The sequence below is a fragment of the Phoenix dactylifera genome, chromosome 4, assembly GCF_009389715.1.
Source record: "Phoenix dactylifera cultivar Barhee BC4 chromosome 4, palm_55x_up_171113_PBpolish2nd_filt_p, whole genome shotgun sequence".
NCBI classification, from domain to species: Eukaryota; Viridiplantae; Streptophyta; class Magnoliopsida; order Arecales; family Arecaceae; genus Phoenix; species Phoenix dactylifera.
The window spans coordinates 11,993,989-12,066,077 of NC_052395.1; the positions used below are offsets into that span (position 1 = coordinate 11,993,989).

The window sequence follows — 72,089 nt, forward strand, 5'->3', positions numbered from 1 at the left end:
AAACCCTTATCCTATAAAAAAAGATAGGAAAAGATCTTCGGTAAGCCATTAGAAGCAATACAAAGCAATTCAAAACACTCATAAACCTCTCCAAAAACTCTACTAATTTAGCCATCAGAAGACTCTCGCCGGAATCCCTGGCCAAGGCTTTGTGCATGTACACCAGTGCGCAGGAAGTGGCTCCCTTTCTTCCCTTTCTCCATTCTGGCCGACGTCTTCTCGGCTTCTTCCAGCATGGTCGCCCTGAGGCCAAATTTCAACCACAACAAATTTCATTGTCCCCTACATGATTCTTGCAAGGAGGACGAGACAACATATGATATACATGCAGATGTGTGTTTAATCCAAAGAATGCAGAACTATTCTGAACCAGATAGTTCTGCCCATTTCGAGCTGTACCAGTGGCTCACTGATACGGTTTCGGTTTTGAAACCGGTTCGTTGTCGGAGCCTGAGAAGAAGAAGAGCAAGAAAGAGCGAGCAGAGGACGGAGGGAGAAAGAGCAACATTTCGAAACAGGGAGCGTAGCCGCGGCCTCGGCCTCCACCGCACCCCCCCACACACACAGCCTCCGCCGGTGTCCACTGCCGCTCTTTCTCCCTCCCTCCCTCCCCCCGCTCGCTCTCTCTTTCCCTTCTCCTTCTCTAGCTCCGGCAGGTTTCCTCTCTCGGTATGGGCCTGACACGGCCGGTACCGACTCGTGCCGTAGGGAAACCGATCGGTGCCCGGTACCGGCACGGTAGATCTTAGTATAATCTCATATCATTTATGCAATGGTAGATCTTGAATATTTATACAGGATTAAGGAGTCTAAATAACACCTTCCATAGCTTTTCTGGATGAGGTTCTAGATTAATACAATAAAACCAAAATGGACTAAATAACACCATTTGGCATTATCTTTTTGAATGAGACCCTTAAATGTTACAAATAAAATTATATGAATTTGAAGACATTGCAGTATATACCTATTTGGATTGACTAGGAGTTAATCCTGGTGTTTATATTAGACTTGTGATACTTATAATTAGGCTTGAATAGATTTAGACCCTTAGCCTCGTGAAGATATGATGGCATAAATTGAAGAAGCATATGGGGACCTATGCGAGCATATGCGCTATGTACATGATAGATCTTTGATATTTATACATGGCAAAAAAAATCTAAATAACATCTTTTAGCTAACTTTTTTGGATGAGATACTGGGCTATAATATATTTCTATATGATATATTCCCAGAAAGAGATGCTAGGATGGTGACCGTAATGCTTAATAAAAAAAGGGATTATTTTTTGATGTACAAATGCAAAATGGTAGCAAATGCACATTCTGCGTTGCAAGATTAACCTGCTATGATAAAATAAAATGCTTCACAATCAGCTGCTGGGTAAGGTGGCGACGGTCATAACTTTAGCCCAGTTCAGGCAAAAGCCATGAGAAAATTATTCTAGAAATAGGCAGATAAAAGGGTTCACACGTTGCTCGTTCGTTCACAGCCTTCCCCAAGGAGATTTGGCTCGAGGCGTGCAGGAATCCCCTTACCTTCAATTCTTCCCCCACAGCATTTTGTATTCCCCAGCAGACAAAGCTGAAGAGTTCCATTTTCTATAGCAAACTTTTCCATCAGAATGCGACTGACTTTCTTCTTCCCATATCCTCTTAAAAATCTCCCACCACCATCTCTTACCAGAAGTTTAAAGATATTATAGTTCTTAACAAGCTGAAACAAACAATTTTTCAGTAGACTGGCTTGGGGATTACCATTGTCCTCACGTCATAGGCCTAGACCAAGCAATCCGAAGACAGTGAACTGAACACATATTCAACAGAGTAAGATACTGTAATTAGCACAACAGATTACATGCAGAATTGGAGATAAGAGTATGATCAAGTACAGTGTTAACTCATGGTAAAAATGACGCCCCCCCCCCCCCCCCCCCAAAAAAAAAAAAAAAAAAATCTTGGTTATTTACAAGCATTATGACCAAGAACTTGCCCACAGAAGCTGCCAACATATTACAGCTCGACTGTCTCATTATTTGCATGCCTATTTATAAGAAGTGGAATGCTTATCTGTCCTTTTCCATATGATTGCAATTAATCCCCATAGAAGCAGTGAACCATGGTGCGATGCCTCAATCACCACCCTTGTGCTGTTGGTTCAGCTAGTCACAGCTTCAGTTGCAATGCTCTGTTCCCTCATAAATCAGCTAGGAATTATGAGCTGACAAGGTTGCTATATGGGGCTTGCTTTGAGAGCCTGCATTTGTCATATTAAATTCAAAAGATCTGTTTACACTAGGAATCAAATTACGTATAGCATCTAAACTTATAATGATTGACTCAACTAAACTGTTGCTAATACACCTTTTTCGAATCAAGGAAACCTCAGTATTTAAAGATGTATAAATGAAATACGATGGCATGGAACTAAGATAAGGCAACATGAGAGTCATTTTGGGGGATATTTAGAGTAGCAACCGAAAAATGTAAATATACAGTCTTGATTAATGTTCAGTCTTAAAACTAGAAAAGCTATACCTAAAGAAAATGAGTTCAGAGAGCCACATATAAAACATCTGTTCAGATGCAAGTAGTTTGCTCAACATACGTGAAAATATTAATCCTCTTAATTTATTTGTTTCCTGAACAAGAAATTATTTAAGGCACTAATATCTTGCCATCAAATAATATATGAAATGATGAACCTGATTCTTCTTATTAGACCTCAGGGCTGCAAATGTTGAATTTCATAAACAGCTAAAATGTCAAGGGAAATCAACTTGATGGTCCTCAAGGGAAAATATCAGCCACCGTATTTTCACATTGCTCGAGCTTCGCTAAGAACTTTCCACCTGATATAAGGTAGCCAATTGACTGTATAGAGCAAGAGGATATTTGCACAGGATATTTTGGGCATACCTTACTCTGTGATGATGTGACAGCAGTCCTCCACTGAAGATTACGGGTATCTATCAGACTTTCCCTGATAAATGTCACCTCCCTCGATTCTTCTGGTCTATGAGCTGCCAGATGAGGAGGCAGTTCTCTCATGACCCACAATATGAAGCCTGATGGCACTGATGAACCTGTCAGAAAGTTATCAATATAAGGTGAGGTTTGACAGCATTATTGTGAAAAAAAGGTTGAGATTTAGTAGATTTTTATATAACTATAATTCAGTAATTCTTTCAGGAATACTATCCAAATGTAACACAAGCATGCTCCATAAACTGCAAGGTAGTGACAAATTTTCAGCAAGTTTAATTGTATTTATGAGATGAAGTAGAAAAACCATATGTTCAGCTTTAATGTTATATAACAATGATTGATGGTAGAAAAGAAGATTTTAGATGGAGCTAATTTGCTAGAATTTTTCTTTTTTAAAGCATGATGGATCTCACCACAGCATGCTTTTGTACCTAAACTAAAATTTTTTAGGCATACTGATAGATTTAGTGAAGTTGCAAGCTCAATATATTTGACAATGAATTGATGAAGCCAAAAGAGACAACTAATATAAATTTTATGGATTAACAAGGTTCCACCAGAGATCCATCTCTACCATAAGCTCATGGTACACATCAGGTTATTGGTACCTCCAATAACTTAATGAACCAAATCATATCATTTAAACTCAGCCATTACAAGGACTTGTACTCTTCTATTATAATTATCCTTGAAAAAGTGGCAAATATGATGAGATTTCCAAATGCCGTTAAATTTTTCTAAAACCTGAGAAAGGCGGAATCCTCTGGATCCACAATCCCATGCCAAATCTCCCCTCCTTTTCTCTACCCCATGAAACCCACATGGACTCCCCTTTCTTCCTTCTACCATCATGAAAACCATCACATGCACTCCCCTCTCTTTCTTTTGACAACCACCTCCCTCTTTCTTCTACAACTTCGCAACACAAACATGACATCTGCCTTTTCTTTTACCACCATATCCACTGTGACGTTCCTTCACCCTGTTCCATCTCCATCTTCCCTTCATTTTCATCTTTGGAGTAGTTTGATCTTGGTGCAAACATTCATCTTCCTTGCTTAGTGTATTTATACCCATGCTTGATGAAGAATCAATTAAAACGGAGATGTGGATTTTGTGGTGTTGTTTTTGTTATAGGTAATTCACTATGGTATCACATCAACATGGATCAAGTAGGCTAGTTGGATCAAGGAGAGATGGGTCAGGCTCGATCATGCAAGTGAAGCATGTCATAAATTCCCAGGATTTGGTTGGGTCATCAAAGATGCATGGGTAGGTTCGGGTCAACAACTTTTTTTCAACCTAATCTTGGGTCAAATCATGCATGATTACAGCTTTATATGTAGGTTGATCCAAGCCAATATTTTTCCACAATTACCCAACTTAAAGCTAGCCTATCAATGTTTTAAAAGGCAGTTGCGGTATGTGGGTGGTCAAGGGACTGCATAGGCATATGTGTTATGTGGGTTGCATATGTGGGCACAAATGTGGTTAGAATTTTAAATATTTAAAAATAAATATAATATATTAAGTACAAGAATAGCATCAATACTTTTATAAATAACAGCAGTATTAACAAGAACAAAATCTAGCAATTTGTATTTGCTGTCAATATTCAATTCTTAGTAGTAATTATGATAGCATAATTAATATATTGAGATTACATGTATCCAGTCTGTTTGAAATATGCATCCAACCAAACTATTAGCTTGAAATCTGTCTTGTTTGCATAGGCTTGCATAAGATTGGCCAAATATGGTTGCCCAATGCTAAAAGTCTCAAATTTGCGGTAACATAATGATAAGTAGACCAGATATGCAATGGGACAATGTTAATCCTGCTACACATCTTCAAAGTGCTAAGCAAACTGTCTTTCAGTCCATATATGACCCAACCACATACATTAACTACATACAGGATATGTGGTGCGGTTAGGGGATTGCATACATATAAGCAGCCTCATGCATGGTATTAAGAACAATATAACCTATACTTATGACATACCCTCTAATGAAATACAACCCAGAGGAACACAAATCACAATGTAAACCTGTTATCAAAGTTCTCCTAAGATGCAACCTAACCCATCATGGCCCAATTTGTGTATATATTAAGACTTTCCTTATGTAGTTCAGGTTCGGGATTGGTAGTTTGGTTGATTGTCAAGTTGCCTTGAACATTCTCATGGTCGGAAGGTGCTTGTGAGTTGGGTCTGGTTGTCCACTGACCCAAAACAACCTGCCAAAGTTGCATCATGACCTAAATTCACATGGTGCATGCAATGACACCCGAAAACATGAGCAAAATAAAGTTAGATACCATTTGAATACCAACAGATACTAATTTATACATGTATCAGCTAAGGCATATGCTAAGAATTCCTTCAACAGTCATCAAGGACAACTAACCAACTAAGGGCCTGTTTGGATATTCCTACATAATTGGGCTGAAAATCTTTTAAAAATTGGCCCTGTTAGCCCATCTAGCTTGCATTTTCTAATAGCCTATCCAAACCCAGCCCAGATTCTAGCCTCTAAGCTACAGGAAGAAAAAAAGACCTATGGAGGTCATTTTTTTCTTCCCACAGGATATGTGCTAGGTGGAGCTTGGTTAATACAAGGCCATGCTTAAATAGACGGCTCAATCCATGAATCCTACAGAATTTTCTGCCCAATCCTATAAGAATAGCCAAACATGCCCTAAGCTGGCATCTTAACAATACTTTTGGCCAGTTCGAGCTGGTACAGGATGCTGTGAGCAGCATAAGTCGGTTCAATTGTATGTACTGGTACAACTGCAAAAACTGTTATTTCTGCATACAGTTTTAAAACACCTGAATTATTTTATCCTCAACTTACTGCTATTTACCCTTAATTCATCTGTTTTCAACCTTTTTTAATTGTCCATATATGTTACCATGACCAGTATGGATTTAAACCCTTAATGATCAAAAATTTAAAGTTATAAAGATCCAAAATGCCTTCAAAGTTGGGATTGGATAACTGATACTAACCTCTCAGAAAGTTAAAGCTGATAAATCTGGGTTCAGGTATTGGAACAAGAATCCATGACATTTAAAATCGCGTATATATCTCAAAATTATCTTGATGGTGCTTAAAGTCTTGATACTGTTTCCTTTTATTGAGAAAAAGGATTTACACTGCATTGTGCTTGAGGTATCTCAAATACAAATGTGCAATTAGGGACCTTGAGACATTTTCAATGCCAAATAAGAGAATCTATTATTGAACATTTTCATATCAGCATTAAGTATGTAGGATTTTATGATGGCTTTGTTTGCTAACTAACAATAATTGTTTAAATTATGCTTATAAAACAAAATAAAGTGCAAGAGAAAGCATTACCTATAAAGTAATAAAGAAATATTAGAACTGAACTGCTTGTGCTGTCCAAATTTGCTGAATGCCGATAAGACAGCACCTGCAGCTGAAAGCAATACAGAGGCTCAAAAATCAGCAATTGGCAGTTGACCCCTAATGTTGCCTAGGATCTAAATAATGTAGGAAACCATAAGAACATACAGGAATATTAGTAGCAAGGGCTAGTACAGCATATAATGTGAAACACACGAGAGTGAGGGCTGCCAAACTTGCAACCTGCACATAATACCAAAATATGCAATAAAATTAGCTCCTGCAAGTCAATGATATAAGAACTCATGCAATTGAAGCATGCATAGAACCATTTTGAAAGCCAACTCAATATGTCATTTCTAAGCCCATTAAAAAAGACGAGTAGACACATGTTGACTACTTGAAACATGTCAGGAATCAAGCCTAAGGAATTCACAACATAAAATTTACTAGACATAATCTATTACTGACATGCATAATGAAGATAGTATTGCTAGTAAACATGCAAAACACAAACTATATTACTAATTAGAAAATAACCTATAAGATTATCACTTTTCTTTATAATCATTAATAGTGTTTTTGGGTAGTAATGTTCGTTAACAGTTTATATGATGATCTTTTAAACTAATCTTTGTTAAGAGTAACCCTAATTTTCTTAGCTCTTGCCAAATTTGAATTTCCATTACATGTCAGTATCCAATACCTAAGCTTGTTTCCATGCAAGACCGACAATATAAAGAAAAAGTTAATAAGATATTCCTACTCACTATTGACTGAAGATGCTTATATAATTACCAATGCATTGATCCTGACATTCAGCATAGTGTCTTTAAAGCAAATGTGAAAGACAAACTAAAAATAACTAGAGAATAGGCACCTTCCACAGTTCAGTTGAGGCCATCTCAGATCTTATTTTGCTCATTTTGGAGAACAGCGGTAGTCCTTAATATGACCAAGAATCAAAAAAAAAGACATATTGAGGTCTTAGAAGCTGAAAACACCAAAAAATGATATCAAGCACCTGTTTTTTGTTTAGAGAATTATCATAATAAAGAGAAAAGAATCATAAGGCACAAACTAGGTCCTGTAATTTGATTCCTGAAGATTGGATGTTCAATCATTCACATATTAAATATACTGGTAAAAAACAAAGAAAAACTTGATCAAAGCATGAATCAAGACAGAAGTAAAAAATGTGAAACGATAACTTAACGGATTTAAGTTTTGATATGGAGTCAGCTGGGTCTAACATTAATAGGGGTTCGTTAGGGTATCATCCTTGGTAGGTGATGTCTTCATTGTCAGTTTCTAATCAAGACAGCAATTACTCCTCACTTGATCTAATGTCTTGTATTAGTTTGTTCTTCTGTAGACAACAGATAATGCATGTGCAGTCAAGAAAGATACTGAAACATGGCAGATCCTTGCACCTTGTGCTGGTCATAGCCAGTCCAATGATTTTGTGAACTTGCTTGACCAGCAAAAATTAATTGACTGATGGAAATCTGCAAAACAAATGTGCTTCTTCATACATTGTCAGCTATGTTATGGTCTGACTTTGCAACCATCAAGTTATTACATAAATGCCGAAGGAACGAAATTTGTTAGCATCATGAGCGACAAGTGGCTTATTAGCAAAGAAAAGATATTCATTTGATCTATCCTAATCTGACACAGAAAGCTATGGCATAACCCTCCACGCCCAATAGATCAGTTAGTCAAGAAACTGTGAACATAGATATATAGTTCATTCCTGCTGGGTGAAAACAACATAACAATCAGTTTACACTTGGTCACTAGGAAAATGAAGAAAAAGGAAACTGGAGGCTACATATGCCCAATCTTTACATAGTTAACTATCATTTCTCATTTTCATTTATTTCCCTCGACTTTGGTGCAATGCTAAAATGCTTGGTCTAACAATTAAAATGGTCAACCTTTGAGTCTTGGGGCAGCCACTTTATGAAGGTGAAAAAAAAAACAAAAATTAGGCCACTCGCTAGTTCGCCCCTCCCAAGACCCCAGACAACCAGGGCTACAAATGGGTAATGGCCCTTTATTTTATCCCCTCAACTTTCTCAGAATCAAAAGAGAACCATAGGCTTCAAAGCAAACCTTTGTTTGTTTCTAGCAAAGAGCATACAATACTTTGATATTGTTCCCATCATTGTATTTGTCTATCCTTGCTTGCCCCATTTTTAACAAAACAGGCTCCTCAATTTAGCCTGATCACATAAACTTATCCATTTGAAATTTAATTCATAACAGAACATTGGATTCTAGTCAAGGGGAAAAAGAAGAAGCCTATCAATTTTTCTCAGGCAGGTACACTACTCAAGTCCATTCGGAAGTTAGTCTCATCTTATATAAGAAAATTTTAGGAAGTGGGACAGTTATCTTGAGTCACACCTCAAAGGGTTGGATGTGAGTCAACAAAACACAAGCCTTATTCAATTTTTTTACAATAATATGTTGAGCTGGCAGTATATAACCACACATGCCTATTAGATATAATTTTCATAAATTAGGAAGTTAATTTCAGAGCTGGCCTACAGGTAAAATGCCATCCATTTGAGAGATGATTTTTTCACAAGGGGAAGAATTATGTGATTATGCATTGGCTCAAAAGAATGGCCACATAACTTATAAGCTGGAACATTTGTTGTCTACCTAAATAGGAAACATACTGCTTTACCCAAGGTATCAAAATTCTCGGAATTATTAAAAAATTCACAAATTATTTTCACTAAATGTATTAATAAAAAATATTCAGTTATTCTTGAATTATTCACAGATTTTACAATTTATTAATGAATGATTAAAGGCTAACTTAAGAAACCTTCACATTTCCATTAGTCAAGTAATATTTTTTTTTCATTTCTTCACAGTAAATCCGTGTCGATATATTCAGCTAATATTAATGTATTAAGAGTGAAATACTTTTTGCGTAAGTTTGTGAGAAGGGTCTCACGGAATTCAGAATTCCACATTAATATAATTCAAGTTTTTTTATGATGTAATTGTAACTCTGTATGGCAATAAATCTTCAGTCACCTCAGTCTTGATATTCGTTTTTAAGTTCTTTCCACTTAAAAAATTGCTTTTTTTTCTTGCTGGTGCTGAATGAACATGGTAAAATACCCAAGCTTCTCTTGAATATAAAATGTAAAAAACAAAACTTTTCGATATATATTCTAATTTGTAATATGTAATAATGTTGTTATATCTTTGTTTAGTGAAATCAAGGACAACTTTGACTTCTTTTTTTAATGAACATTAACTTTGTCCTTGTTTTCAAGTGAACTTTGTTCCCCCACCCCGAATTATGTTGGAAACTTATGCGAGCTTGTAGTTGGTTTGCATTTTCATGTCCGTGCTTTGTACTGTTTCTCAAAATTTAATGAAATATGTTAGAGAAAGTATAGCAATGTGTTGTACATATGTACCAAACATATACATATTAGCAAGATGTCCATGGATTTATCCTTTCTTTCTTAATGATCAACACATCCAAGCAAACTATAGAATATCTATATGTGCTGTACGTGAGTTCCTTATTCTTGCATTGAGCATTGTAATCATTTATTTATTGGTACTCATTCCGACATACTTCCCTGTTTCCATAACTATAAATGTAGCTTTGTAAAATATTTCTATCTTGCATGGCTGTAATTTAATATTATAATGCTAGAGTGGAGAAGCAATTTTCACACAAGATGTTATTTAATTGTTTATGAACAAATATCTAGATGAATATGACCAAAAAGATAGTATAAAGTTTATGTAATATGATTCTTTTGAAGTATTAATAAGTGAATACTGGTCAAATCCATAGGTGCAACCTCTAACCAAAAAAGAAAAATCATATAGTAACAACGTTGACTATAAAACTGCTTACCGTAGCATGCCAAAGCACAACCTGGTAGAAGGATAGTGACAGAAAAGATGCCCAAATATATCTGCAATAAAATAATTGCAATTTTATAAGGAATTAATGATATTTTTTCCTGGCTCAGAGTTGTACGAAAATATTAACAGATTTCAAGAAAAGACAACTATCTAGGGCATACTATTTCTAGTCTGCGTTAGGTTTGCAAGCTACAGATCACTCAAAATCTGAAGCTTGGGAAAGACCTTTCAAGAAGTGAATCTACAGCTTTCTGTTGCTCATGAATATATAACTATTTGAAGTTACAGAAGATAATTATATCTAAAATATACTGGACATTACTAACATGTCTGCATTACTTTCTAATATGTAATATACACGTCTACCCAAGGTCCGGCGTACCGGTGGCCGGCCGGACCGGTACGGTACCGGTCCGGACCGGTACGGTACCGGCCGGGCTCCGCGAGCCAGACTTTTTTTTTTTTTAATGTTGTCTCTGTTGGATCTTAAATTAAGTGAAAATTGATGTTTTTTTATTACTTTTTTCATGATTTTTGATATTTTCATATTTAAATTTAGGGTTGAAATTTGAAACATATATGATGCATGATTGCATGTTATGTTTTCCTCCCGTTCCAAATGATAAAATCATACACATAAAATATCTTCAAATTAAGATACAATCATTTACATACATTTAAAGTACTCTAGGATATTTAAAATCGGGACGAGTGCCGATGGCTCTCGTAGATATCTGGATCATAAGTATAATCAGGAGGAGGCAAATCAACCCAATCAGAAGGAACGCGCGCCAGGTTATAAGAACTGTCGGATCTCTCGCTCACGCTCTGGCTCTGAGAGGTGTCCTCTGATTGTGTAGGGGCCCATCCAAATATGGCGGAAGCAAAATCCAATGCACCATATCCGTATTCGTCAGGCTGAAGCTGTGGATAATAGAATCCGTATCCGTATGTTGTCGGATCTGCAGTCGTATCCTGTCTTCCTGAACGACCTCGAGGAGCCCGTCTTCTATATCCAATAATATCCTCACGATCTCTATCAGGTGGTCGACCGTGGTCCGTATCCTGTGTAGCACCCATAAATTGGAACTCACCGGTGAAATAAAGACCACCCTCCGGCTGTGTCTCATGAGTACCATACTGTCCTCCGCTCCCTCCATGGCTAGAAGATCCATCACCACCAGAACCTTCATCGCTGCTAGTCCAAGTCTCTTCCTCGACACTCTCCATTGGGATTCTTTGTTTTCCTTTCCTGGCCCTCTCTGTCTGGCTCCCCTGTGCCTGCGGCTGATCAGCTCTGGGAGTGCGTGGAATATTGCGCTCAGCCCATTGCTCTGGATCGACCCCAGCTTCGGTGGCTATGAAGGTAGCTGGTCGTGGAGGCGATCCTGGCTCGTCAAGCTCGGGCTCCTGCTGCTGGCCTACAAGCCAGCCGAGTAGTGGATCATCGTCATCAGCGGTGAAGGACCCGTAAATCGGATCTGTATACTTGAGCTCCACTTCCTCCTGGATGCACTTTAGCCTCAACCGCAAATTGTAATGCACATAAACAAGGTCGTTGAGGCGTTTTTGCGTCAAACGGTTTCTTTGTTTGCTGTGGATAAGGGCGAAGGTGGACCAATTGCGCTCACATCCACTAGAGGAGACTGTTTGGGAGAGGATCCGGATAGCTATCCGCTTTAGATTTCTCGCGGATCTGCCAAAATGCACCCACCATTCAACTGCAAAAATATTTATGAAAATTACATATATGATAGTTCCATAATAGTAACTAAGTAACACCAGGTGAATATTTTCCTGATGTGTCACGTACCTGGATTCATATTGTGTTTGCTGACGACAGCCGCTCGTTGGCCAAAACTGTAGCTGCCCTCTCTAAATAATTTGCTCTGTGAAAAATAAGCATAAGAAAACCATGTTAATAATTGAAGATGCTGATATACTTACACATGCTAGTAATTACTAAATCATAATTACCTCTTCAAGACATAGGGCCGCTTTTTCTGGATCTGCCTCCATCTTGTAAATCACATTACGCAAAGCATCCAGAAGTGTTTCATCCATACCAATTCCATCTATGCTGTACTGGAACCGGGGGTTTAGGTAGTATGCTGCACATATACGAGACTATCTTAGCATAATTATATAATTATATCCATCACTATAATTGTCACTATAATTATATCTTAGTTTACCTGCTAGATGTAATTCCGTACCCATTTGCGCTCCCCACCGTTGCTCAATGATGTTGATGTATGACCGGCCATGTGCTGGATCTGCCTCCATAATCTGATCCTTTGCCTTAACCATCATGTGATACAAAAACCCCATCTGGGGTTAGATCTCGCTATCTACGGCCCGCAGCACTTCATATAATGGTTTGATAGCCTTGACTATTGTAGTAGCCCGCTGCCAGAATGGCTGTCTCGTCACCAAGTCTTCTATCTTGCTCTCTTCAGTGCCGGCATAAGAATATCTACTATCATACCACTCGGGACTGGCAAACATCTGACGTAGGGCTCCTCTCTTCTCGAGTATGCTATCAAGTGCGATGAAGTTGGTAGCAAACCGTGTGACTCCTGGTCTCAGAATCTCTCCCCCTGCATACTTTCTCATCAATGAAAGAACCCAGTTATGGTTATAAATATACCTCGTAATGCGTTGGGCTGTCTCCACCGTTTGTTGCACCCTACGGATCTTTCCAATGTCCATCAACATAAGATCGATACAATGTGCAGCACATGGGGTCCAGAAAATTTGTGGCCGCCGCTCCATCAAGACCTGCCCGGCAGCCTTATATTGCGGCCCATTATCAGTGACGACCTGCACGACATTCTCCTCTCCTACCAGATCAATCACATCCTCCATAAGTTTCAGCATGTACGAGGTGTTGTGCACATAAGCCGAAGCATCAATCGACTTGTGGAAGAAGGTCTTAGCATCACAGTATGTCAGGAAGTTGATGATGCTCCGCCTGGTCGGACCGGTCCAACCATCGCACATAATGGTTAGTCCATATATGGGCCACTTGCTCTTGTAGGAGTCAATCCAATTCTCCAGCTCCTCCTTATTGTTGTCAAGAAGCTCACCGTATATATCCTTCGGGCCTGGAGGAGCTACACCGGGACCGGCAGCTTGTATGGCGGCAATAGCAAACCTGTAGTATGTATTGTCTGCCACATTCGCTGGGATGTGGCTGAAGTGAAACCAGGATCCAATAGCTCGCCACATAGTTTTCTTCTTATCCTTCATCCACATTATGTCTACCCTCTGCTGCTTTGAATCTCTACTGGGGAGAGCATGCGGATCTACATCATGAATTGTCGCTCCTTCTGGAACTCCTCTAGATGACTTCTTTCGGCTACCAAAACTACCCAGCATAGATGCAATCCGGCCACGTTCTTTGCTGACGCCCTCCCTTACTGAAGTTGTCCTCAAGAACTCTGGATCTTGTCTAGTGCTTCGAGAACCGCCGCCCGACTCGTATGCAGAGGGCCCAAATCGAGCCCTATGCCTGGCCACCTCCTCCTGCTGCCACTGATCATCCAGGCTTGCATGCATGGCCGCCTGAATATCTGCCTCCTCCTCATCTAGATCCTCGACCTCCTCTGGCTCCCTAGAGTGATAGGAAGGTGGCTCTGCCGCTTGGCGATCGACCTCCGCCCTCTTCTTGGAAGCCATCTCCTTCGCTTTTTTGGCCTCAGCAAGATTCTGCCTCATCAGCACACGAATCTCGTTAGGACAATTTCGGCACGTAGCAACCTCACCAGAATTTCCGGCTAAGTGTTGCTTCAACCTGGTTACCCCTCCTCCCTTGAAAACCTTGTCGCAAAACTTGCATTGAAACTGGTGTCGTTGCCCCTCACTTCCAAGTCTTCGCCCATAAGACCAGCCAATATCACGCTTTGCAGGGTTCGTTTTTCTTGATGGCTCCATTTCTATCATAAAAGGACAACTTATCAAAAAATTAAGCTAATAAAGTAAATTTTTGCATTATCTTATTATTTAAGTAATTTATAAACTATTTTTTTTAAGTAAATTATTAACAAAATTAATGAAATAATATAGAATAAAAAAACCGCACCTTAAATAGTCTCCGCTGGATTTTTTGGGCAGGACCTCCTCCTCGCTATCTCTCAAATCTTTCCGTCTCCGCACCTTAAATAGTCTCCGCTGGATTTTTTGGGCAGGACCTCCTCCTCGCTATCTCTCAAATCTTTCCGTCTCCGCACCTTAAATAGAACCTCTCAACCTCAAATTGTTTGGAAAAGAAGTGAGCCTCGTTCGGTTTTTATAACCGAACGAGAGGCTTAAGATCGTGCTATTAATCCCAGATTAACAGAAGCCACTTCTTTCGTTGATTTGATGGGAAAGAAGTGGCCGGAGGCCACTTCCTTGTTTTTTAATGGGAAGGAGTGGCCGGAGGCCACTTCCTTTCCCATTAAAAAAGAAAAAGAAGCTGTGGCCTGTCGGCCACAGCAAATTTTTTTTTTTTTTGAAAGAAGTGGCCCGTTGGCCACTTCCTTCTTAAAACCACGCACGGCGCGTGGTTTTTGAAACCACGCGCCACGCGGTGGTTTTAGGAACCACAGCGCCTCGCTGTGGTTCCCAAAAAAAAAAAAAAACTTTTTTTTTGGAAAGAAGTGGCCCGTGGGCCACTTCTCCCTTAAAACCACGCGCCGCGCGTGGTTTTTGAAACCACAGCGCGAAGCGCTGTGGTTTCTTAAAAAAAAAAAAAAACCCGTACCGGTGCGAACCGGCCGGTTCGCACCGGTACGAGGCCCGTACCGGCCGGTACAGGGTCCGTACCGGCCGGTTCGCAGATGAAAACCGGATATACCGGTTTTCATCTGTCTCCGGTACCGGTCAAGCACCGGACCGGTTTGTACCGGCCCGTACCGGCCGGTACGGGCCGGTACGGCATTCCTTGCGTCTACCAATTAACAAGTTGTCTAGATTTGTTACCTTTAGATGTACACTTTTGTGTGGAAAATTTGGTATATGGTAAAGACAGAAGAACATTCCATAGCAAAGCAAAGGAAACAAATCATTATAACCAGCCACCATTAATCTTCATTAGATTCTTATCACACGTCATCTATATATAATACATTTCAGATTGCAGGAGCACATTTATTCATGCCAGATTAAAGTGGAGAAGATTCGATTGGCTAATCACTTGTGTAAGATGCTTTTAGTGGTAATGGACTTTTAATCAAAATCTAGCTAGATTAAAAGGTATAGCTTCATATTAATATACTTGTGCATCATACATGTCATGCTTTGCGATAGTTCTGTTTTCAATAGGATAGTTTAAAGTCCTCTGTTAGTTAATCTTGGAATGGACAAAATGCTAGCCAGAAAGGAATTAGTTGCTAGTGATCATTATCCTTCAATACGAAACACAATGAGGATCAAACAAATATTATAATTCACTTCTCACTTGCTTATAAAATTTATGATTTAATCACCTAGGCCAAGCTTTCCTATCATAAGCTAGCTAGGATGAACACTTAAAGATAAATGAGACAGGAGTCTTTTAGGTGAATCTAATACATCTCACAGAGAGATTTATGTAATTCTATATTTTATTCTTATATTTGAAATTCTTATTGGTGCGAGACCAGTAAATAATAGCCAAGTAGATTCCATTTTACAATTGAGCTAGAAATCAGTGAAATGTTAATATATAATTCAATTACAGTGAAAAGAATTGTCCATTGTGCATGCTGACATATTATCAATTATAAAGCCAGAGCGAAAGAAATTTGTTTTTTTTTTTGCTAATTGAGCAGCTCTAGTTGACAGAATCATATTACATATTGTTTTCCATGATGTCCCACTATTAAAGCAAAGTTGAAGGACTTCAATTTATGGGTAAATAAGTTGCTTATTTTGAGAGAAAAATCAACATACATGAATCTGAGCCCTCAACATAACTCAGAGATCAAATTGTAGATCACAGGTAAATGTGCATAGAAAGGTATTAGATAGGATGAGGTATCACCAGGTTACTTGTATTAATGATAAATAACTCAAAATTAGTTGAAGAAGTTCTTTGAATGTTTAAAGATAAGCACCATGCATAGAGGGGGATGGTAACATGAAATCTTGAGATACAAAGGTATATGTAGAGGTGATGCTTTAGCATAGGAGAGAATAAATAACATAAGACTTGAAAATTTTAATAACTTTTAGGAGTCAAAATTTTATAGTGCAGAGGGACTAAGAACAGTACTTGGTCCCTATCCTAGCAGTCTGTATTTAACAGACTATTAGAAAAGGGGAAAAAAGGAGCTATGAGTTCTGCTTCTCAAAAATGCATCACTATTTCAGACTCTTATTTTATGAAAAGTTTGCACTTAACATCTGTCAAAAATGATTTCTTCTAATAAACTAACTTCATCCCCCTTACTCAACATGGTGAAGATATCTTTCTCTTTGTTCTAAGGAAGTACTCTTTTACCAGCCAACCCACTTTTAAGTGCTGATTTCCACAAGTTCAAAAATGGTAAGAGAGATTGCATTCAACTAGATGGAAGCATCAACAAGGTATTCACTATTATTTCATTAGAAGATGTTCAGTTGAAAGTAAATGAATAAAGTAAGCATGACCATTAGCCTTACTAAAGAAAGCTTTCTTCAGATGGATGTTTAGGACAACTAATTTACAATTTTTGCTTAGAGATAAGCTGCCAGATGTTCTACTTAGTTCAAACCATTTGTCACTACAGAGGAATACATGCCACTCATGCAACTTAATTAACAGGGAAATAAGCAAAGATGTGTCAAAATGAGAGCAAGTACAAAGTGCCCAGTAATCAAAAAATTTTACATCGTAACCAACTGGAAAAAAGCCAAGTACATACCCTGGCCACAAGTGAAGAATCAGTAGTATTTTTGGCTCCACCAATCCAAATTAGGAGAGCATATGCAATCATAAAAACAAAAGTCAGCACAATCACCTACAAAAACAGAAGTCAAAATTTATTTGGACTTGTATATATGACAGAAAGCTAAAGAAGCTTCAGTATTGTTGCCATAATATAAGTTGTTTATAAAATTACACTCAACCTAAATTTGATATAGTGAATATATGAAAATTAATCTCAAAACCGTAAGAAATATGGTTACTCTAAGTATTTTATGATTACCAAGATCACAAACTTTTGTTGGTTTCCAATATGCATAGTCCGGAAAGAGCAACATCTCCTATGACCATCTGTGTGTAATGAACTTGACTTAGTCTCTGACTTTTCCAACAAAGCTTCATTATAACTACTTTCATCATCTTCTTCATCTTCATCATTTGCCTGATGGCACAGGTCAACCCTGCAAAAGCATATCTCTAAGAAGCATATAGCGGAGAGCATTCTTCATAAGTTTACAAAGTCTTGGGCAGCAATTCTGTTGATGGTAAGAAAAAAATTAATGCCTCGTTCATGAAATAAATACAGGCATACAGCGGGGAAGCTTGATTTCTGCTGCTTCACAATCTGTGAACAAAACAAGAAGCTTAGCTGCTGCTAAGTCAGGCAACACCATTGCCTATGTTATTGCAGATAATTTCTGTCACTGATAATGTGCGAGTTGGCAATATGATATGGTTTGATAGTAGATAATGTTCAAATTGATATGAACTGCATCTAGCGCCAACAAAATTCACATTTGTTAAAAGGGTTAGGTGATCACTGCCATGTTGGTAATAATGGGTACCTTGCAACTCCTATAGTTTGGATACAATGAAAGGATGGGCATGCATCCTTTTCCATAAATTATTAAGATTATCTAGTTACATTTACCCTGTCATATCATTATTCTAATACTATTGAATCTCTCATCAATCAAAAGGGCATGAGATTCCAAGAGTTATAATCCTCATATTACTCAACTATTTATCAGGACACAAATTTAGCAATATAGTGGAAAAGAAGAAAGAGAGGATGGAGGTTAAGTTGAAATGATGAAAGATTACAATTTAAACATGGACTCAATTCTTGAATATGCGAGACAAGTCTTTCCATTTGTCTTTCAATAACAAAAGGGTATATAGATAAATTTGCAATCCAGGCAACAATGGGTCAAGGTAAAACATTGGTAGGGTGGCATCTATAATCAAGTCTCCATGTAATATGTTATTTCCATCGATCAATTACATGACTGCTAACAAGGTGTAAAATGGATTTGGGACTCAAAGCTTATGTCAAAAGAGTTCTTTTGTTTCATTTCTCACCTGTTAGAATTTGTTTCCAGCTTTTATAAAGGATTTATGAATCTCAAACCAACTAGCACAAGGTTAACTAAAAGTTTCTGAACATGCAAACCAAATGGGAAACTCGATACATGGACATGTGAATTAGGGTTCGCCAGTCATTTATTACTTGTTAAAAGGAGTTCTAGTGCATATATTCAGTAGAAGACAAGCTAAAGGAGCAAGATGAGGAGCTAATTTTCAAGAGATTAGGATTTTGTGACTTCACCAATGTCAATAAAGGTTCTAGAGATGATTGCATTAACGATACTAATTAGGGATGATCAAGAGGGTTCCAGAAATTAATGCTGATTAAGATTACAAGGAACGATCAAGGGATCAAATCAAAATTTTCAGGACTGGCCGTCTGCTTTCTTTTAGTGAAAATTTTCTTTCCTGGAGCAATTAATGGTCTTTCAAGGCTAAAAATCAAGATGGACTTAGGACGAACCTTTCATATGCCTTCACAGATCTTAATTAGTCAGATTGTGATGACGTGCAAACATTATCATCCTTTAGTCTTAAGCTTTTATCTATCAGATTTAGATTGGAAGTTGGAACCTTATACATCTAATCTTTGTTTTAAGGTTTTGTTGGAGAAGAAAGCCTGAAATCATACTGTTAGGTCTACAAGAATGTCTCCTACCACAAGGAATCTATCTAAACTTTGATATTTTTCTCCTTAGCTTCTAATGTTTAGGTTGTTAGCAGGAATCCCATCAGTGCATGGTCTTTATCTCTACTTTTCTGAGAGATCAGTTGAGTTTGAGAGAATACAAGCACTCAGAGGCTTTCATCTCTGGGCTGTAATGTTCTTGTGGACCTAGAGGAATACAAGCAGTCATGTGGTCATGCCCTTATCTCCAATTTCTAAGGATTAGGTAGGATTTAAAGGAACCTAGTCACATTAAGTTTTCATATTTGAAATTCTAAGTCTATCCAGATCAAGGAATTAGCTTCTCTTAGATCTTGATTATTAGGTTTGTAAGATTTGGGTGGGGCCTGAAAAATCCAACTATTCTTACTCTTCATTTTTGGCTTTAATAGTAGGATGGTATCCAAAGGCAAGTAACAAAACTTCCTGACACTCTTCCCTTCTTTCCCTACCTTTTTCCCTCTTTCCTACTTTTATAACTCAATCTGATTCTCCTTTCTTTGTTTTCATATGCCCTTTATCCCTAAAAGTAAATGGATATGAAAACTGAAATTGGCAGCAAGCGATCACTCTTTTCTATGGAGACAGAGAAATGGATGGCAGGAAATTTAAAGAGAGGATTTCCAAATAAGACTAATGGAAGTAGATATTCATTGTAGATGAAAGGATATTGTTAGATCCACTAGGTCTGATGGATTCTAGATTCATAAATAATGGAGACAACTTCCATCAATGATACAAATGAGTCTACAAATAATGAAAATGGAAATCAGGCTCATAAATCGTTGATTAAGTTCTCTTGAATAGTGCTACGTATTTCATGAATGGTCCATATCAAATTTCTCAAAAAAAAATAAGCGTTAATTTTCTGCATAAGTATGTAAGGGAAGTGATTTTTTTCACAAGTTGTGGAGGTGTCTCGATAAATATTGGAAGTGGATTCTATGAATAGTAGGTCTTTTCCATTATTTTCTTTCTTATCCTTCCATTCTTTATATTGCTTTCAGCTCTGATTTAGTGGTAGCAGATGTTCTAGTTACTCCTTGTCTATGTTAGCATCCTATCTTATAATAGACATCAATGGGGAGATAAGAACCGATCACTCCTGTCCATTTTAAAACACTGTTTCTTTTCAAGATGATGCTTCGATGGATGCCCGCTCTTTCTAATGTGAATAAATGTGGTGGTCCTCCTCATCCCTCTTAAAACTGTATCTTTCCTTCCCGACATTATTTTTCTTTCTTTTCTTCCCCCTCTTCCTTATTTTATGTTCTCATTTATCTTTTTCCTTTGTTACTCATCTAAAATACCATAGGCAGAAGTGTGGATGATAGTGAGCATATGCACCCCTTGTCACAAACCACCAAAACAACCCTGCGCACATTAGAAGTTCTCTCCCACCCTCATATTTACATAATTGAAATAAGAACGTAGACTACATATTAGATAGTTTTATTTTCCTCATTTATTATGGTTTGATAATTTATATGCATGGATACACATGAGCTTCCTGAGACAAGAAGTCTCTATCATTATCCTAGGCTACAACGTTGAGTCTTCAGTAGGACTATGTTATTACAAAGATAATAAAATGTAATGCACAAATACAGTACAATGGAAACTAATGTTATTGACAGAAAATTCAAGAAAATGGATCAGAAAAAGTAAAACATGTGGACTTACAACTAAGTTTTAAGGTCTTGGTACCAGCACTTATACTGGTAGCTTAGTTGGTAACTTGGTACGATATTGATACCATATCAACATGGCACATCTGCTGGTGCTGGCACAGAAAAACTGAGATATATTACCAGCCTGCAGTACAGTATGGTACCAAGGGGCACAATGTACCAACACCTTACTTGCACTTCAATCCATTCATGCAACTAAATATATATAATAACATCAACTAAATTACTACAAAAAGGATCGAGGTAAGAACTTACCAAAATGACAAAAGCAGAAGAAATGCAGCTAGAAACAAAATTTCAGGACAAGCTACAAAGTGTTGAAATTACTAATTAGACTTTTGATATCTTCTCAAATGCATAAGTCGGAAGATGGTAAAGCAAGTTTGCAGAGTATGCCCAAACAGCAATCACTAAAGCGCTAAGATGGTATACCCATCAAGATAAATCCACAACCATCGGACCAGTAGAGCCAACCCCCACAAGTAGCAACAAGAGTAAATATGAAATATGCCAAGTAACCTGTTACAGAATTAGAAGATGCTATTAGAACATATGGTGTTATAAAGGTAAGTATCACTGACACACTATAACTAGATTAAAGAATTCCAAGTAGCCTGGAAGTTATCAGCTGGTACTATTGAATGGACTTTCAAAAAATTCTGGCACAAAGCAAACAATGGCAAGATAGCAAAGGTGTACTTCATGCAAAACAATCTTCAGTTCTAAAGAAAATAAAGGTTGTATTCACTATCAATTTAAAAGCATAATGAGGTCATTACAAGTTGCAAGGATAGTTGAAAAGGATCCACAAAGAGACATGTCAGATGGGCAGTCCACAGGCTGGTCAATGCAATAGCACTGTATATAAACTAATGCTTATGCATATAGATCTATATATAATAGTCATGATGGTCAGATCATTATTTATTTGCAAGACAAGAGAAGCCTGAGCCAGCTCATTAGTTTCTAATGTTTTGGTTCAGTTGTTGTTGACATCAGATTATTAATATGTTCCCATGGTAAGTAATTAAGAAATTACTAAGTCCAAAGTAGAATCAGATTCCGTCAAATGAAAAATCATTAAGTTGCTTCTTCTTCTTTAAACCTTTACACTCTTAGCCCTTCCCCTATTCATTCTTCCCTGCCTCCTTTCCCATCAATGAAACATGTCCCATTTCCCGGTGGCATGATGGAACAGATTTAATGCCTTCTTAAACTCCCAACAAATGTTCTTGTTTCCAAATAGGGATGATAAATAATTCCAACATAGTTAATTAGGAACCATGATGTATACATAAGGTTGAGAGAGCATTATCACAAAAAGAAAAGAAAAGAAAAAACAAAGGCATCAATTTCATTTGCTAAGAATCGCTAGCCTGCATTGCTTGTAACCCAACTATTAGCCAACAAAAAAAAAATACTGCTCAACTACCTGGACTAGATCCTTAAGTTAGTAGTTAGTACCAATCCTAAAGTTTTCATTTATAAATAATTGCAACTTGAGGCACATCCAAATGCACATGCTGACTGACATGCACCTTTTGGTGGGCCTAAGATCATGCTGCAGCCTATTGAAACTCTCTCAATGAATCATAGTTTCATCAGCCATCAATATTAAAAACTTACTTTATAGTTATAATCTTAGAAGTTGATTGTTATATTATTTAAACTTTGTACTAGAACTACTTGGCATATATCATGGAAGTAAGGATTATTCACCAAAGACGTTCGGTGCTCCAGAGTTGATTAAGTGTAATAGCAAAAGGCATATGTTAAGTCAAGAAAAGCAAAATGTTCATGTGAACTGCAGAAAGGGAAAACAAACTATATATAACTATGGAGATTCACAACTTTCAGCTGTCAATATCATAGTAGTATTTATTATGAGATTGTTAATTAACTACTACAGTGATTTTTTAAAAAAAAATAAGTTTACAAGAGCAGTAGAAATTTCAATGGAGAAAAATATCAAAGATATTATTAAACCTTAAAATACATAATATTAAGAGAATTAACATATTTATATACGTCGCAGAAGCAATTCTAATAATCCTCATAAATTACAGTACAAACCTTATACTGTTTAAAATGATTTGTTTTCCAAACATTAGTGTCTACACCTCCCACACACTCTTGGTGGGCGATACAATCTGCTGACAATTGTCAAGATGCAACACATCATATTTTACTAGCTTCTAGAATGCAGCTACGAGAAATGTATAGGCTGTCTACGTACAGCTTTATGAGGAGATTGGTTTTTTGAAAGCTATGAAATGAGTATATTCAAGGTTTCAGCAACTTATGATACTGTCTTATATAGCTTCATGCAGAAAGAATATCCGAAACTCTTAAACAACAAGATGCATCATCATCTGTTAGATTGACCAAGAATACAACGGCTACAATTTAACAACAATTAGACCAAAAACAAATTCAGTTGACATGCTAAAAGTCATCAGATATTGTAAAAACTTGCTATTGCACACAAGGCTACAGACATGAAGTGAAAAAAAAAAAAGAACTGAGCTGTTGCCACGTCGGCGACACATACTAGGGATGAGTTCATATAAAAAATAAAATGTGTGACCATGTTAAGAACTTCTGAACAATCAAATTTGGAGTATATTGTTTAAAGAATGGCATCATAATTTAGCATGCAGATAATACATATAGAACTAAGATTCTGGGACATCAGAAAAATAGCATTCTATACATCGTAATAGTGTCTCACCCAAGGTACGCGGTACCGATTGTACCGACGTACCGGTGGGCATCGGTACCGGTACGGTACCGAACCAAACCGAGCCGAACCGGTACGGTACCGATGGAGCTAAAGCCAAAAAAAATTTGGAGCCGGTACGGACTGGTCAGTATGGGTCGGTACCAGGTCGGCACGGGCCGGTACGCGTCGGTATCGGTCGGCACGGGCCGTTACCGGATCGGTACGCGCCGGCACGGGCCGGTACCGGATCGGTACGCGCCGGCACCGGCCGGTACCGGATCGGTACGCGCCGGCACCGGCCGGTACGGTTCGGTACCAAAATATGTAGCTGTATCGCACCAGTAGGATCCGGTACCGGTATGTACCGGCCGGTACCGGTATGTACCGGCCGGTACCGACCCGTATCGACCGGTACGGCAGACCATGATCTCACCTAAGTTGGACGACCCAATCATGAGGTGGAAAATCTGCAACAGAATCAAGCAGTTTCCATTAAAGCTTAAGTGAATGAATTCACTAGTGCAGCAGAACGCATAAAGAAAACAATGGCATATTCAACATAAAATGGCGAATGTACAAAAGCCAATACTGCCATCATACAAAAATTCTTAAAAAGGAAGAAATATCAACAAGAGTAAATGTTCTTGATTGTAGTAAATGAGACTTATAGTATATCAGCTAATTGGTTTTTATAGGTACATATTTTTGCTTTCATAATGTCATCTCAAGGACTGCCAAACCGATGCGAACTAGGTGATTTGGTCCATACCAAGCCGGATTAATGCTGACCTAGGACGGTTCGGGCTATTTCAATAGTTCGGGTTATAAAAAGTATAATAAAAAAGAACTCGTCTCCTCGAGAGCTTCGAGAGCCTTCAAGGGCTCTCTTGCACCACTCCCTCGTTCTCCCGCCTCGCAACACTAAAGGTAAGCTCCCCCCTCTCTCTCTCACTCTCGCTCAATCCTCGTCCCTGTCATGATGCCTCAGCCCCTTTCTCTTGCAGGATATGGATGCTCTCCCAATCCAAATGCCAATCATGAAGCAAAACCTCGGCCCTCATCGTCGGATGCCTCCTCGTCGTCGTGAAGCCCTCGTGAATTCTCAGGTGAATCCGGAGGCCTTGGCTTCTCTCTCTTCCCCTCCTCTCTCACTCTCTTCCCCCCTCCCCATCCTGCTGCTTCTCTACCTTCTCCCTCTCCCTCCCTTCCTCCCCCTCTTCCTCCCTCTCTCTCTTTTCCTCTCTCCTCCCTCCCCCCTGGCTCTCTCTATGTCGGTACACCCTGGAACGGCACAATGCGGTATGTACCGTGCCGAACCGGTCAGCAGTTAGTAACCCCTCCAATACCGGTTTAGCACACCTTGGACACATCCTTCAATATGCTTTTTTGTTATCAAGTAGTTTGTTGCTGAAACATGGTATGTACATCCAGGAAAGCATCAAAAGTTTGATTGGTCAATATTTTATTGTCACATCATATTAAGTGTCCATGATTGCTTGCAATTTCAGATCTTACTATTATGAAAATACTAAAATGAAGCATCATCTGGTCATGGATTTGACAAATATCTCTCAATCATGATCCCACACAAAGTGAGTAAAGATAGCACAACATTAACCAAAAAAAACACCAAAAGGACTAACTTTAATGTTTAGGATTTCCAGAGTTCAGAACTATAACTGTTACACTAGAAAAACATTAAGCACTGATTAAAATAGCCAAATATCCTCTCTTGTGATTTATACCCTTTAAATTTTATTGAAATTATAAGGAGAAAAGATGAATTATTGAGATTAGAGATTTAGGAACTGCTCAAAGCCTCAAACATATAAGCTGATACTAAAGAAAGTAGTGCTTAAATACCATGAACTGCCTAAGTTACTGCTTTACATTTGTGCAGACCACTTAACAATCAAAAAATTTAAAATGTACCTATTTAGTTCAACCCATTAGAAGAAGGAATGATTATTTAGACAGGTAGTGAAAATGATTAAGCATGTCAACATCACCTATTTTTATATATCAAATTTGTTGATTATTTTGGACTTTGCTCCAAATCCCTTTTTTGAAAGGGACCTTTTTGCAAGACTATTTCTCATATATAAGGCAGCTAAACTCTTTTCAAGGGTTTTGAGAGAGAGAGAGGGATCCCCGATCGCCGCCCTGGTTCTCTCTCGTTCTTCCTTGTGTTCTCGGTGTCCCGGCCACAACAGGCGCTTGCTTTCCGCTCGCTGGAGACTCCCTTTCCTTGTGCCAAGATTCCTCTGTTTGGTTTCTCGGTTCCGTGTGTCCCTGCTCTTGCTATTCACAGTGGAAGGAAAAGGTAAGATATTCTCTTGATCTGCCATTGAAGCCATAGAAAGGTTGGTTCATATACTACTCTCTTGATCTACCATTGTGGCTGCAGAAAGGTTGGTCCGATCGGTGTATTTTGCCTTATATTCTATTTTGTTGCCTTTTCTTGTGATCATTTGGCAGCCCATATTTTGGGCACTTGTGTAGCCTCATTTGTACCCTATTGGGACAGTTGATATAGTGGATTGCTCCTCCTCCCCGTGGATGTAGGCACATGTTGCCGAACCATGTAAATTCTTGTCTCTCTGTGCTTGTTTATTTATGCCTGTGATATGTTCGATGAAAGCCTGAATGAGAATATATACTAATTTGTAAGCCGAAAAGATTCAATCTTGTGCCCCCGTGAAGCTAACAACTGGTATCAGAGCTATGGCTACTGACGGGCAACAAAGTTCCTCTATGGCTAACGATTCGGCATCTGTTTCTCATTCCACTACCATAAGGCATGAAGTGGTTGTATTTGATGGCACAGGGGATTTAAAAAAACGAGCCTTATTTAGCTTTATCTTGAAATTCTGTTGGAAAGAAAGAGATCGGACGCTTTCTGCCTTTCTTGGGAGAGCCTCTTTGGTAGGCATGGAACTCACTCGCTCTACTAGGCCCCCTAGGCTTTGAAGTTCAGAGTTCTTCCTTCAAGTTATTCTAACAGTTGAAAGAATGGCACAGTCTAAAAAAAGTGATGTTATACTATGAAGGAAGAGTCGTAAGGTTTACGAAGTCCTTACCCCGACTTATCCTAGTGCTACTCCTACAACAGCTATCTACTAGCAAGACTACTGTAAGAAGGAAAGTAATCCTAGCACTACTTAAAGTTAAGCATGTCTATCGGTCGATTTTTCTCACTATAGAAGGTAAGGATGAAATATTTGTGGGTCAAAGAAGGTGTAGCAAAAGTCCTCAAGGGTATGGATGCAATCCCAGGAGATAATGACGCTGTCAAAGAAGAGATTAATGAGAGAGCACTAGGGACTCTATTTTCGGGCTTGAGTGATAAAGTCCTACGCAATGTCGTGGATCTTGATACAGTTAAAGGAGTATTCGAAAAATTGGAAAGTCTATATATGGCAAAATTCCTTACTAATAGACTGTATTTGAGGGGAAAGTTGCACACCTTTTGTATAGCAGAAGGGACTTCACTCAAAGATCACTTGGATAAGTATAATAAGCTCCTGCTTGATTTAGCAAATATTGGTGTTGAAGTAGATGAAGAAGACAAGGTTTTGATCCTGATCTATTCCCTGCCTAAGTCCTTTGAGCATATTATTACTACCATGCTCTATAGAAAAGAGACAATAAGTCTTGAAGAAGTAGAAGCTACTTTGTTATCCAATGAGCTTAGATTGAAAGTACAGCTACAGCATCAGGTTCAAACTCCAGCTCAAGGACTTATAATTAGAGGTAGAGATGAATAGAAGAAAGGTGGACAAGGTAGAAGCAAGTCCAAAACCAGATCAAAGTCTAAGCCTAAAAGACCAGGTATTTGTCACTATTGCAAGAAGCCAGGCCACTGAAAATCAGAATATAGACTCCTACAGTCTAAGAAAGAGAGGGAATAAAAGGATAAAGGAACCGTCACAGATTTGGCAACAGTTGCAGTTTCATCAGGAGGTCACAACAGTAATGAAAATGATGCAGTATTTACAGCTGCTTGCAGTGTTAGTCATGCTGATACTTGGATTGTGGACTCTGGAGCATCTTTCCACATGACACCCCATAGGGAATGGTCTTCTTCTTTTAGACCATGTGAGGGGGGCACCGTTCTTCTTGGAGATGATGGCATTTGCAAAGTGAAAGATGTTGGTACAGTTCAAATTAAATCTAATGCAAACACTGTGGTGATTTTGAACGATGTCAGATATGTTCCTCAACTAAAGAGAAACCTTCTCTCAGTACATACTTTCGATAGTGCAGGTTTCGAGGGCAGATGGAGTAGAGGATAAATAACTATCAATAAAGAAGTATTAACTTTATTGAAAGGGAAACTATGTGGCATCCTTTACTATTTAGATGGTAGTACAGTAGTTGGACAGGCTTCATCTTCTATTGAGCAGTTAACACACTTGTGGCACCAGAGATTGTGTCACATCTCAGACAAAGGTTTACAGGAGCTGAGCAGACGTGGTTTGCTAAGTGGTCAGAAGATTGGTGCACTTGGATTCTGTGAGCATTGTGTGTTTGGAAAACAACACAGGGTCAGCTTCTTTACAGGCGTGCACAAGATAGCTGGTATATTAGATTATATTCATTCTAATCTATGGGAGCCTGCCCCAATTACATCCAAGGGTGGATCTAGATATTTACTCATTTTTATTGATGACTACTCCCGCAAAGTCTGGATATACACTATCAGAAATAAAAGTGATGTGTTTGATACATTCAAGAAATGGAAGGCTATGGTCGAGAGGCATAATGATAGGAAGGTAAAAACCTTCCGAACTGACAATGGATTAGAATTTTGTTCTACTAAGTTTGATGACTTTTGCAAATTAGAGGGCATTGTCAAACATAGAACCACAGTGGGTACACCTCAACAAAATGGTGTGGCAGAACGCATGAACCGCACACTAATAGAGAGAGTCAGATCTATGCTATCCAGTTCTGGATTAAGTAGAGATTTTTGGGCATAGGCCCCACACACAGCCTGCTACATTATAAACCGATCTCCAGCATCAGCATTGGGCATGAAAACTCCGAAAGAGATGTGGACAGGAAGACCTGCAGACTATTCAGTACTCAGAGTCTTCGGGTGTCCAGCTTATGCACATGTAAGAGATGGAAAGTTGGACCCCAGGGCTAAGAAGTGCATATTTCTTGGATACGCATATCGGGTGAAGGGCTACAGACTATGGTGCACAGAGCCTGGATCCCAAGGATTTCTAGTCAGTAGGGATGTGATATTTCATAAGATAGCCACTCCTTAAAGGCAGCTACAGCCTAGTTCTTCTCAGAGAGATCAGGGTCAAGATCAGATGCATGACTGTTATGAATATCGATCAAACTGTTAGATCACAATAGCAGCAGGCAAATAAAGATACTTATATTCTGAATGAGCAGCAACAGCAGACAGATGCAGAGATACAGACTCAGGAGATTACCATGCAAAGTCAGGATCAGATTGATAGTATTGCCACTCGTAGACCCAGACGTCATATCAGAACACCTCAAAGGTATGGCTTTGAGGATTCAGCTTGTGCTGGGTTAGTTTATTATGCTCTGAGCATTGCAGACACTATTGGTAATGAGCCGACCACATATCAGGAGGCTATTAGTAGTTCATAGGCTGAACAGTGGACCATGGCTATGGTTGAAGAACTACAGTAGAGAATAATCAGATTTGGAAATTAATCAGATTACCAGAGGGCAAGAAGGCAATTGGCTGCAAATGGATCTTCAAGAAGAAAGAGGGAGCCAATCCTCAGGATTTTAGATATAAGGCCAGGTTGTTGGGATCCCTCGCATGCCGCAGAAATATCAGAACGCAGCGGAAAGGCATGTGCGAGATCCCGTTCATCGCATGAATGTATTTTAAAACCGTCATTCGTAGATAGATTAGGATTAAAATCTTTTTACATGATTAGGAAGATCAGATCTTCACCTTGTGCTGGTAGATGATCGCTGCAAATCTGATGATCGTGGATTTGTTGAAGGTTCGCTTGAAGCCGCACACACGTCCGGCCTCTACGGGTATCCACATGAGGCAGAGGACCGATCAAAGCCTTTGAATCTCCCTGGGGTGCTAGCTCCCTTGCAGAAATCTCTTTTGATGGCTGAATTCCTCTCCTTTGAATCAACTCTTGATTGCCTTGAGAGGAGGAAAAAGAAGAGGAGAAAGAAGGATCAAAGGAAGCACACACTTGCTGCCTTTTATTTTGGTGGAAGAAGGATGAGAGGATGAGAGCCCACGCCACCCTTATTTTCCCTTTGGTTGCTTGCGGCTCAAAGAGAGGAGGAGAAGGCCTATCACGGCTCCAAGAGAGAGATATAATATAATTTACGGCTGCCTCCTTATCCTCCTTTTAATTGGCGTATGGAGCTCCTAAAAAATAGGAGCTCCAAACTTATCCATAAGGAGAGAGGAAGGGCGTACGCCCCTACGCCCCTACTTCTTTTCCTCACATAAAACCCAAGGAGGGGCGTACGCCCCTCCCTCTTATTCTCTCTAATCTCACGCCCCCACTTCATCAAATTAAGTGGGGGGGCCAATTGCAAGGTGGGTCCTCCAAATTAATTAGGATTCAATTGAACCATGACTCAATTGAACTCTTCAATCCTAATCCAATTAGGAGTCATCTTAATCTATTAGATTAAAATTAATTAGAACTTAAGAAATCATAATCCAATTAGGACTTATTTAATTTCAGTCATAATCTAATTAGGACTTTAGAAATCCTACTCCAAGTAGGACTTTAATTTATTTTGGAGTCCTAATCTAATTAGGATTCTGGGAATCCTACTCTAAGTAGGACTTTAATTTATTTTGGAGTTCTAATCTAATTAGGATTCTAAAAATCCTACTCCAAGTAGGACTCATATTTAATATAATCAAGTCCAATTGATTAAATCCAACTGATTCAATTTAGATTGCAATCCAATTGCAATTATTCCTTCTTCTACTCACGAACTCTTAGTGGGTTACATCAATTATCAATTAAATTGCTAATTATAAATTATTTATGATTCCAAATCACAATTCAACCATCGGATCGGTCAATACCTCTAATATGTGTGACCCTATACTCCTATAGGTTCTATTCTGTCTGGTAGTGAGATATATTGCGACCTCTATCACAATATCATTAAAAACTTCTTTCAATGGGTTGGAACAATTCCAACTCATCTCACCAGAGATCATCGATCATCAAGATAGTCCCTGTGAGTCTCACCATCCACCAGTGACACCTAACAGCATATAGTGGCAACCCAGCAGAATAGAATAATGAACCTCTAGGTGCAGTTATCGTATGATACAGTCTTTCTATCATGGATCCCTACAGAATGGAGGTCATTGATAACTCGTCAAACCCCATCGTCTGTCATATGTCTAGATTTATTCGACTTAAGTTCGAGAGTGGAAAACTCTTTCACCACTGTACATACTGCTCCGGCCGAGGTCTTACGAACTCAGTCTTATAAATCACATAGGATCACTCCTTATCTACCAAGGTCGATAGATTTTCTTGTAGGTGCATATCCTACTCGTATAGTGAACCTACTGCAGCCAATTTATACCACAAGGACCCATATGGCTAGAGACCATGTATACGTGCAGTCAAACTACAACAACCTCACTGTGAATAGCCAAAGCACCGCAGGTCAAAGGACTAGTCACACTACTGCAACATCAAGTCACTGACGAGTAGATAGACATCCAAGTAACTTTTTATCTTGGTCACGCTCAGTACCCTTGTTCTCTAATAAGCACCTGCACTATCACTTCAGTGTCCCTACACTGTGGACTTGAGACTCGTCCATCCATAAGGAAAGCGATCTGTGCACTGATCTTATCGGATCGATCACCGTCCTCGTGATGATCCATTGATCAGGAGCATTTAGAAATTAATCACCAATGATACATGGCTCAAATTCTCAACTCTTGAGAATATGCATCATCATCTTATTAATTTCTTGGACGATTCATAGACACATACTGAAAAAGATGCCAATTTATTAATCAATAATAATAAAGTCAAGTACAAAACTATGTTCCAGAATTAATAATGTGTCAGTCAGATTGGCTTCTAGGGCATAAATCTAACACCGACCACATATCAAGAGGCTATTAGTAGTTCACAGGCTGAACAGTGGACCATGGCTATGGTTGAAGAACTACAGTCTTTAGAGAAGAACAGACTTGAAAATTAATCAGATTACCAGAGGGCAAGAAGGCAATTGGCTGCAAATGGATCTTCAAGAAGAAAGAGGGAGCCAGTCCTCAGGATTATAGATATAAGGCCAGGTTGGTGGCTAAGGGCTACAGTCAACGGGAGGGAATTGACTACAAGGAGGTATTTTCTCCTGTAGTCAAACACTCTTCTATCCGTGTGTTGCTTGCTTTAGTTGTTTCTCAGGATTTAGAGCTGGAACAGCTAGATGTTAAAACCGCTTTTCATCACGATGATTTAAAGGAGCAGATTTATATGCAACAGCCACCTGATTTTGAGGTTCCAGACAAAGAAGATCATGTATGTTTGCTCAAGAGATCATGTTATATGGTCTCAAGCAGTCTCCAAGACAGTGGTACCATAAATTTGATAGGTTTATGGTCGACCATGGATTCAACAGATCTTCATATGACAGTTGCGTATATCACCAACGGTTTTCAGATGGATCCTTTTGTTATTTATTGCTGTATGTGGATGATATGATGATAGCAGCCAAAGATATATCAGTCATCCAAAATCTGAAAGCTGAGCTCAGTACTGCATTTAAGATGAAGGATCTTGGACCGGCAAAGAAGATACTTGGGATGGAGATCATTCGTGACAGGCAGTTGGGTAGACTTTTTCTTACTCAGCATGGATATATTAAGAAACTCTTGGATAGATTTGGTATGTCTATAGTTAAGCCAGTCACTACTTCCTTTGCCAGTCATTTCAAATTATCTGCCAGACTCTATCCTCAGACTGAAGATGAGGAAAGATATATGTCCAGAGTGCTATATGCAAGTGCAGTAGGCAGCATCATGTATGTGATGGTCTGCACTCGACCTGATATTTCGCAGGCAGTAAGCGTAGTGAGCAGATACATGGATAAGCCTAGAAAGGCTCATTGGTTAGCTGTGAAATGGATACTCAGATATCCGAAAGGTACTTCAAATTTGGGATTGGTATTCTTCACACAGAGTAGTTGCACTGTTACAGAATTTTTTGATTCAGATTATGCTAGTGACTTGGACAGAAGAAGGTCATTAACCGGATATGTATTTACTCTCTCTGGTTGTGCAGTCAGTTGGAAGGCTACTTTGCAGCCTACAGTTGCTTTGTCTACTACAGAAACAGAGTATATGGCGTTGATAGAGGCAACAAAGGAAGCTATTTGGCTAAGAGGGTTGGTACAAGATTTGGATCTCGAGCAGAACTGTTTGGATATTCATTGCGACAATCAAAGTGCTTTGCATCTTGCCAGAGATCATATGTATCACGAATGCACTAAGCATGTGAATGTCAGGTATCACTTCATCAGAGACTTGGTGGAGAATGGTGATGTCCGGCTTCAGAAAATTTACAATGCTCATAATCCGGCTGATATGCTCACTAAACCAATCACAGCAGTTAAGTTCAGGACTTTCCTGAACTTGATTGGTGTGAGCACTTGTTAATGCCCTTCGAGGCTTGTGGTGAGGAAGAGGTTTTTCTTTTATCAATCCATATCTGATACTAGGTACATGATTTGTCGCAAGGAGGAGGATTGTTGATTATTTTGGACTTTGCTCCAAATCTCTATTTTGAAAGGGACCTTTTTGCAAGACTATTTCTCATATATAAGGCAGCTAAACTCTTTTCAAAGGTTTTGAGAGAGAGGAATCCCCGATCGCCGCTTTGGTTCTCTCTTGTTCTTCCTTGTGTTCTCGGTGTCCCGGCCACAACAGGCATCCGCTTTCCGCTCGCTGGAGACTCCCTTTCCTTGTGCCGAGATTCCTCTGTTTGGCTTCTCGATTCTGTGTGTCCCTACTCTTGTTGTTCACAGTGGAAGAAAAAGGTAAGATATTCTCTTGATCTGCCATTGAAGTCGTAGAAAGCTTGGTTCATATACTACTCTCTTGATCTACATTGTGGTTACAGAAAGGTTGGTCCGATCGGTGTATTTTGCCTTATATTCGGTATTTTGTTGCCTTTTCTTGTGATCATTCGGCAGCCCATATTTTGGGCACTTGTGTAGCCTCGTTTGTACCCAATTGAGACGGTTGATATAGTGGATTGCTCCTCGTCCCCGTGGATGTAGGCACATGTTGCCGAACCACGTAAATCCTTGTCTCTCTGTGCTTGTTTATTTATGCCTGTGATATGTTCGATGAAATGCCTGAATGAGAATATATACTAATTTGTAAGCCGAAAAGATTCAATCTTGTGCCCCCGTGAAGCCAACAAGATTCTACTAATACAGCAAACTATGATGATTGCTCCATTTAAATATCAAAAAACACAGAATTGAAACAACAAAGCTCTATAAGACACGCCTCAGGACAATGTCTTACCTTTTGGCGAGTCCAGCCAAGTTCTTGATTCTGTAAGTGAATTCTCAATAACTATCATTAAAAGTAACTACATTAGTATAACCTAGTCACAATAAGCAAGCACATCAATGTAATCTGACACCAAAAATCATTTTTCAAATGTAGTGAGACAGACATGGTAGATAATTTTTATTGAGCCTTCACACTCAATACTTTACACATTTTGCATTGAGTCTTCGCATCAGAATTTTATAAAAGTAAGAAAAGATGCATTAGACCTACATATTACATATTTCACATCACTTAAACAACTGCCTCAGGTTTCAGCAACTTATTTTTAATGCACTAAAATTCATTTAAAACAAAAGAGGCTGATCATTGAACATACTGGGATCACATAAAACACATAACCAAGGACAAGCTCAAATGGTATAATACTGTGTAAGCATCCAATTGATAATATAAACCGGCAACACTGACTTTATCTTATTTCAGCTCTACAAACCTCCCAAGCACTGGTTCTTGTCAAAACCATATCCATCATAATCACAAGCATCTTTAATTTTGTAGATTGTAAATATGGTTGTAACAAGATGAAACTTCACTAGCCTATGAAGATCAACTTCACCCTCATGAGACTACAATCAACATACCAATAGAAAAACTGCCTCCCCCCACCTAAACCCCTAGAAGGAACTTGCATATAATACAGATGCCACATGATTTCAATAGCCATTGTGAAGTAGAGAAGGAATTGGGTTTATGAAGCCTACCTTCTAACACTGTTCCTCCTAAGAGTTAAATATGCAAACCTATAGGAATGCTACAAAAAACAAAAAAAAAATCAAATGAAAACTGCAAATTACTGTAAACAACTTTTTAGATATGAATTAGAGCAAGGAATCCAAATGCCTGCTTAAACTGCTATACTAGTTATGGAAGAAAAATAGGAAGAACTGAAAGAAATCCTATGGAAATCCATGAAACTGTGATGGCATGGGTGGGTATTGCAAGGAGTATACCCAGAGTCTTCTTACATCATATAGCCACGATCCAAACACTTTCCTATTTAAACATCTGTGGAATATCAACTGAAATAGAAGAGGCAACAGACAAACCTAGATTGTACCATAACAGGAAACCATTGATGATCTTATCCATAAGGTCGTTGAATGCTATAACAGACACGATTGTGAAAATCAATAGGGAAGTTGAACTCAAGTGATAGCTCTGATGGCAAATACTGGGGTTGTTACAAACTGCAAAAAGGTTACGTCTCCTAATATGAGTCTTTATTATTGAACATGCTTGTGAAAAAAAAGCTTCTCCGCTACCTCTTTCTCGTGTATAGATTACTTGACGCTCTTTTCTCCTTCTCTTTTCCTTTTCTTTTCTTTTTCTTTTTTTCCTTTCTTCGATCACACATAACAGGTTGATAGACTGCAACTTAGGAGTTCAAAAATAAACTAGAGCAGAAGAACTATTTTCCTTGGTGATTACTAATTTAATTGTTCTGTGCTTCAGAAACTTAACAAGATAATCACTATAATGGCATTCATTTCATGATGACTGCTGTTCCCCACAGAACAAGAAAATCAGTAAAAAAAAGGAAGAATAAGAAGAAAAGAATTCTATGCGTTCTTGTTCTGCATCACAAATAAATCAAGAAAACGATTTCAAGAAACAAGAATCAACCATAAAGGGATCAACCTGCAAGAAGGCCACGATTGCAATGCCCCCATCAACGACAGCAAGAACGGCGCCGGCGGCCACGATTGTCTGCGGCAGACATCTCCCGTCACCCAGCCCGCCCTTGGCTCCGCCCCACAGCATTTGCTTCTCTTCCAACCCAGAGAAAAGAATAGGGGCATATAGAGATTGAAAAAAAAGACTCCCTTTTAACTATTCTTGAACTCTGACGGCGAAAAGGGTTCGATTCGAAGCTAAAAATGGAAATTTTCCGAATCTCGTTGCAACGCCGAGCCGTGGTGCTCCGATTAGGGTATCTCAGGATGGCGGTGTGTTTGGATTCTAGTTGGAGAGAAGCGGAGAGAGGGAGGAAGGTGGGTGATTGGGCAGCGGCAAGAGGAGGAGGACGAGGAGGAGGGAATCCGAGTGAACAAGTGGTGGAGCGGGGGAGAGATGGCCTAAACGGTCGGCGGATCTACGGTGGATCTACGGTTTTAAACCCAAACAACAGCTGCTTGATGAAAAAAGGCCCTTGTGTGGGTCCCTGTGAGACTGCCTTATCGGTCATGCCACCGAAGGCTACGGTGTCATTACCATTCGCGAGCTTAAAAATTATTAGTGTTTGGTAATACTCTTTTTCTTTTTTTTTTCTTTTTTCTTTTTTGGGAGATAACAAGTCCGTGGCTGGATACAGGTGTAGACGCTGGATTTGCAGTTTTGGTATTCTAACATGCAGGGGTGGCCTAATGTATTTGAAAGCATAAGATCCTATTTGGGGAGCTTTTGGAGCGCTGAAAAGTATTTTTTGGCCCTCCAAAAATATTTTTGGACGAAAAATAATGTTTGGTAAAAATTTCGAAAAGTTGTTTCAGTTTTTTCAGAAAGCTGAAAATAGCTTTTTGGAAAAAGCTCCATTTTGGATCTTTCCAACAATACTGTTTTCAGCTTTGTCGGGAAGCTGTTTTTTTACCAAAAATACCCTTATTTAAAAACTATTTTTTTCCCAAAGTGGCCATCTGCTGCCTCTTCCTCTTCCGCCCATCTCCCTCCTTTTCCTCTCCCACCCATCCCCCTCCTCTCCCTCTCCCCCGCCGCCGCCCACGACGCCCTCCCCCTCTTCTCCCTCCTCCTTTGTCGCTCCGTCTCCCCCGCCGCCGCCCCCTCTCCCTCGCCGCCGCCCTCGATGCCCTGCGTCTTTTCTCCCTCCTCCTTTGTCGTTCCTTCTCTCCTACTGTTGCCCCCGACGCCCTCCTCCTCTGCCGCTCCCTCTCCCCTGTCGCCGCCTCCGTCACCCTCTTCCTCTTCTCCATCCTCCTCTGCTGCTCCCTCTCCTCCCGCCACCACCCCTGACGCCCTCTGCCTCTTCTCCCTCCCCCGACCACCTCTCCCTCTCCCTCGAAGCTTCTCCCTCTGGCTTTGCCGTCCATCCTCTTGTCGTCGCGCCGCCAGGAGCTTGATCGCCCTTTCCATGACCGTGCGGGAGAAGTGAAGCAAGGGGGGAAGAAGGGAGAGGGGAGAAGCTTCGGGAAGGAGGAAGAAGAAAGAAGAGAAGGAAAGAAAAAGAAAAAGAAGAAAAGAAAAATAAAAGAAAAAAAGAAAAAGAAATAAAAAAATTAAAAGAGATAAAATAAATAATTAAATAAAAAATATATATTAGTAATTGTTTAACCAATTTTATCACCTAGCTAGAAAATTTGTTAGAGAGATAAATGGTCATCAGAAGAGTAAAAATTAATTTATGCTAATATTAAAATATTTTATATCTTTATTATTATATTATACTATAAATATAATATTATATTATATCATAATACATTAATATGTTATGTTAAATAATTTAATATTATATTATATTATGAAAAATTAATTTACGCTAATAATTATAATATTTTATACTTTTATTATTGTATTATACTGTAAATATAATATTATATTACATTATATCATAATATATTAATATATTATGTTAAATAATTTAATATTATGTTATATTATGGAAAATTAATTTATGCTCATAATTATAATATTTTATATCTTTATTATTGTGTTATACTATAAATATAATATTATATTACATTATATCATAATACATTGATATGTTATGTTAAATAATTTAATATTATATTAAATTATTATCCTATAGTATACAATGTTATAGTACTATATTATAATAATATTATATTACATTACGATAATATTATACTATATCATATATTTATGTATGAATACATATTATATTTTATTATGCTATGTTGTATAATACTATGTAATGTTCTTTATGGTCATTTTGTCATACAAAAGTATTTTCTCAGTTTGTTTACCAAACACATATTAAAGTGCCATAGCACTTTATAAATGTAGTTACCAAACAGCAAATAGCTTTTTATAAAAGCTCTACCTCCAATAGCTCTACTTCCAAAAGCTCTACTGCCAACAGCTCCCCCAAACAGGGCCTAAGGCCGTTTGTCTTTGAGGCATTCTCTGTAATGGGCCCGCCTAAGACGAACTTATAGAGGAGCCTTTTTTTCTTTCCATTTTGTCTTTGAAGCCTTTCCTATGATGGGCCTTAGGCGACCACCTAAGTCGCCTAAGAATTGAGCCGGCCCTGCGGGCATGCGCTTTAGGCATGTATTTGGAGGTTATGTTCCACCTCATCAACAAAATGAGGATGATCCAAATTATTGACAAAACTTTGATTTTTACACGATCTCTTGTTATTTAAAAATCATAGTACAAGTAGTAGCCAGTTGTCTCTGTTTAGATAGAATACGCGCTCTTCTTATTTTATCTTATATTACTACCCACTTGTACTATGTGGCCCCATTGATAAAGCACAAGTTTTGACTCAGAAAAAATACATACTTTTTCGGATAAAATCCTTTTATCAGGTTATGAAAGTTATATAACAAGACATTGATTTATAAGATAAGGATCCAAAGTTGTGAATCATGCAGTTCTTGATACCTAGTAATGAATGTTTCACATTTCAACTGTTAGACATATACATTTCTTGCTTGAAAGAGCAGAATCAGAGCATTCCATCTCATTGATACTTTTATTCCTAATTGCTATGCATACTTTGATGGCTTATTTACAACGGGCTGCATGCTGAAAATTAAAAATATTTCTTAAAAACCGTGGCTGCACCTGATCGAGTTGCCTACGTACCCCTTCGAAAGGGAGATCAAGCCATACGTAGTTCTTAATATTTAAATCATAGCAGAAAGATAGAATTAAACATTTTAATTCTAGCATGCAGAATAGATCATAAATAAATACCAAGACCGTTTAAACGATTATGCATAAAACCAACTATGCATGATTATCATTAGATCTGAAAATAAGAGCATTAGTAAAGTTCTAAACTCGACTAATTTTTGGATCCAATCTATCTCCGAATGCTCATTGAATGAGATCTGGAGATCACTCCGTGAGTAGCCACAAAAGAGGTATGAACCCTCGAGGGATTGAACACGATAAAAAAAAAAAAACTTAGCACAAAACTATATCTCTAGATTTATACCTTTATTAATCACAAAGACAAATGAATATAATGCTCAAGCTTCGTAGCCACACAACCATCTGGCCTCTACGGGTGATCCACGTGAAACTCTTGGATGATCGACGTCCCCAGGATTGCTAGCCCGCGAGGATGTGCTGAAATCTTGAAACAGTCAATCCTTGATCGTTTCTTTGAAGGTGACGGAGGAGGAGATGAAGGAGATCAAAGAGAACTTGTGATCTTGACATGTTCTCTCCTTTTTTCAGAACTTAGGCTATCCAGAAATTTGCACACACATGAAGGAGATGGCATGGAGGGCCTCTTTTTGCCAAAAACCCACACCTTCCTTCCTTCTTTGCACCAATTAATTGCTATCAAATGGCAATTGAAATCCCCATCAAATAGGGACCATGTGCGGTGGAATAAAAGAGGAGGTGTGGCCATTGAATGCTGCATTTGAATCCCTAAGGAATAGGGATTCATTTCTTCTAAAAGAAAACAGCCGCATGCCCCCTAATTTTGCGTCCCCTGCTAGGATCTTGCCACATGTCACTCGATGCCATCAAATGAAGGAATTAAAATCCTAATCAAATCAAGATAAATTCTCTTCATGGTGCCACACCATGGATCCTTGCCATATGTCATCATGCGCCATCAACTAAAAGGAAAAAATCCCATCTATGGCGCCATTGATGTGAGGGTGACATGTGTCATCTGATTTCCAAACCCGGGTTTCTAATTTTCAGGAATTGATCTCGAATTCAAATTTCAAATATTTGAATTCAGAATCTTCATCAGATGAGGACCTTGGATCATTCCCAATCCAATCGGATCAAGTTCCATTAATTAGGTCAAGCCCAATCTTCTTGGTTTAAACCCAATCTAATTAGGTCAAACTCTAATGTAGCTCAAATTGAATCTAATTCAATTTGGCTCAACCCAAGCTCTATTACTCAATCAAATTGAGTAAATTAACAATCTAATTGCTTATTAATCCTCCAATAATTCAATAATTATTTTATAGCAATATTTTACTTAGGATAATTTGTCAATCAAATTGACCAAATTACCCCTGGATGATTCTTAATCGTCCATCAGCCTTTATGATCAACCTAGAAAACTTCTATGCATGTGACCCCATAGGTTCGAACCTAAGATGGTACCACAGGAACGATTTTCTATACTAATCGATGTGACCATCTAGCAATGGTACCCGGCGTCCGGATAGGCCGAATTATTGCGAAGCAATATTCTGAAATTCTGAAATATGGTTACCATATAATTTATCCCTATGACTCCTAATGCCAGGATGACATCAGAGTTCTGTCAACTCTGTAATAGTACATCCACTCTGTGATTCAATTTTTACAAATCTTGTGACTCCTCACAAGGATTACCCTGGCCAACATTTTGTTAAATGGAACATAAGGGCATTATCTTCTGTCACTAGGAGGGGTCAATTTCATCTTGACTCACACACCGACTTCGCAAGTACATAACTGCACCCAGTGACCTTCCATCTCTGAATTAGAAATTCAGTTAGTCCGGTACCAAAGTACAGTGAGTTGCTTGCTAATCACCGTAGTGATCTCAGGTCTAAGGGACACATATACCCATATCCACTTAGAATATCTCTTGATAGCAGAACATTTCGGAATTGATCACGTTCAGTAAAATATACTCCTACACTTCACCTGTGTGACATATTAGTGTCTCCACACTCCTTAGTTAAGAGAACAACCAACGTATATGTCACACAACGACCTAAACTCGATAATGCTGTTGTCCTATTAACAGCATATCATTTAATCGTGAACTGGTTTAAGAACTCACAGATAAATCCTCTTTTATCATAAAAGAATCCTACAGACTTTATCATATATAAGAGTTCATTTGAAGATGTAAAATAATGAATAATGCCAAATAACACTTTATTAATTTGTCAATTCATTTATAAAATTCAATCATCAACATGCTGACGATTGATATTTAGGATATAATTTCCAACATACTTTGGTTCCATGAACATGTTTAAATTTTGAAGCATCCTACGCAATCAACATTAGTGTGGGAATTTATATTCTACCTTGTTGATTGCTTAATGTTGTTAAGCAATACTTCTTTGAGTAGTATAAGCTATCCTGATAAAACATTTTATCATCAATACAACATCAAATAGAGTGAATTATGCCTTCTAGTATATCAATTTTCTTCCAAGTTTGCCATTAGAGTTTTAATCAAATCTTATCAAAAAGTATTCATTATAATGATCAATTTTAGTAATTTCTTAAAATAAGTTCCCCTATCTCACATGCTTTCTCTTATTCATTTAAAACGTGTTGATGTAAAATATTAAAATATCTATTGAGTTATTTGTATTTTCTAACTTTTGCTTTTTATTTTAACTTTTTCTTTTATATTGATTGATAAGTTGTTTCTTTTGACTACCCTGTGCAGGAACCCTGGTGTCTATGTAGACTAGGTATTTGCTATACTACTAGGGCAAAATGGGTAATAAAGACCTAAATGAACCTACTACTCACTATGAATGCAACGTAAAATTCAATTTGCCACTTATTCGAGGTACACGCTTGGTATGCACAAAGGTAACTCCATAGCAAGCCTATTTGACTCCCTTTTCACTTTGAGTCCGAATCCTCCTTTGGTTTGTGTATGAACTAAAGAGGGCTAGTTTTGCAATCATAGCCATTCCTCATAGGTGGGATAATTATAATTGGATGGGCCTCCTCACATTCTGCCTATATATAGCATAGTGCTTATCTAATCGCTATCATCATGCTAATATGGATGGTCATGATTGGAGGATTGGCCATCTCCACTTTATGTATAAAACAGAGATGGTTTAGAGTCTTTTATTTTTGTCTTCTCACTCTATCCCCCTCCCTTTTTTTTCCAATAAGGTATATGCATTTCTTTCTTTTTCTTCTTTTTTGGCTGGCCATGTGCATCGCATATACTCAACACTAATATATATAGAAGATGTAAGGAGGCTATAGTCTACTGTCTCCCAACTTGCAAATCCTAGTGGCTAGCGTATTGATCCCTCTTCTTTTGTTTGTAGCAACCATCGGTAGCCATTGGCCACCAGAACGTGACCCACCAGGTATGTACTCTCTCTCTCTCTGTGTGTGTGTGTGTAATAGTTGAATATGTAATTTCCTTCTTGCTCGAATTTTTAGGTCATGTTTTTAGGTAGCCTCACCTCTCAACAACAAATCCTAAATCTTCCGCATACATCATCTCTTCTTTCTAAGCCTAAACCTTAGATCTTGACAACATTCCCGCAGTTTCAAAAGGGTCCAAATCCCTTATACAACTTTCTTGCTCCATTTGATGCCTTAGGCACTTCTTTCTTTGAAAACCCCACTTTGCAAGATCCATCCTCTTGTAGCTACCGAGAGTACCCCTCAGCAAAAATCCTTTTTTTTTTTTTTTTGTTAAACGACCAATACCCTTCCCTCGAGCTATTCTATGGCCATAATTTGATTTAGAATTCATCAAATTGGATTGTTCATTAGATTAATTGTTCGATTCTCTGGTTGGTCAAGTTTGAATTGCTATTTTACCAATTTTTCAAGTCATCAGATTAAGTCAAGATGGATCCGTAATTTCTTAGAATTGAACTCGGGCTATCCTGCCGACAATCCTTCCAATTTTTCGAATTGGACTCATGTTAGCTCTAATATAACTAGTTCCTAAGCCTAGCCAGCTAACTGATACCATCAATTATACTATTACTAATAAACTAGACTTTGTTGATGGTATATTTCTTTTAGAATTTTTTTTAAGATATAAAACCAAATCAATTAGATCAATCCAACAATCAAATTTTTCGAGTTGAGACTCTAGCAATAGGTTTTATACAGCTTCATTTAAAATTTTAGATGCTCTCGTATTTATTTGATAAAACCACCTCTTTGTCCACACAACTCTCTCTGGTGGGTGGGTGTGGGTGTGTGTGTGTGGGCGGGAACAAAGAGGAGTGCAATACCACAAATACCACACTGTATTAACGGTCCAGGCATCGCCGTGGCTTCGTCCATGCTTCCTCAGCCCACCTAGCATCTCCTCCCTCGTCCTTCCCTCCATACCGACCCCCACACGTGTCCATTTCCACCCTTCTCCCTCGTTTCGCTGATTCCAACTCAGGCTCAGTCCGGTCTCCAAGGTGTTTGTTATTTTGCCTTTTTTTTTTTCCTATGTAGTTTTCTATTTATTTGTTAAAATTTTTCCATCTATTGGCTTCTCTATATATCCGGCATTGACTACTTTCTATAATAACACGGCCCACAGTAACTAATTCCTATAGCAAGACCTTAAAAAGGGGCAATTTTTCCACCAAAAAAAATCTTTATTATATTTCTTTCTTCACATAAACACTGATTCGAACATTTGATTATTTTATTAGATTTGGTAAAATTCCAAGTATATACGCTCTCATGCACTTGGTCTTATCATTTCAACGGAGTTTTCTTTCAATCTCTAAAACAGCCGAGCTCCTCTCTCTTAAAATCACTCCAAACTCGTTGTGGGTGTGTGCCTTCCAGCCTCGACTATATATTTTATTAATATTAGATAAATAACTTTTTTTGTTTGTGCGATCTTGTTCCGAGTCTGCATACACCTCTTTGTCTTATTTTTGTTCCTACAAGCAAATATTTTGTGACAAGAGTTTCCATAAATAATTTTTTCTATAAATGAAACAATTAGCAATGTTAGTAAGTTTTTGCTGAAGATTAATGTAGAGGGTGCGAAGAACGCTGAACCATGTAACAGAGGCGCAGACCTCTTTGAGTTTCCAATGGAATTAATATTGTGCGTCTTGTTTTGAGTATATTGGATACAATAATATCCAGTAGTAAATGTCAAATAAATGCAGTTTACCATTAGTTGCTTGATAATAAAAGAAGAAGGAAGCACTCAACAAAATCACACTATTTCGAAGTGGAGAAGAGAATGGGAACTAGTATTCTTTTTTCAAAAAAATTTCTCTTGCTGAAAACAAAGATACAAACCCCCTTTATATAGGGTACAAGGACCATATGAAGAGTCACACAACATTTCATAAAATTAAATACAAACAAGTGGATGACCCTTCGTTTTCCAAAACATATGACCCTTCGTTTTCCAAAACACCCATTAGTTAAAGCTAGGGAATGGGTGACCCTTTAACACCCATTAATTAAAGCCCACCAAGTTCCAATAGATTTGAAGTTGAAAGGTTTCCAACAATCCCAATAGTTTTGATTTGAAATTGAACGGTTTCCAACAATCGCCCCCTCAAATCAAAACTGCTTCATGCCCAGCAAGTCTCTTAGCTTCATGAATGTTTCTTCTGATAGTGGCTTAGTAAATATATCTGCTACTTGTTCAGTAGTATTGCAATGCTGGAGCTCTATAGTCTTCTGTTTCACATGATCTCGTAGAAAATGAAACCGAGTATCAATGTGTTTGCTCCTTCCATGATGGACTGGGTTTTTTGCAAGCTGGATAGCTGACTTGTTGTCCACAAATATCACAGTTGGCTCCTCTTGTAAATGATCCAGCTCCTTCAAAATATTTCGTACCCATATTGCTTCACAAACAGTAGATGAAGCTGCTATATACTCTGCCTCACAAGAAGATAGAGCCACAATTTTTTGTTTCTTGGAGGTCCAAGAAAATGCAGTTGTACCAAGATAGAACACATAGCCAGTAGTGCTTTTTCTCTCATCTTGGTCCCCTCCCCAATCACTATCTGAATATCCTACTAATTTTGCATTTTCACCATAAGTATAAAAAAGACCAAGATTAAGTGAGCCTTTGATATACCTTAGTATTCTTTTCGCAGCTAGCCAATGTGACTCCTTTGGTGTCTCCATGTATCGACTCACAAGTCCGACGCCATACATAATATCAGGCCTTGTGATTGTTAAGTACCTCAGGCTTCCAACCAGACTTTTGAAAAGAGTTGAGTCCACAAAATCTCCATTTCCTTCTCTTGATAGTTTCATACCTGTAGGTACTGGAGTGTTTACAGAATTGCAATTACTCATCTTGAATTTCTCTAAAATTTCCTTCATGTACTTTGTTTGAGATATAAATATCCCATCTTGCTGTTGCTTTACTTCAATCCCAAGGAAATAGGACATAAGTCCGTTGTCTGTCATCTCGAACTCTTTGAACATTGATAGTTTGAATTCCATAAGCATTTCACTGCTAGTTCCTGTGTATAACAGATCATCAACATATAGGCAAATAATCAAAAATTCACCTTGATGATTTTTCTTCATGTAGACAGCATGCTCATATGGACATTTGGTGAAGCCATTCAGATGAAGATAGCTATCAATACGAGCATTCCAAGCTCTTGGTGCCTGCTTTAAACCATATAATGCCTTTTTCAGGCGGTATACCTTGCTTTCTTCTCCTTCAATTATAAAGCCTTCTGGCTGGTGAACATATACTTCTTCTTCAAGAATACCATATAGAAAAGCTGATTTGACATCAAGTTGATATATTTTTAAATTATGATGAGCAGCAAGTGCAATCAATAATCTCACCGTGTCAAGTCTTGCAACTGGTGCAAAAACCTCTTCGTAGTCGATGCCGTACTTCTGCTTGTAGCCTTTAGCTACTAGTCTCGCCTTGTAACGAGAAACTTCTCCCTCAGCAGTACGTTTGATCTTGTATACCCACTTGACACCAATAGCTTTTTGATTTATTGGAAGTGTTGTCAACTCCCAAGTGTCATTCTTCTGAATAGCATGAATCTCCTCCTCCATTGCTGATCGCCAACATTCTTCTTCTACAGCTTCTTGGAAAGTGAGAGGTTCATGATCAGCATATAAACAAAAGAGGTTGGCCTCTTCATCTTCTTCTCTTTGATTATAAATCTCCGCGAGACTTCTCATTTTGATGGGACTCTGGTGTATGGAAGTTGCTACTGCTTTCTGTTGAAGATGGTGAGTTTCTTCTAGGAGAGGGTGTGTCATGTTGAGGAGATGGTGGTATACTTGGTGGAACTTGTGTTGGAGTTTCTTCAAGTTCTTCAAACACTTGCTGCTCTTTGGCTTTCTCTTCATCATTCCAGCTCCATGCTTTATCTTCATCAAAGATAACATCTCTACTAACCACTAATTTCTTTGTTAGTGGATTATAGAGCTTGTATGCTTTCGATTCTTCACTATAGCCAAGAAAGATGCATTTCTCACCACGATCATCCAGCTTTTTTCTGTTGGGCTTGGAACCTTGAGAATATGCAATACACCCAAAAATTCTTAGGTGTGCAACAGTTGGTTTGTAGCCGCTCCACGCCTCTTGAGGTGTCATGTGCTTCACACTTTTGGTAGGACATCGGTTCAGCACATATGTTGAGCACGCCACAGCTTCCACCCAGAATTGCTTTGGCAATCCTCTCTCCTTGAGCATAGTTATTGTCATATTAAGAATCGTGCGATTCTTTCTTTCAGCGATCCCATTTTGCTGCGGGGTGTATGCCACTGTATATTGATGCTTTATGCCTTCTTTCCTGCAATACTCATTAAATACTTTTGAGGTGTATTCTCCACCTCGATCAGAACGGAGAGTTACAATTTTGTAACCACTTTCTTTTTCTACATGGGCTTTATAGTTTTTGAATACATCAAAAGCAGCTGACTTTTCTTTAAGAAAATAAACCCATAATTTTCTGCTGAAGTCGTCAATAAAAGTAATAAAGTATCTATTACCTCCTAGCGACTCAGGTTCAATAGGTCCACATATATCAGTGTGGATCAATTGAAGTGGTGCCGTTGCTCCCATGATTTGCCGCTGGGAAAAGGAAGCCGTGCTTGTTTGCCAAGTATACATACATCACAAGTGTTACTTGGCGGCTCGATCATTGGTAACCCATGCACCATGCTTGATGAAGATAGCAGTTTTAAACCGCTAAAATGAAGATGCCCAAGACGATGATGCCACTTCCATGACTCACTTTCTTTGAGTCCATAGAAGCATTTCTCCGACTTTGTGTTGAGATGAAGTGGGAACATACGATTCTGGGTCATCGGAATATTTGCGATGATTCTTCCACTTGTATCTTTCAAAATGAGAGAGTTGTCTCTCATTTGTATATTATATCCCTTTTCTACAAGCTGTCCAATGCTAAGAATATTGCTTTTCATATTAGGTATATAATACACATCAGAAATATACCCATTCTTACCATCCTTCTGATAGATTTTTATTTTTCCTTTGCCTTCAACTGATAGTTTGGAGGAATCTCCCAAGTTCACCTTTCCGTGGACATCTTTAGTGAGTTCTACAAACAATTCTTTCTTGCCACACATATGATTACTTGCCCCAGAATCAAGATACCAATTTTCATATGAAGTATGTGTATCATCATGTGCAAGAAGTAGGATAGATTCATTACCTACATCATGTGATGCCTCTGCAACATTGGCTTGTTCATCAACTTTGAACCGACAATCGGAGGCGTAGTGTCCAAAATTATTGCAATTATAACATTGGACATTCCTATTGGCTCCATATCCATAGGATCTTCCTCTACCACGGTTACGGCCTCGTCCTCGTCCTCGACCTCTAAAACTTTGGTTGCCCTGCTCATTTTGGCTTGATTGTGGAGGAGTACCACGCCCTCGGCCTCTGCCTTGACCACGGTTGGAGGTAGATTTTCTTGGATCATTTAGAGTCAGTTTTGACTCTAATGCTTGTTCCAATACAGCTGGATTGGATTTCTTCTGCATCCTTTGCTCATGAACTTGTAGTGAACTCAATAATTCTTCAATTGTAAGTATCTCCAAGTTCTTAGACTCTTCGATAGCTACAACTACATGCTCAAAGTTAGAGGAAAGGGATCGGAGTACCTTTTCGACGACACGAATGTCATCAAGCTTCTCACCATTTCTCTTCAAGCCATTCACAATTATTAGCAATCGTGAAAAATAATCGGACACCGATTCGCCATCCTTCATGTGAAGAGCTTCAAACTCGCCTCGTAATGCTTGGAGGCGAATCCGCTTCACTCGATCATCTCCTTTGAAGATGGAAACTAGAATCTCCCATGCTTCTTTGCTTGTTGTTGCTTCGGCAACCTTTTCGAAGGTAGCTTCGTCCAACCCTTGATAGAGTATAAACAAAGCTTTTTTATCCTTCTTCCTCTGCTCCCTAATAGCCTTCATATCATCTGCTGTATATGCAGCCTCTTGCTCATTAGTGGGTTCCACAAAACCATTGTTAATGGTTTCCCAAAGTCTTGAGATCCAAACAAAGCTTTCATTTGGATACACCATGAACCATAGTTATCCTTTGATAACTTAGGAACTTGCGGTTGGAAGGAATTCATCATGGCTCTGATACCAATTGATAATAAAAGAAGAAGGAAGCACTCAACAAAATCACACTATTTCGAAGTGGAGAAGAGAATGGGAACTAGTATTCTTTTTTCAAAATATTTCTCTTGCTGAAAACAAAGATACAAACCCCCTTTATATAGGGTACAAGGACCATATGAAGAGTCACACAACATTTCATAAAATTAAATACAAACAAGTGGATGACCCTTCGTTTTCCAAAACATATGACCCTTCGTTTTCCAAAACACCCATTAGTTAAAGCTAGGGAATGGGTGACCCTTTAACACCCATTAATTAAAGCCCACCAAGTTCCAATAGATTTGAAGTTGAAAGGTTTCTAACAATCCCAATAGTTTTGATTTGAAATTGAACGGTTTCCAACATTGCTTTCGGACCGGAGAGTTTACCTCAGATTTTTGAGGAAGAAGAACACCACTAAATTCAAAGCATGAGGTTTCATGCATATTACATTCCATATATATAATTTTTTTTTCTGAGAGAAAGGGAGGGAGACCTCCTTGGTGGTATAATTACCCACATGGATGCTTAGAAATGCACAATTTGCTGGCTTGAATATTATTTCTGAAACATAGGTTTCTTAAGAACTTCCATGTAGAGTCTTTTTTTTTTCTTTTTTCAGGCATACCTGTAGCATAATTAAGCATCGGATTTGGAGTCATATGACCCATATGTTGCTGTGGTTGGGGTTCTGCCCCTTATGGTCTTCAAACACAGTCTTGATTAAGGAGCAACATCTCAGATCTTATTTATATGAGACTTCTAATGCTTTGATTAAATGTTCTTCTTCTAGAACAAAACCTTTGTTTCGAAGATAACTGCAATGCACACAACGTTTGCACTATCCAACTTCTGATCTTTGATCAGAGAGAGAGGCGCATAAGTGAGCGGGTCTGGATAGGAACTGTCAGCGGAAGTCATTGCTTGTTTCTGGACTTAGCAGGAATGGAGCATTTACTTTTGCCTTTTATATTATCAACATGATAACATATCGGATAGGTGGTTGACCTTAAAGACGGCAGTATATTGTACACTGATTTATTCTCTCTTTCGATTGCATTGTCAAAGCCAGGACTTCATAGTACTTGTGGATATCTATATAACGGTGTTGATCTGATTCTCTTGGTAAGAATGCTTACATGCTTCACGATGAATCAAAAGGATAAAAAAGAATCTAGCAGCCATTTATGACAGTATAATTACCTGGAATGCCTTTTAACTTTATACCATAATATGTATTTCATATCTGGGCATGTGCAGCAGGAAATTCATATTCTATAATGTTTAGAAGAAAAAAATAGGCGAGGGCCAATTCATTCTATTGTCTATTTAAATTTGCTATCGGTAACTGTAATTTGTTTCATGATCTCCATTGCAGGTTCTCAAAAAATGCCTTGGAGTTCAGAATCGAGGGGAGAACGGAGGACAGCGATGCATTTCCCAGAGAACAACAAAATTAGGATTCGGAGAGACTGTGGGCAGCAAGAGTTAGCAAACAAGAAAGTCAAGAAGATACCACCAAATGTTATGGCTGAAATACTTTCAAGACTTCCTACAAAATCTGTTGCGAGATTCAGATCTGCTTCCAAGCTTTGGAATTCTTTAACCTGCGAGTCTAGTTTTGCTCTCCAGCAGTTTAAAAATGGACCTAACAAGAATAGGCCGAGTGTCCTTATTCTGAACTGGCGATGCAACATCGAGTTCTCCTTGAATCAGTTCGAGGAAGGTAGGCCGCTTTCTGAGAAGTTATATTGTATAGGTCCAAAACGGCTTCCATGCTATGTCATGACAAATTCCTGCAATGGTTTGATCTGTGTTCTGGGGCTCAGGAGTGCTGTTATGGTAAACCCTGGCACCGGGGAGGTTATGATGCTTCCTGAAGGCACCATAGGCTGTAACGTTCACAAATTACCAGTCAGTGGTGGGTTAGGTTTTGATATCTCCACAGGTGAATATAAAGTGGTTCGGTTTGTTCATTGTCTGGATCGAACTGTGGCAAGTGAGGTCCTTACTCTAGGCTCAGAGTCATGGAGAAGAATCAGCAATGCCCCCTTACAAGACACTGTTAGGCCACCTGTTGTAGTAAATGAAGCCATACATTGGACAGCAAAGTGTGATAGGCATGATGGCCCAGAAGTTGCTGTTTCATTTGATATAAGACATGAAACTTTTGATGTGATAATGCATCCAGAGGGCAGCCACTCGATTACTGAATCATCAAGGGTTGGGAGAACGGTATCAGTTGTTGGGGAGTTAGCAGGATATTTATGTGTCTCTGATAAGAACACTTTAACTTCCCAAATGGACATATGGATTCTCATGGACTATAGTCAGCGGAGGTGGATAAAGCAATACAGCATCAATTTGCAGGCAATGGAGAACCGTTCATGGGATTATGTTCGTGTCGTGAAACCCCTGACCATCCGTGATGGGAACATTTTGTTGACAGATGGACGTGGTAGGTTTGATTATTACGATCCCGGGAGCGAAAGCTTTCGCATGATAATGCATGATTCTGCTGCTGCTGGATATACTACTCTTCATGTGGAAAGCCTTGTTTCACCTGCAGCGGCTCGACATGGCACTGGCTTAGTTTATGGGCATGGTAATCTTGATGCAGAAAATTAAATCTCGCTCGGAGCTGCTCGGCGGTGCATGGGCAGGGGAATGCTATGGAAGATCATTGTTGAGGAGTGGTCTGCATGGGGAAAGCATAGATGGCAGAGCATCACTTGCATGCACAGGACGCTCTCATGGCCCAGAGAGATGTAGGACAGCATGCGAGAAGCTACAGCCTAAAAGTTAGTTTCCTAATTACTGAGACTGCCTGAAATTAGTCATGTCTTGCACATCATGCTATCCTCAGCCTTGCATTTGTTTTTCTGACTTCCATGCGAAACTTGATGATGATGTTTATCTTTTTTATTTTTTTCCTCTTTTTTTTTTGGGAAAATGATGAGGATGTTTTCTGCTGGTAACCCTTTTATGTGATGTTAGAATATATGTGGAGTTTTATGTTTTATTTAATATATGCATGCTTTTATGTTGGTAAGAAGGTGACAGGTTGCACCGTGCCCATTCCTTGTTGGATGCGTTAGGACCTGCAATGTCCTGTAACTTATGTAGAAGACGACGACGGCGGCTGGTTGATGCAGAAGAAGTTATATAGAATTTTTTGCCATTCTTAACATGGTTGCTGGTCGGGGGAAGTCATTCCGTATTTAAGTCACGAAATCAGCTCTTTTTTTTTTTTTTTTTTTTTTTTTTTTTTTTTTTTTTTTTGATTAAGAGGAAGGTAAAGCCATCCGGTCTTTATTAGAAAAAGAAAGTTTACAGAAATTATTTATAAAGAATTTGCAAAAAAGAAAAGCACAAAAGAGGAATAAAAATTTTTTACATAAGATTTTGTAGGCCCGTAAGTAGACTTGTTAAACTATTCAACAAGCTGAACAATCTCATAAGTGATTTGAATGATATTTGTATCTTTAGTGTGCAATTATATGAGCTTTGTATCCTGATGTGAGTCAGCTTTTTTCTAAAAGAATAGATCAACGTCTCTCAACATGCGGCGCCAATGTTGCGAGATTATTCCAAAGTTTGAGATGATGATCAAATAGCTTTGTTGAACACAGATGCTTCTAAAGAAGATTGACAAGAGGCCATGCACTCGGAGATTGACAAAGTGGGTTTGGGACCCTAGCTGCATAGCCGGCAGTGGTTGGGCTTTCTGGAGAAGTCGAGGCTTCAAGCCCCGCCTTGCTGGAGATAGACTTGACAACGAGGGTGTTCGTTGGAAGGAGCTGGTGGCCAAGAAAGCCTTCTCCTCTCTATGGCCGACGAAATCGGCCGATGATGCAAAAGGTAGAGAAAACCGCTCAACCAAGGCCTCTCGAGGTCTCCCGGTCAGCATCCTTGTTGTCGGCGAGGCCAGCTAAATCTCTTCCCCTTTCAGGAGTCTTCTCTCTGTGCTTCACAGTTTTATTTATTTATTCGTATGTGTATATATATAGAGACTTGTCCAAATTGAGGGGTTGGGCACTAGCCATCTTCTACTCATGAGTCTCTTCCCCTTCTTTTTATTATTCACTCTTATCCCTTTTCTTTCTCTCCTCGGTGCCTTTTCACCTTAACTCTGCTTTTTAACATTTCTTGTTCTCCTATGGTGGGCCTTTGCACCGTTTCCGCTATTTACAGTTCATCGTCAGCTTGATTTCTGCAGTAAAAAAAAATTGCGTTTGGGCCAATCGGTGCTTGGATTTGCGATTCTGCTTCTAATAAAATACAAGCAGCGACTACTGGAACTTATAAACCTTATCTGCGTACTCATCATTGAAGCTGGATAAAATCTGACCAGTATGCACATTTTGTTCATTGTTGTTTACTTCTCTATTTTCTTGAACACATATAAATTGCTTCTGGAGATCCAAAATTAACCATATGCCAAGGGCTTTTTTGGATCATAATCTTCAATAAAAATTACAGAGGCATCTCTTCATGGTTGAACCATTTACACTTAGACTTCAAAAATTAAAAAGGGTATCAATTAGCTACCAAAACTTTAAATTTGTTGCAATATGACCCAGTTATCTATCCCCGCTACAAAATGTTATCCCATGAAAATTACCTAATAACTAAACTTTTATAAATTAAGAACTGCATTTTCCACTAACTTGGCAAGGGGCTCTTCTTTTGGCATGAATCAAAGAAAATGGGCAGGAGAGTCGCAAGGACAATGTGCTTTGAGATCTGTGCAAGTAATAAATGATAAAAGATGGAGTGCTTTGAGATCTATGCAAGTGGCTAAATAACGAAAGATGAGGTGCTTTGAGATTTATGCAGCTAGATGAATGATAGCGAATGATGTGTTTTACGATTGGTGCATACGGATGAATGATAAAAAATAGAGTGCTTTGAGATCTGTAGAACCAGATGAATGATAAAGGATTGAGCACTTTGAGATTTATGCAAGCATATGAATGATAGAGGATAGAGTGCTTTGAGATCTATGCAAGCGGATGGATAGTAAAGAATGGAGCATTTTAAGATCTTTGCAAAAAGATGGATGATAAAGAATGAAGCACTTTGAGATCCATGCAGGTAGATAGATGATAGAAGATAGAGCATTTTGAGATTTGTGCAAATAGATGGATGAAGTACTTTAAAATTTGTGTAGATAGATGGATGATAGAGGATCAAGTGTTTTGAGATCTGTGCAAGAGAATAGATGACAGAGGATGGAGTGCTTTGAGATCTATAGGGATGGATGGATGATAGAGGATATAATTGTTTGAGAACCGTGCTGATAGATGGATGACAAAGAATGAACCACTTTGAGATCTGTGGAGAAAATGAAAGAATGATAGAAGATAGAGTGCTTTGAAATCCATGCATATGGATGAATGATAGTAGATAGAGCGTTTTGAGATCTGTGTAGGCAGATGGATGATAGATGAGGTCCATGCAGTTGGACGAATGATAGAGGATGGAGTGCTTTAAGATCTGTGTAGATAGATGAATGATATAGGATAGAGTGCATTGAGATGTATGTAAGTGGATAGATGATAAAAGGTAGAGCGCCTTAAGATCTGTGCAAGTGGATGGATGATAGAGGACGTAGCACTTTGAGATCTGTGCAGGTAAATGAGTAATAAAGGATATAGTGCTTTGAGATATATACAAGTAGATGGCTGGCAGAGGATTGCATGAAAGCCATGATCCGATCTCTTTGAATCAAGAGTATTTTTCTTCTTTATCACTTCATTAACATTGTCATTGTGTCAAGACCCAAATAGACGGTCGAGCCACATTGCAAGGAAAATGAAATTTCAAAGCTTAATTAAATTTTTTTAAATTTTTGGAGTCTAAATATAAATAGCCCAAAGTTGAAGAGATGTCATGTAATTTTTTCTAATCTTCGAAAAGGCGGTAAAGCCAATTGAGCTTGATATTACCAAAATAAGCACCTTGTATAATATTCTTTATTGTCCTAATGGTGATGTTGCTGATTATATAGAAGTAAAAAAAATTAAGTTAAACATCATTTCTCTATGTACTCTGAGGCTCTCACTCTGCTTATGTAGCGTCTAGGATTGCTCTCATCTTCTGGTTTTCTCAAGATGATTTTCAACGACAGTGTCACGATGGGTGGATGTTGCGGCGCCAGATTTGTCATCAGAGATCCACAGGCTAAATTAGTGGCGACAGGGGGCCACCACATCTTTGACTAGGTTGTTGCCGGGGCCGTGGTTAGAGTTGCTTCGGAGGGCATCTCCTATGCGAGACGAGTGCTGGGTGTGGGCTACATTATTCTTGATGGGGATGCCACCACAGTGATCGAGGGGATTCAAAATTCTAGATGGCCTGTCGGAGGGATACGGCTGCTCTACGACATTCATCGTCTTTTAGGTGAATGCACTGTCTTCCGGGCCTCTGCTGTGTATAAGGAAGCCAACGGTGCTGCAGATTGGGTGGCTTTTTTTGTGGCCCACCACTCTGGTAATGTCATCTGAAAGGGGCACGACTCTGTACCGTCTTTCTTGTATTTTTTGCTTCTTTCTGACTTTATGAGCTTCACTCACATATGGTGTGTGTGAGTTGCCGATGTACCAGAAAAAAAAAGACTGATCGAGTTCCCAAAACTGTCCTCCTTCCTGGAATTTCTCTATGTTAACATGATATTCAAAGAAATGGACCCAATCTTGTACTCTAAATTTATTTCATACCTGACAAAGTGAATAATTTAGAAGACAAGTGCTAGCAGAGATCAGAGGAATCAAATAAATGATTCACGCCGTTCATGATAGATGGGACACAGGAAGTGAGAATTAAGAGCACATATCTAGCAGTCTCTACTTCTGGGAATCAAACAGCACCATTCAAAGGCCAGAATACCATCGTCCCCGACCACATTATACTGTATAATTCATACAGTCTTACAATTCAAAGTGGCAGAAAAGGTGAGACTTCTAGCTCATTCAGTACCACAAAATACCCACTAAAGGATTAAAAGCAAACACCTTTAAGCTCCAACAGCAAAATTCTAGCAATGGGAGATTTCTAAACTAAAACACTAAACTTTTCTTCCAAAATATCTACAGCAAAGAATGAAACATTTAAGATATTCCTCTCATGTGAAAAGTTCTAACCACACAACAATAAGCAGCACACAGACATAATCACAACATTACATTCTTATTTCGAGAAAGGGAAGGGAAAGCCCATCCACCATTGAGGAAATGAACACGTACACTACAGGAAGAGAACATGGTTCTCAGAAAAAGAAAAAAAAACAAGGGGGTCAGAATACATTACCTTTTCTCTTTTGACGGGGGAAAGCAATATTAAGTGCACTACCCAAATCACCAAAACACTTGATCACACCAATCAACGAGCAAGATAGAAGCATCAAGATATTCAATTAGATCTCGTGTTACTTACCACAATAAGATTAAGAAACACGAACATGATCACAAATACTCCATTCAACTTTCCAGTGCAAACTTTATCCTCCAATGGCAGTATCAAGTCCGCAGATACAACTGCCGGCACCGCGCCGCCCCCGGCAGCACCACCTTCTTCCCATCTTTCTCCCCTCGACCTCCTCCCAACCTCATCCCCAAATCCTTCACCATGTACTCCCCAGGTGTAAAGACTCCGCCGCCCCGCCCCCTCACCGCCTCCAAGAAATTTCTCTTCGCCAGCCCGCCGCCTCCTCGGCGAGCACCAACGCTTCGCTGAGTCCACGAAGGCTCCCTTCCACGGCGATCTCGTTGCCTATCTTGCTGCCCTGCCCGCCTCCCCGTGCGATCCTATAAAACGATCGCAAACAGCTCCCAAATCATCCGATGGAAGGGAGTCCGGTCCACTAGGGCCTTATCACCCGAGATTAAGCCCAGAAAGTGACGCCAATTCAGGCCCACCTCCCCGCCCGGGCTCCGACGTCCCCACCGGAGACGGCGCGTCGGCGGCCCAGCAACCTTTAGATCGAGCGGCCAACGCGATCTCCCGGGCCAGCGCCGGGTCGCTGCTGATGGTGTCGACAAGGACGCCGCCCGGCGGGGAGGGTGGAAAGGACGCTAGAGGCGGGGTCGAGGATAGCGGAGCGGACGTCGGAGGGGTGGCCGACCATGGTCAAGACGACGTCGCTGGACCGGGAGGCGTCGGACGGGGAGAAGGCGACCCGGGCGCCGAATCGGGAGATGGGCGCGCGGCCTTCGAACGGGTGCGGGCGTAGACGCTAAGGGCGTAGCCGTCCGGCCATGGCGGCGCCCGTCACCCCAGTTCCGATCCAACATCGCGCCGGGTCGGCGTCGGGTAACCCTGTCTCTATCCATCAATCCATACAATACAAGTCCCACCACAGCACACAAACAGACCCAAATCTAAAAGCCTGAATCCAATCACATGAAGCCATCGCTTTTCCTTTTTAAAAGGAAGAGAAGGCAAAATCTTTTTCTTTTTTTTCATATACATATTAAGAAATGAATGTTGAGATATGGTTGTACAAAGAGAGATAATGGAAGGATTAAAAGTGGCAGCCGCAGCAGAGGAAGAAGCAGCCAAAGGCGGCGACGAGAACGATGGCCTCCAGGAAGTAGAGGACGTGGAAGACGACATCGTCGAAGAATGAGAAGCGAATGGTGACGCGCTTCCACCGCCAGGAGGTGGACAAGCGGAGCTTCCACGGCCAGCGGTAGTCCTTGTTCAGCCTCTTGAACCTCCAGCACTTCGCTGCCATTTCCAAAGAAGAAGAGCTGATGACGATGATGGGCCAAACTTACATAAAGATGCTTTGATTAAAAGAAAGAGATTAGAGAATAGACAGGGAGAGGGGAGAAGGTTCAGGTTTGAAACGGAGAGGGACGGGGAGAGAGGGACGGGTGGCGGGGACTATATAAAGGAGACGGAGGGCGGGGACTTTGGAAGCTTCGTCTACACGCGTTTTCGTTGGCGTGCTGGCCGAGGGGCGAAGAAGAGCTGTCCTATCTCGTCGCTGGCTTGCTTAAGGAACAAGCAGGCGGGGGAGGGATGGTTTAATCCCTCGGATTGGGTCGGAAACGGAAAGCAGTGGTCGTATAATCCGGCATTCAGCTTGCGTCAGGCAAGATATGGATCATGATTGGTCAAAAATTTATGTCAACTCTAATTTAATCAGTTTATTAAATGAATCAAAAATTTTCACCCAAATTTAATTATTTTATTAAATAGATAATTTAATTTAATTTATAATGGATTGAAATAAGTTAAAACTTTGATACTATTAGAGTGAGTAGTTTTTTTTTTTCTTTTTTCTTTTTTCTTTTTTCTTTTTTTTTTTTGCTAATAAAAAGGAGGTAGGGGGGGAAGGACAAGTCCACCCCCACGTAGCAGCCCCAACTGGGCCCCGCCCCCGCCAGGACTATGTTCGATTCGGGCAGAATGATCGTTTGGTATAGGCCCAACGCACCAGACCCCGGCCATATATTACTCATACCCTCCCCACCCGTGGCCCCGGCTCAGTTACCCCACTGAGCTCTGGCTCGAGCACCACGTGTGAGTACGTCACACCTGGCACCACCAAGGCTACCAGTCGACCAGTAGCACTTCTAGACCCCGCGTCCAGGCTAGGAGCATTCGGTCTCCACATTTAATCGACGCCCGCGCGTTTCGAACCTGGAACCGCTTGGTTAGAAGCAGAGCTCCGTTCCAACTGAGCTACCGCCTTGGCGGCTTAGAGTGAGTAGTTTGGGGGCGTGTTTTTTTAAATAGAGTACGCATATTTTAGGTTTTATTTTTTATAAAATGGATGAATTAAATCATTTGAGTATAGATACCTTCGTTAGAATCAAACAATAAAATATTTAATAATTAAACAACCAAAAAATGTTGAAAAATAGTACACAAAATCGTGAAAGCAGCGGGTACTGGGATTAGTTACACAAAATAACTAAACCCCAGTGTATGGTAACAAGCTTATCTATTATGTGACACAGAATTTTTGTTTGACTGAGCAGACATGGCCCCTTAGCTTATATGTTGACTAATTAGTTTCAGAGTTTCAATGTTAAGTCCAACTTGTATCGCTGAGTGATGCTCAATATACCATGTGAAATCACCTTATTGAATTGCCCATCTAATCCTCCTATCTTGTATAAAAAAAAAAAAAGAAAAAAAGAAAAGAATAGCCCATCTATTATTATCATTTCAATAACTGCTAATGTAGCTAACTTTGGTGGCTGAAATAGATCAAGTTAGATGGTATATATGAGCTAGATTAACAGTCAATGTTATCTTTGTTCTAGATATGATGTATAGTGAAACAGGTTTGCTTTCCGACTGATAACAATATTAATGAAACTAGTCAGGTAAGTCTGTCATTTGAAATCTCGGTACCAACACCATTTGCAGCCATTATTGTGGCTTATAAGGCTCTATTTCTAATAAATAAAGTAATTTAAGTCGAACAATGCTTAAGATAGCTTGACTTCATTCCTTTTTTTTTTTCAAAAGCGGTTAGATTTTCTTCATTTGCTCATAAAGCAGGTTATGTAAAGATCATGTTTAGGCTGGGCTTGAATTAGTTCCACTGTCACTGGACACAAGCATAACTGATTTGAATATGGGTTATCTAAATCTACTGTCAACATTATGTATTTATGTCTAAATCGAGATGAGTTCTTGTCCAATTATACAAATGCAACTCTTACAAACTTTACGTACATCTCGATTTGGGCTTATACCATTCTAATGCACCCTAACTACCCTTTAACCTACCCAAACAGAACTAAAGTTCCAACATTAGACATGAGATCTCGAATCAGCAACAAATTTGGATGGTTCAAACATAATTGAGTAAAAATATTCTCAAAACACTTTCTGGTGTGACAATCATGTATAATTGCACCAAACCAGCTCATGAATTCCCTGCAATCCAGAGAAAGCAGGAATATTTGATATGAGAATCTACTTTCTAGGCGTGGGTTTAATCTCCGCTCTTTATCACTTCTTTAGCACAAAGAATAATATTCTGTTCACATGTCTTTTTTCCCTTCAAAGCGTGAGAGAACTCATACGAGCCTGGTGGGTTAGAGTGACCGGCCCAAAGAAATGAGACAACTATTTGTGACGTGTCAAAAGGGTGGAGTGGAAAGACAGCAGGAATGCCTGCAGCGTGGTTGGATGGAAATGGTATAGCTTTTGCTTCTAGCCAAGTTTTCGCTGACCGATAGGAGGATCACAAGGGAAGGCAAGTTATTCTCTTGTCGTCGGTTCGAGTAACCAGAGCCTCGAACCACGCGTTCCTGGTGACGCCTCGTTGTTACACGTGGAGGACATCAGGTGGTGGACCCGAACACCAGACAGCAACGATGAGGCCGATCAATACACATTATAGCCATGTTGGACTTGGGCCTCACCTGAAATTAAGGTTTGGGCTCATGGACAGCTGAATTGATGAAGAGGACCCACAAATAAGACATTCATTAGTCTAGAATGATCATGTTGGCCATGAGAAACCATTTAATCGATGAGAAAAGGGCTTAGCTGCTCGATTTCAGATTCGGCAAGAAAGCCAACTTTATAATCTATGGCAGCTTGGCCACAGCTCAGGATGGATTCATGGGAATAACCATCAAAAGTTGCAAAATACTTATAATATACTCATGTCCATGTGTGCACGTCTAATGTCTAATGACACATAAATTAGCATGCTTATACTTAATTAAAGGGCCTAAGTGGAAGCATGGGAGGTGTTGGTGTTACTGGCCGTACATTCAATATACTTCCAACTACTACGTGTTGAGAGCAAATGCTTGCTCATTACGTTGAATAAGAGCTCCAGAATTGCCTAAGACTTGTCTTAGAAGCATGGAACCTTGCTGTCCATGTAGAACAGCAATTGGCAGGTGATCTCCTTGATGATCCAATTATCGATGTGTTGAGCACCCATAAAGGCCATCAGAAGCATGAAGCTTTAATTATAAATTATATTGCTTTATAGGTTAGATTTCTTACTTAATGTTACTTTACCTTGATGGAGACACATTTAGGGGGCACAATCATTGTGTTGCTATCCCATGCAAGACATTGGCTTTCACCATGGCAGACTCAACCATCTTTGCCTTGGAATGCTTATGAAACAAAAACTCTGTTTTGGCAAATGGTAACGAGAAAGTCATCTAGTGTTTCTTAAAGTAAGCCTGAATATTGTCTAACTAATACGAGGCACCTTCTGATAGGGGAGTGGATCTAAGAGCTGTTGCCACCTACAACAGCATCTACAAGGAACTGATGCTGAGCTGATTACTGGTGGGCGTTCAGGCGCTTGCGAAAAAGTCTCGTTTTACGCGTTTTCCTTCGGATGTGGCACTACTTATAAAGCTCTCTCAATTATTTCTTCTCTTTAACGATAAATAATCATTAAATATTTAAATGATTCCATTTTTGAACCTTTAGATAATTAAAAATGTCTTAGGCCTACGTATCCTCCGCTTTTCTCTGTTCCATCATAATTATGCCTTCGATGTAGGGCCAGCCCAAACCTTTAGGCGACTGAGACGGTCGCTTAAGGCCTCGGCCTAAAGAAGACCCACCGCAGGACAAAATGGAAAGAAAAAAAAATCTTTCGGTGAGTTCATATTAGACCGGCCCATTGCAGGATAGAAAAGACCTCAAAGGCAAAACAGTCTTAGGCCTCTAGGTACATTGGGCTATTCCTGCTTCGATGTGTGTCAGAATAGGTCCACGTACGTCATAGTAAGCGCACAAGTAGAGATTTACATATAGCATATTAAAGGCTATCACCTCTGTTTTCTATCCTTCCAAGGAAATATATACTTCATAAAATTTAATAAAACACACCAATTTCAATGACTATAGTTCTAGCAATTCTACTGGCTTTTCACTGAAGCAAGCCTCTATATAGTCATTTGATTTATTTGTTTACTAATCCCAAAAATTAGTTTGTGAGTATTACCTTCCCTGCACAACTGTGAAAATAAAAGTACCCTGTAGTGCTCAATATGTCATGCATATTCCTATTTCCTGTAACCTTTTTTTTTCCTAAGATATAGCTTCTGAAATGCAAGCACTTCCTCAATTCTATAAGACCTAAAAAGTCTCCAGACTCCTCTCTACTTCGTTTTCAAATTCATGTCTGAATGTAACAATCAGCATGCTCCGACCAAGAATGATCCCACATGCAACAGCAATTCTTGATCGACACTGATTCAGGTCATGCTTGTGAGCCACAACAGGGCAACAAATGGAAACAAATCCATTTCTCGTAAAAGAGACATGCAAGACAATTGCCCATATGATTAATGTCATCAACTGACATGAGTAGGCGGTATTGCAATCTTTAAATTGTTCAAAAAGCAAACAACACTGGTTGATCTCCTTGCTCAAGGGTCTTAGCAATTTTTCTGAAAAAAAAGCAGAAATTCTGCAGGTCAACCTACTATTTGAAGAATCCTCATATTGGCATTTCAGAACTGATGAATGATGGCAATGTTTCGTAATGGATTCCCCTCAAATTAATTGCACTCATAATTTTAATAGACGAGTCAGGTGTAGCATTTCTCTGAGACCAAAAGCAAAAGAACAAGCTGTCAAAAACTCTTGAAATTAAATAACAAAGAAAGGTATGTTAGAAATGCCAGCACTGAATAAAGACAGACTAGAAGGAATAATGTTTATTAACCAATTGAACAATGCGAGACAACTGTGTAACCTTTTCATTTAAAAAAATGATATTCACAACATCATTGTTTTTGAAAGGCAAAGCTACCCATGATTTGGAGAAAAAGATCTGAACCTCTGAAGATAACTTTCATGAAGGACAATAGCTGTCAGGTCTTCAAGGACAATTGTTATGTTGATGTTGTTATCTCTCCTCTTTCTACTTTAATTAAAGCTAAATGTATTTTGGTAATAGTTTCTCAATGCCAGTTCAACATGTAGCTTCTGTTTTTAGGCCAACTATCAGAGAAGACCTTTCAGTTCATAATTCAGCTCCAAGACTTTTACCAACCACTTTGGAAACCCATCTTTGATCAAAGATGCATACACTATACAAACATGCATGTTCTAGCAATAGTTTCACCTCCCTTTGTCACGCCCGAACCTAGCACCCGGGTCCAGTATGCGACCGGCCGCACGAGCCCTAGAGTAGTGCCCTAAAGATCATGCAAGGCTTAAGATGAACAAAATCTAATAAATCCATAATTAATTATTAATTCAAATAGGCAAATCCAACATGTCCAGATAATCAAATTGGTTCAATTACAAAATCTTTAAATGCTCATCATCATCAAAGAAAGATAAACTAACTAGCTAGCTAATAACTCTGAAACTCGCGCTCTGCGCCCAACCATCTAAGAATGCATCCTGCAACTCTGAAAGGAGAAAGAAGAAGAGGAGTGAGCTTTACAGCCTAGTAAGAACCCCTACACATCTATACCAACACAATAGTAATATGAATTTGAAAATCACGACAAATCGATGCACATTTTATGAAATCATAAACTAGCTATCAAAAGACTCAAATAATCAATATAAGTATGTACGTCAAACATCAATAAAAGTCCAGTCACACAAGAATGATATCGTATACGATAGCTCATAAATATTCATTACTGTGTTCAATGCTTTTTTTTTCTTCATTCTATATTAACTTGATCCGGATCAATTATCTTTCCGACTTTGGGCCAAATTCTGGTCACGTTTCCAGCCTGTGATGGGGCAAACCAATAATGTCACACTTAGAGCCTGTGACGGGCAAACCAATAGTGTCAAACTTAGAGCCTGTGATGGGCAAACCAACATTGTCATACTTAGAGTCTGTGATGGGCAAATCAATAATAACGAGACGACCCAAAGTCAAAGTTCATTTAATCAATTTCACATCCACATACATCAATCCTTTTTTATTTACAACTATAGACTAATCCGGTCACGTTTCCAGCCCGTGACAGGGCAACCAATAATAACAAGGTTAGTCTATAGCACCACATCCATAAATCCAATTATGCAGGTGTAGGTTATGCACATGCATACATCATAATATCAATCACAAACCAACACAATCAAAATATAATTTAATATAAACTATTTTGATTTGTCTCAATCATAGCATATTAATTTGGATCACAGCATATCATACATATACAAGTATAAAAATTTTTATATCATGCAGGATTGGCGTATAAGGATTCTTACCCTTTGTTGAAAACTCAGATAGACGAATCACCCGCTCTCACGGTGATCTATGAACCGGGATGTGCAAAATCCTGCTCAACGTCCTCTCATCCAACAGATTGTTCCCCTACAGCACCAAATCAATATTAAAAATTTACCCAAGATATATGACAACTCAGGACCCTCAAAACAATGATCAACTCGAATCTAAGTTTAGAGAGAGAACCCCAACTAGAGAGAGAGAGAATATAAGGGCAAAGAAAGAGGAGAGAACTGAGTGGCTCTTCCTCCCTCTCGCCCTTTCTCATTTCTATTTCATCCCTGTGGGCGGTGGCAGTAGCCACATGTGGTCGACGACCCCAGCAGTCGACGACCCCAACGTGGTGCCGGCCATGCGCCGCCCGGCGGTGGCAGGCCACGTGCCCCCCGGTGATGAGCCGCCGAATGGGAGGAGGAACAAGCAACAGGGGGCTCCTTGGTCTCCAAATCCAACGGCTCGCCGGCCGAATTCAAGAGGAACAAGGACTTGGAGACCGAAGAAAAAGAAGGGATGACTCACCTTGCCTCTGGCGAGATCCTCCCGACCTGATCGATGGCGAATGCTCCGATCCTTCCCGCGGCAAGCTTAGAACTCCAATCTCCTCTCTTTTCCCCTTTTTTTTGTGTGTGTGGAAGGGCTCTCAGTTGATGCCCTAGGAAGAGAAGGAGGAGGTCTTTTGTGGCATTGACCAAATATGGTAGGATTTGATCACCCTAAATCTCTCCTTCCGGTGGATTCGGAAGGAGGGGAAAGAGATTCAAAACAGGGAAGGGAGAGACGATCGGGAGTCTTCTCTCCCCCTTTTTCTTGTGTTGGGCCGCTCTTGCTCAGAGGCCGGCCCACCCAACATGTGGGCCTTTACATTCTCCCCTCCTAAAAGAAAATTTCGTCCTCGAAATTGACATACCTGAGGTTTCAAATAGCTGCGGAAACTTGACTTTCATCTCTTCTTCGAGCTCGCAAGTAGCCTCTCTTTCCGTATGATTATTCCATTGTACCTTCACAAAAGAAATGGTTTGATGTCATAGTACCTGATCTTTTCTATCCACAATTCGTATCGGAAACTCCTCATAGGTCAAATCCTCTTGAAGATGTAATGGCTCATATGCTACCACATGACTCGAATCTGGAACGTATTTCTTCAACATTGACACATAAAAAATATTGTGTACACTGGATAAAGCCGGTGGTAAAGCTAGTCGATATGCCACCTCCCCAACTTTGTCCAAAATCTCAAATGGACCAACATACCTAAGGCTCAATTTACCATGAACCCCAAATCTCATCACACCTTTGTGGGTGACACTCTCAAGAAAACATGGTCTCCAATTTGAAATTCCAGTCCTCTCCTTCTATTATCAGCATAACTCTTTTGGCGACTCTGAGTTGTACGAAGTTGTTCTCTGATTACTTGCACCTTATTAATAGTCTGTTGTACTATCTCTAGACCTAACAAATTTCTCTTGCCCACGTCATCCCAACAAATAGGAGATCGGCATTTTCGGCCATAAAACGCCTCAAAAGGAGCCATTTGTATACTTGCTTGATAGCTATTATTGTAAACAAACTCTATTAGTGATAAGTGGCCATCCCATGCTCCTCCTAGATTCATGACACAGGCTCTCAACATGTCTTCCAAAATTTGGATGGTTCTTTCTGACTATCCATCGATTTGGGGGTGGAAAGCTGTGTTGAAGTTAAATTTAGTTTCAAGAGCCTTATGAAGACTCTTCCAAAACTGTGATACAAATCTACTGTCTCTATCTGACACAATGGTAACTGGGACCCCATGCAACTTCACAATCTGCTCTATATATAAACCTGCTAATCTCTTTGAGGAAAAACCGACTCTAAAAGGCAAAAAGTGTGCTGATTTAGTTAGCCGGTCAACAATTACCCACACGGTATCATTACCTCGTAGGATTTTTGGCAAGCCAGTCACAAAGTCTATGGTGATATGCTCCCACTTCCATTAAGGAATAAGTAGAGACTGTAATGGTCCCGCAGGTCTTTGATGTTCTGCTTTTACCTGCTGACATACTAGACATCAAGCTACAAATTGAGCAATATCCTTTTTCATACCACTCCACCAAAAATGTTTCCTTAAATTCTGATACATCTTAGTGCCTCCTGGATGCATCGTATAAGCCGAGCTATAAGCCTCCTCTAAAATTTCATTTCTTAATTCTGGAGCTTTAGGGACACACAATTTGCTACCGAATTTTAAGGAACCATCCTCATGCACATGAAATTCGCCTTGAACACCAGACTCTATTGTTCCCCTTACCCTCTGTAATCTGAATCCTCTTTTTAAGATGACTTAATCCTCTCAATCAGTGTAGGTTGCACCATAAGATTAGCAAGTCGTACTTGAGGATCATGCAGTCGTACTTCAATTTCACATTTCTTCAAGTCCAACAAAATATTTCTTTATGTAGTGATCAGAGCCACTAATTTACTTGAAAAATTCTTGCTTAGAGCATCAGCCACAACAAAATAGTGTCTCCATATTTTTAAAGCAAAGATCACGGCTGCTAACTCCAAATCATGAGTAGGATAATTCAGCTCATATGATTTTAGCTGTCTGGAAGCATAGGCTATCACTTTCTCATTCTGCATAAGAACACAACCAAGGCCCCTGCGTGATGCATCACTATAGATGATGAAGCCTCCTGTTCCAGATGGAATGGCCGATATCAGAGCTATCACCAATCGTCTTTTCAACTCCTGAAAACTCTGCTCACAATCCTCCTTCCATTCAAATTTTACTTGCTTTTGGGTTAGGCGAGATAGAGGCATGGCAATACGAGAGAATCCCTCAATGAATCTCCGATAGTATCCCGCCATTCCCAAAAAGCTGCGCACCTCGGACACATTAGTATGTATACTCCAATCAACTACTGCCTCCACTTTCTTTAGATCGACAAAGATGCCATCCTTGGAGATTACGTGCCCGAAAAAGGTGATACTGTTTAACCAGAACTCACCTTTCTGCAACTTACCATAAAGCTTGTTTTCTCTAAGAGTTTGCAATACTATCCTCAAATGTTTCTCATACTCTTGTGGGCTTTTTGAATAGACTAGAATGTCATCAATAAATACTACCACAAATTGATCCAGGTAGGGTTTGAACACCCGGTTCATCAGATCCATAAAGGCTACCGGTGCATTTGTTAGCCCGAAGGGCATAACCAAAAACTCATAGTGTCCGTATCTAGTTCTGAATGCTGTCTTCGGTATGTCTTCAGCCTTTATTTTCAACTGATGATATCCGGAGCGTAGATCAAGCTTTGAAAAGACTTGTGCCCCTTGCAACTGATCGAACAAATCATCAATTCTTGGTAAAGGGCATTTGTTCCGCACTGTTACTCCATTTATTTCTCGATAATCTATGCAAAGTCGAAAACTGCCATCTTTCTTTTTCACAAATAGTACAGGAGCACCCCAAGGAGAGACACTAGGCCCGACGAAACCCTTGTCCAACAACTCTTGTAGTTGTTCCTTTAGCACTTTAATTCGGCTGGAGCCATCCGGTATGGGGCCTTAGAAATTGGTCCAGTGCCAAGAATCAAATCAATGGAGAATTCAACCTCTCTATCTGGAGGTAATCCTGGCAAATCCTCTGGAAAGACATCAGGGAATTTCCTCACAATAGGAATGTCTTCTAACTTGAGTTCTTCCAGCTAAGTGCCCATTATCACGACTAAGAATCCTTCACCACCTTTTCGAAGGAGTCGCTTAACCTATATGGCTGAGATTACTTTTGGCGGAGGTAACATCCTGTTACCACTAAAACTAAACTCTGGCTGGTCAGAAATTTGAAATTTTACTATTTTCTTGAAGCAGTCAATGGTGGCATGGTATGCTACCAACCAGTCCATCCCACGGATCAAGTCAAAATCCTTCATTTTTCTAGGACCAGTAAATCTATTTTCATCTTCCTGCCTCTAATATTCAAGATACAAACTTTGCAGATAGAGCTAACTAGAATTACATCTCCACTAGAGATGGAAACACAAAGTTCAATCTCTAATGGCATAGAAATCATTGTATTATTTCTTCTAACAAAATCGATGATACGAAAGAATGTGTAGCTCTAGGATCAATCAAAACATTAGCATTGATGGATGAGACCTTAATCGTACCTGTCACCACAGTGTTAGAGGCATTAGCATCCTGTTGTGTAAGAGCATAGACTCACCTTTGAGTTCTAGGCCTCTGCTGCCCTCCTTGTGGTTGTCCATCTTGAGTTACTCAATTTTCTGGAGCTTTCGAAATAGGCTGAGGTGTCTGTCGAGTCTGTTGCCCACTATTATTAGGGCAGATGTCCGCCCTGTGGCCCTGTTGGCCACACGAAAAGCAGTTCCCTTCGAACCAGTTGCAATCCTTTCAATAATGGGGGCCGCCACATCTATAGCATCTTATAGCACCCTTGTGTTGAGTTTTATCACTCGCAGTAGTTTGTTTCTTAGGCCTTGATTCGGTATTTCTGTCCTGCTCATTTTGAAAACCAACTTGTCTGTTCCTCTTTTTCATAATCTTTTCCCTCTCTTCTTGAGTGTCATTCAAGCCCCTTTCAACCACTAAAGCTTTATTAACCACATCCTTGTAAGAATGGAGCTCAAAAGTGGATACATGCCATCTGATTCGGGCTTTAAGTCCGCTTTTAAACTTCTCAGCTCGCTCACCTACATTCTCCACCTGTCCTGGAGCATATCTAGCCAGTTCCTCAAACTTTGCAGTATACTCAGTGACCGTCATGTTCCCCTGCTCTAACCGGGTAAATTATCAAAATTTCTGTCATCTCACGCTTCGGGGAACATACCTGTCACGAAAGATCTCCTTAAATTCTTCCCAAGTCAAAGATGTAGCATTTTGTCCCAATTTTCCTCTTTTCACATTCCACCAAATATCCGCTTCCCCCAGCAGCATAAACGTAGCAAAAGTGACTCTATCCCCATCTGGGTACCTTAGGGCATTGAAAACTTTTTCCATTTCGTTCAGCCAAGTCTTGGCCTCTAAAGGATCAAAAGTGCCTTTAAAAGTTGAAGGTGCAAACTTTTTGAATTTAGCCAAACTAACATGATGTTCCTGCCAAATTACAGCCCCCTATAGATGCTGAGGAGACACTTGTTGCTGGTGTTGTAGTTGTTGCTGCTGCAAGTACTGCTGCATAAAGTGTTGTTGTTGTTCCATGAAGCGTTGTTGCATCTTCATCATTCTCATCATGTCTGATCGGGAAGCAGCTTGTTGTTGCTTCATTGCTTGCATCATCTAAGAAGCACTTAGTAGTTCATTAGGCTGAATTACAGGCTCACCCGAGTTCCTATCCCTGGAGTTTCCGGGGTTTCCATCTCTGGAGCACTACCAACTGGGTTGACGTGGTGTTCCTGCTGGTGCGTACTCCTAGCCGGCGACGGTGGACCACCTTCTTGTTGTTCGAAGGGCGTCCAAGTAGCGGAGCCATCGGCAAAGCGAGTCGGCCTCCTATTATGCCCATGCCCACTCCCTCGTGCCATATCAACCTACACAAGTTACTTTTAATATCTTAAGATTGCAAACAGAAATATATCTAGAGTGTACTTAAATAAATCATTAGATATTTTTCCCCCACTCACACTCACTCGAACCTAATCCCTACGATACTTAAACCTTAAGCTCTGATACCACTCTGTCACACTTCGAACCCAGCACCCGGGTCCAGTACGTGACCGGCCGCAGGAGCCCTAGAGCAGTGACGTAAAGATCATGCAAGGCTTAAGATGAACAAAAATCTAATAAATCCATAATTAATTAATTAATTCAAATAGACAAATCCAACATGTCCAGATAATCAAATTGGTTCAAATGCTCATCATCATCAAAGAAAGATAAACTAACTAGCTATCTAATAACTCTGTGTTGCCCAAGGTGACAACCCAAGAGGGGGGGGGGTGAATTGGGTTTTCTAAAAATTGTGTTTCCTAATTTTTACTTTAAATTGAATGCAGTGATAAATTAAGCTAGAGCAATTATGATATGGCTTTAGGGCGCAATTGATCCTAGATTAAGTTATAGTTGTATGATCAATTTAATCTATGTGAATGGTAAGAATAGAGCAAAAGCTAAGCAAGTTCTAAACAATCTCTTATAATCAATTAGGAAATAAAGCTAGAGATATTACACAATCAAGTATGTATGTAAAGCATGAAACGCACGAAATACGGCATCACAAACACAAAGATGTATAGTGGTTCGGCGCACCCCAGCACCTACATCCACTTCCCAAGACCTCTTGGGAATTTCACTATAATCCCTCAGATTACAGCCGGTTGTTTTACAAGCTCACAACCCAACTTGTTGTTTTGCGAGATCACAACGAACTCGGTCGGTTTTCACAGGCTCACCGACTAGAACCAACCGATTGTTTTCACGGGTTCACAATCCAACCCAGTTGGTTTTCCCAAAGTCTCACCAACCACAACCTTACAATGATTGTTTTTCGGGTTCACAATCAACCCAGTTGGTGTTCCCAAAGACTCACCAACCACAACCTTACAATGTTGGTTTTATACTTGGCTCACCAACAAACCTTAACCCCTTGATTCAATCCCTTGATTGAATCAAGTTACAAGATATTAGACTAACAATTTGAAACAAATACAAGCTTCTTAAACAAGCAAATATAGCAATGTAAACAAGTAGAGTAAAGAGAAGCCCTCAAACAAGTTTTGAAGATGAAGGAACTTGGCTTCTTCTTTACTTGACCCTCTTCTGATTTGGCACGAGGTAGAGGATCACTGAGGCAGTACACAGTTGGAGAGGAAGCTTTGGGATTCACTCGGATGCTCTTCTTCTCTCTCTTTTGCTTTGAATGGACCTTTTGTGCTTTTGGGAGATTTCTCTTGAAATCTCTTTTCTAAGTATCTCTCCCACTTCCATACCTTCTCCCCTAGCTCTCCTCTTGATTTTATAGCTTTAGATGGCGTGGAAACAAAAATCTAGCCGTTAGAGACAAAAATAGAGCCGTTGTGCACAGTCTGTACCTCCTGACAATATATCCGTTGGGGTCGGAGTCGACTCGCTCGATCTGGAGTCGACTCGGCTGTTGCCGGAGTCGACTCATGCTTTACTGGAGACGACTCGCCAACTGTTCAAAATTTGAATTAAAGTGCTTTCACGACTTGGAGTCGACTCGGGCCAGATCTGGAGTCGACTCGGCTGTTGTCTGGAGATGACTTGGCACTGTTGAGGACAACTTGTTCTCAGAATTCCAGAGATCAAATTTTTCTTTGTTCTCTCGAGTCCACTCGGATCATCTTGGAGTCGACTCGGCTCTCAGAGCCCGAAAACTGATCCTCTGTCTTTCAAGTAGAACTGTCTCGGAGTTGACTCACACTTTCTTGGAGTCGACTCGGCTGACTTGGGGTCGACTCGTTCACAGTGTTATTCTTTGATCTTCTGTCTCTCAATCTGCTTTCCTCTGAGAGTCGACTCTTGCACAATTAGGAGTCGACTCGCCTGACTTCGGAGTCGACTCGTGGTCCTCTGGAGTCGGCTCGGTTGCAGGGTCTAAAATTCATTGTTCTGTCTTTCTTCTGTTACTCTTTTGAGTCGACTCGGAAACGTCGGGAGTCGACTCGGCATGTATCGGAGTCGACTTGAATTTTCCAGGAGTCGACTCGAGGACTATTCTTTTGAATTTTTCTTTAGAATTTGCTCCTCCAACTTGAATACTTTAAACTTGAAACTTGGGCCAATAAAGTGTGGCTTTCTTCCAACTCTTCTTGAGAGCTTTTGAGGCCTTCTTGTGTTTTCCAACTTGCTATGTTCCTTGCAAAACAAATTATCTTTCTTCTTGCAACACAAACATTAGTATTTATACTTCAAGGTTTTGTAATCATCAAAATCAATCTTTAAATCAATCTTTGGGTCATCAGTCTCCCCCTTTTTGATGATGACAAAACTTGGAGTATATGCAATATAAAATATATTGTGTTCTAGAAGTAATGCATAGCTAAGTTGCATGAAGTAGAAAATATATATCTTTAAAATATACTTCATGATAATGCTTTAGATTTAATCAACTTAACATAATCAACGCATAAAGCATTATGAGCATATACTCAGATATTTCTCCCCCTTTTTGCAACATCAAAAAGGTTGCAAGATAATGAAACATTAAGCACAAAGATAATGATACTC

General features: G+C 39.5%; 4 protein-coding genes across 7 annotated transcripts; 1 reads left to right on the plus strand and 3 right to left on the minus strand.

Annotated features, from left to right (window-relative positions):
- Positions 1-1,805: 1,805 nt before the first annotated feature.
- Positions 1,806-36,279, minus strand: LOC103709867 (tobamovirus multiplication protein 1-like). 4 transcript variants are annotated; one of them, XM_008795391.4, is made up of 13 exons: positions 35,834-36,279; positions 34,145-34,195; positions 24,029-24,062; positions 21,306-21,392; positions 21,129-21,180; positions 17,431-17,608; positions 17,146-17,241; positions 10,266-10,326; positions 7,245-7,309; positions 6,533-6,607; positions 6,356-6,437; positions 2,922-3,088; positions 1,806-2,259 (listed from the first exon to the last, which is right to left on the minus strand). In XM_008795391.4, the coding sequence occupies exons 1-13, from the start codon at positions 35,954-35,956 to the stop codon at positions 2,236-2,238; spliced, it is 1,095 nt and encodes a 364-aa protein (XP_008793613.2). In that variant the 5' UTR covers positions 35,957-36,279; the 3' UTR covers positions 1,806-2,235. The 4 variants fall into 4 exon arrangements, with proteins under 4 accessions (XP_008793613.2, XP_038981488.1, XP_008793615.1 ...); XM_039125560.1 differs by lacking the exon at positions 34,145-34,195; XM_008795393.4 differs by lacking the exon at positions 7,245-7,309 and having other exon boundaries at positions 17,146-17,180.
- LOC120110477 lies at positions 12,074-12,903 on the minus strand. Its single transcript, XM_039125562.1, has 3 exons — positions 12,472-12,903; positions 12,254-12,387; positions 12,074-12,165 (listed from the first exon to the last, which is right to left on the minus strand). Exons 1-3 carry the CDS (start codon positions 12,605-12,607, stop codon positions 12,082-12,084), a joined length of 354 nt encoding a protein of 117 aa, XP_038981490.1. The 5' UTR covers positions 12,608-12,903; the 3' UTR covers positions 12,074-12,081.
- A 13,843-nt stretch (positions 36,280-50,122) lies between the features above and the next one.
- On the plus strand, positions 50,123-51,552 carry LOC103709924 (F-box/kelch-repeat protein At3g06240-like). The gene has a single exon (XM_008795459.2). The coding sequence runs from the start codon at positions 50,123-50,125 to the stop codon at positions 51,317-51,319; it is 1,197 nt and encodes a 398-aa protein (XP_008793681.1). The 3' UTR covers positions 51,320-51,552.
- Positions 51,553-55,822: 4,270 nt separating this feature from the next.
- On the minus strand, positions 55,823-57,807 carry LOC103709866. The gene has a single exon (XM_008795390.4). The coding sequence runs from the start codon at positions 57,426-57,428 to the stop codon at positions 57,216-57,218; it is 213 nt and encodes a 70-aa protein (XP_008793612.1). The 5' UTR covers positions 57,429-57,807; the 3' UTR covers positions 55,823-57,215.
- Positions 57,808-72,089: the final 14,282 nt, after the last annotated feature.

What these genes read in the sequence shown, in the direction of transcription:
- LOC103709866 (XM_008795390.4), bottom strand. Translation starts at nt 57,428, where the DNA reads ATGGCAGCGAAGTGCTGGAGGTTCAAGAGGCTGAACAAGGACTACCGC.
- LOC120110477 (XM_039125562.1), bottom strand. Translation starts at nt 12,607, where the DNA reads ATGGGGTTTTTGTATCACATGATGGTTAAGGCAAAGGATCAGATTATG. An exon ending in TACGGAATTACATCTAGCAG is followed by an intron (nt 12,388 to 12,471) that starts GTAAACTAAGAT and finishes GTATATGTGCAG; the next exon opens with CATACTACCTAAACCCCCGG. An exon ending in CGGCCCTATGTCTTGAAGAG is followed by an intron (nt 12,166 to 12,253) that starts GTAATTATGATT and finishes TATTTTTCACAG; the next exon opens with AGCAAATTATTTAGAGAGGG.
- LOC103709867 (XM_008795391.4), bottom strand. Translation starts at nt 35,956, where the DNA reads ATGCTGTGGGGCGGAGCCAAGGGCGGGCTGGGTGACGGGAGATGTCTG. An exon ending in TTGTGCTTTGGCATGCTACG is followed by an intron (nt 7,310 to 10,265) that starts GTAAGCAGTTTT and finishes GGTCATATTAAG; the next exon opens with GACTACCGCTGTTCTCCAAA. An exon ending in CCCTTGCTACTAATATTCCT is followed by an intron (nt 6,438 to 6,532) that starts GTATGTTCTTAT and finishes TATTGCTTTCAG; the next exon opens with CTGCAGGTGCTGTCTTATCG.
- LOC103709924 (XM_008795459.2), top strand. Translation starts at nt 50,123, where the DNA reads ATGCATTTCCCAGAGAACAACAAAATTAGGATTCGGAGAGACTGTGGG.